Here is a 72089-nt window from a genome sequence, read left to right as displayed (position 1 = left end):
TCTAGAATCGAAAAAAAGGGCCCAATCCCCTTCTATAAATATGTTTTTCTTTGTGAACCTATCATGCCATTCCATGTGTCATTGTTGCAAAATTGTCATCTGGTGATTGGAATCCTATCAAATCTCGTCAATCTCATTCAGCTAATTTCTTCGATGATGTTGTGCTTTGGAAAGATCCATTCCCACTTGCAAAGTCATCCTCATTGTTTTGATATCTTAATGTAGTGTCCCTCTAAGTGATCTGATAAGCCCACAATGCTTCTAGAAGATTTTCGGCCCAATCCTTATAATGTTGCTGTAAAATTTTAGTCGTGATATTTTTTAGTACCTTATTTGTGGCCTCAACCTATCCATTGGTCTTTGGATGGTACAAGGTAGACATTCAGTGCTTGATCCTGAACTTTTCGGTGAGATTTTCAATAATCTTAGAGGTGAATTGAGTTCCTTAGTTCGTAATGATTTCTCGAGGAACACCAAAGCGAACAAGGATTCTCTCATACTAGAAAATCAATCATTACCTATTCAATTTCCTTTGGTAAGGCCTTTTCCTCCACCCACTTAGTTACATAATTAATACATACCAAGATGTATGTCTTTTTCCTTGATGGTGGATTAATTGGCCCCACAAAGTCAAGGGCCCACTTCTCAAAGGGTTCCAACATGATCTGAGGTTGCAGTGGCATCTCGTCAGACTATACTAGCTGGCCCATCCTTTGACACTTGTCGTAACTCTTAACATATTTCTTGGCATCCTTAAAAATGGTAAGCCAATGATAACCTTGTCGAATAATTTTGTTTGCGGTCCTTTTATCTGCAAAGTGTCCTCCATAAGGCTCATCATGAAAATCCTTTGAAATAAAATAAATTTCATCCTCTTGGACACATCACCTAATCACCTGATTAGGCCCAGTCCGAAATAAATATCCCTAAATCTTAGAGTCTTTAACACTATCTCGTAGAACTTTTTGTCGTTCTCTGGAAAACAAATATTGTGGAAGTCTTCCTACAACCAAATAGTTGGCAATATCTACAAACCAAAGGTGATTTAGTAGACAAAGAAAATAATTGTTCATCAGGAAAAACATCTTATATAGAATCAAACTTGTCTTTATTATAGAGTCCTAATAAAAAATTAGAAAAAATATTTTATTTTCTAAGTTTATCAATAATTGTAACGTCAAATTCTTGTAGAAGAAGTAACCATTTTTTCACTCTACCATGAGCGATAGGTTTCTCAAAAGATATCAGAAGGTCAAATGGTCAGTATGCACAAACATAGGGCATCTAGTAATGTAATGACAAAAACGTTTGATGTTGTGGACTGCAACAAGGAATTCCTTTATGGTAATTGTATAGTTCAACTCAGTTGGGGTTAGCTCTTACTAATATAGTAGTGGCATATAGTATTTTATACTTTTTTCATCCCAGTATAGCACCAATCTCCAGGTCTAAAGAATTAGTGTGGATATGAAAAGGTAAATACCAATTGGGAACTTAGAGAATGGGGCAGTGGACAATCTCTATTTGTGTATCAAAAGTTATTTTACATTGCTCATTCTAGGAAAATTTTGCAGCCTTTTTCAAATTATGGAAAAGGGGAGAGGCTATCCTAGTAAATTTTTATATAAATCTATGATAGTATCCTGCATGGACTAACAATATGTGAACATCCTTTTGCATAGGAGGGATAACTATATTTAGAATGACTTCTATCTTAGTAGGATCCACTCTAATTCCCTCACTTGGAACATGGTGTCCCAAAACAATCCCTTAATTAAGAAGCATTTGACACTTTTGCATCACTAAGAGAAAGATTAGTTTCTTGACAAAGGATTAGTACATTTTATAAATTCCCCAAATGTGTCTCCATAGATAGTAAATTCATCCATAAAAATTTCAACAAAATCATGGATTAGATCAAATAATATACCAAGGTTGACTCATTGGAAAGTAGATGGGGCATTACATAAACCAAACGAAAATACTCAGTAAGAATATGTTTCCCATGGGAAATTAAAGGTAGTATTTTCTTGATCTTTAGGGGCTACCTAAATCTAATTGTAGCCACCAAACCCATCAAGAAAAGAGAAGAATTTATTTCCTCCCAAGGTATCCAAGACTTGGTCGATAAAAGGTAATGGGAAATTATTTTTTAAGGTAGCCTTGTTCAACTCACAACAATCTACACATATTCACCACTTCACATTTTTCTTAGGGATAGTAACTGAAGGGGAAACCCACTTATATTCATAAAGAAGATAGATAAAGTTAGCATTAAGCAGTTTCTGTAATTCTTCTTTCACAATGTCCTTTAGGGAAAGCCTCATCCCCCTCTAAGTTTTCTTGATTGGTCGAGTATCCTCCTTCAGATAAATATGATGAGTACAAAGGTTAGAGGATATACCCTTCATATCATTGTAATCCAAAACAAAAGAACTATTTTTCCTCTAAAGCATTTCCACCAGTTGTTTTTGTTGGGAAGGTTCTATGTAGGCTTGATTTTTAGAGTTTTTCCAAGGTGGATTTCTACAAACTTACTTTGATTATGATCTCTATGCAAATAACAATTATTCCTTCTTCTTAATGTATCCTAACCTATGGAAGAAATTATTCGTATAATCGAGTGGAAATGGTGGTAATGTTAATCAATAATCACTCAACATAGTTTAATATTACAATATGAGAATGTGGGAATCAAGGTGCAAAAATAAAGTTTCAAGAAACAAAAGTACAAGAAAGTCACAAGAAAGTAAAACTTCATAAAGTAAGGCTCATGAAAGTAAAGTGTGTATCAAATAAATACTATAATATTTTTCCATAAAAGAACTATATTATACTTCCAAGAAATCAACCTTGTTCTATTTTTGTGAAAAACTAATCAAACCACACAACAAAATGACAATTATTCCTACAATTAAATCCTATAGATGTGATATTTTTCTCTTCAACCCATGGAGGCTTCACTCAATGAACCTCTAACATATCACATGCGTTCATGGCATACTAAAAAATACCCCTAATTTGACTACATATTTGAAATTACCTCTAAAAATCACATTATTTAACCCCCTACCAATACAAAACAAATACGCCTTCCCAATCTAAAAAATCCCCTACATTCACTAGATATTTTAGGTATCCATTTTACCATTAACATTCTTTATACCCCTTTATATTTTCTCATTAACTTTGAGCTCCATTTTTTATGTCGATCAATATAAAAACCCTTTACCCCTATTATATGCTCAATATATTATGCCATTTTTTTCCTCAATATATATCCCCCAATATGAACGTGTGTGGTATCATATTGCTCCACTAGTGAAGCCCCCATGCTTCATCCTCCCCTCATTCACTAGGTCATTCCTTAAATAACTAGTCAAGGTGTCCTTTAGATAAACAATATAAGACCATGAATAATTATGAAAATTAAAATCCATCATACATGTTCTATAGGAAGCTTTGTGATTCTATAGGAAAACACATAGTTCTCTTGTAGTAGCTACAACCACCCTCCAAAATTTTTCCTTAGCTTCATTTTGGAGCCTCCCTACCAACCTTCACAACAACATGTCTTGCTTCATCAAGTACACAAGCTTCAATGATTTTCTTACATAATGACAGCCTGTCCATCAGAGCTTGTTGCATTCCCCTCACAGGTTTTTTCTCTACACTTGGTCCAGTTGTAGGTTGAGCAGCTCCTTCAAGAAATTGCACAATTCTAGAGGGCAACCATCCTTCCCTCCAAAAATTGCGCAATTCAGTCTAGCAACCTGCTGGGCTTTAGAATTGCACAATTTTTCCAGTCAGGTTTCATCCAAAAAAAATTACAATTCTTCCCAGCAGGGCTACTCAGCCTAGGAATTGCGCAATCATGGGCAACAGTGAGCTACTCTGCCCAAAAACTACACAAATCTCCTGGGCAGTCAACCGAGCTCCCATTCAGAAATGTGCATTTTCTCCAAGCAGTTGAGCAGCCTCTTGCATGTGCAGTTGAGTTGACCGGTTCCCTCCTGGACCGAGAAAAACTGATTTGCATGCATGGGTTGCTTCTGTCAAGGTAGCATGCAAAGACATCCATGATTCAAGGATCTACTTCTAGTAGCTGGAGGTTGCATGCAAGGATCATTTTGGAAACCTCCCACCAAGTGTCACTCTTCCTAGATTTGTGGCATGTGCTTCACATCTTTGATTTTATCAAAACTCCTAAATCGAATGCTGCAAATCTCATTCCTCACATCAACCTTGCATCTCTAACATCCCACATTGCATCTAGGGGTCATCGGTACATTTAACTCAGCTGTTTTGGGGTAAGCCTGCCTTCCATGTCTTGTGTTGCATTTCTAGTGCTTTTTGTGTTTCGTTTTGTTTGAATGTTGTCTGCTTGATTTCAGTGAGTGATTACTGTGATTTTTATACACACTAGCTTGTACTAGCACCGTTTTAGTTTTCGTTAACCTCTCACTGTTGTCGCATGCATGAAACTGTTTTTCATGAATAGTCATCGATTCGGAAATTCTCCTCACCCACATGCATGTTGTTCCATTTTCTGAATCTGTCATTCACCAGTTGCATGCACGATCATTCACTTATGCTTACACTTAGTATTGCCATGCATTCACATTCACTTTCAGATGCCCATCGCCGGGTCTGTGTAGCATTGGCCCGGCCTCTACCTCACCAAGACAACATTGTGCAATCCTAAAAGGGAAGGCTCTGTCTTCCTCTCAGGGAATGCACATTTCTACGCAGTGACTATCCTCCAGTCTTGCATTGCGCGATTTTGAGGGACAGTGACTGTTGACCCAGAAAATTACGCAATGTAGTCACTCAGCCTACAACCATTTCTAGTTAAGATTCTGCATTGCGCGATTCCAGTAGTTAGCAGCTAGGTTGGACTGTGCATTGTGTAGTTCCAGCAGTCAGTTACCCTCCTGACAGCCCAAACTATGCCTTGTGTAGTCTTGGCAATCAATCTCCCGACCTCCCGCCGAAAATTGCGCAACCTTCGTGATCAGTCACACAGGTATGTTGTAAGTCAGTTCTCAAGTTCATTTTTATTTTCGACTGATATATTACTTGCCATGAGTGTTTCCATGTCTCCAAGTATCATAGGTGTTCATCTGCCTCTTAGTAGCATAGGTATAATGGTTTCCAGGAGAGTAGAGTCAAAGACACCCTTCAGAGCACACTTGGGGATGCATTCGATGAAGTGTCTACGAACTTGCCTACCCACAAAGACATCAATTTGTTCGTAGACAAGGACATCACGATATGATGGCAGCAGCATTACAGTAAGCAACACCATGAACAGCAACTGAAGGCAGCATACCGAATGCAACAAATGTAAGAGGAAGGTTGTTAACAACACAGAGGTAGAACAAAGTTGTAAGCTCAAGTAGATCTACTTGTGATGAAAGAAACTTTGGAGACTCAAGTTATGATGTGAAGGTGTGACATGAAGATCATGCAAAGGCACAAAATGGAACAGAGAAGGAGTTGCATGTGCTCAAGCAACAACTCAAGGAAGAACATGAGCTGCACAGACGAGAGAATGATTTGCAGCTAGAATAGGTATAGCAAGGGGTGCAACATGCACTCATGGATTAAACCACGGTCATACATGTTATAGACCCATCCCAACAACTGGCACGGAGCAGGTAAGGTGAGCAGTTTTTTCCATCGCATGCAAAGGAATAGAGCAGCATGCATGTCATTATGCACATGCATGCGATCCCACCCATTAGGCACACTCACCGAGACAAAGACAAGAAGCAAGTCTGACTGGATCTGAACATGTACTTTGACAAGTTGATGTGCATGACCACCAGCACACACTTCAAGATCAGCATGGACATTATGCATTAGTGTGTTGTTGGTTCGGCCACACCCAAGAAGACCATACACATGTTACCAGATGAGTTGGATGGAGGAACCACACCAATACACTAGGATGCAACGGAGGCAAGAGTTCTCTTTAGGAAGATGTCACCATGGAGCGCATGCAGACCATCACGGACAACCAAGCTTGCAATCAGCTCACCACCTTCACCATCACAAGGATGTTAAGGAGCTGGTCTCACCACAATAGTCCAAGTGTCAGTGATGTCTTGCATGGCTTGCTCAAGCTGTTTTGTCTCACATGGGCACATTTTCATTGTAATGTAATGTCTTGTCAAGTGGAAGTTCAAGTGTCGATAGTTGGATGTAACAGTCATAGAGTAGATGAAGAGTCATGAGGGTAGATGAACTGTCACAAAGAGGAATGTCAAGGGTCACCCCAGCCTTTGCTATAAATAGAACCCCATAACTCATTGTAAAGGATTTTGGTTAGCCAAGCTTCTGATAAGACTATCTTAGAGAGAGCTTGGACAATACTGTAACGAGCCTTGGCTTCTCCACTGCGCAAAGCTAGTACATCTCTTTGGAGGAGCAGGTAGTTGTGGTTGTAATGTTCTACTATTGGAACTAGTGGTTGGACATGGATGTATTGTATGATTGGAACTTACACTTCTTAATATAACAGAGCTAGCATGTTTCATGCATATGTTGTATTGTCTTCTATGCTATCTACTTTACTCTAAATTATATATGTATTTGTTTGCTTACGCATGCATGTATGAACTATTATGTATAAATATGTATGAATCTTTCTGAAATGTGATGTTGGATAAACCATCACTTTGGACTGCTCGCTAAATTTCTTTCCAGCTCGTGATTCATCTTCGTTCGTGTGTTCCCTTCTAAGCCAAGTACTATTACAAGTTTCCATCGTCACCTCACCCTCAATGTGTTAGAACCTCTCATGCACCTTCCATGTCTTACTGCAGTAGTCATAGCCTTGCTACCAACAGAGTTATCTTATTTGCCTCTCTGCGAAATCACAGTTAAGGCATTACCATACGACCCACTGTGGGGACTCATACACCAAATGGTCTCAGGCTTAATTGGGACTTCTTACCAAGGATATCCCCGTACATGTTGGCAGGTTCAACACTGTCAACATTTATGGCGCTAGAAGGAGGGCCAAATGACAAGTTGTGTCCTCTCATCCTATTTTGAACCTTTACATATCTATCATGGGTTCTTGCACTCTTCTCCCTCCGCGATGTTTTTCGAATCATGAAGATGTGACCATCACGAGGGAGTTCTTTGATCACTTTTCCACTTACACGTATGATGGTGAAGGCGAAGTGGCCTGGCCTGAGTTCTTACATGATTTTCTTTCCATGCTTCATGAGGAAGATGGATGTTCTGACGAACAGGCCAGCTTGCTGCTTGCATACACACTTCGCGAATCTCCACATTGATGGTTGTGCAGCCTACCAGCTGATAGCGTGCACTCACTTAAGTAGTTTTTTGATCTCATTGAAAACACTTTCTATCATTTTGATCCAGACCATCTTGGCCAAAAAATGTTACAATAACTGAAGGCTCCGCATCAATCGACTATGGATTTTTGGCAGCGCTTCCGTGATTTGCAGTTTCAAGCTCTGAAGGTCCAGATGAAATTTTTCTATCTTTGGGACCGATTCGAGTATTTCATTAAGAAATCTAATCGTCCCAAGAAGAGGTTTGAAATCAAGCCTCGCTCAGCATTCTTCAGTGATGGAGTTGTGGAATCACAAACAGAGGTGATCACTGTCACAAGTGACTGTCTGTTGTCCTCTCATCAAATAGCTCCACCACCACAGAGTGATGTTGAAGATCATGCTCACACACCTATTTAATTGTCCCATCCTCCCAACATCACTTCATTTAATTTTCGCACATATTTTGTTATGAGTCCATCGAGTTGTCACATGCATTTTCTTCCAAAACCTTTGTCTTCACACTCGTCTATTCCTCCAAATGATATTGTCTTGTGTTCTTCCATTCCAGGGTCTACATTTGTTGTCAAATAGGAACAAGCCACTAACAAGGTTGGTGTTTCACAACCAACATGCACTATCATTCATGAAGAGTATGACTGGGAGCTTGAGCATCAACACTTGGTGAAGGATGACTCCCTTCTGTAAGAGCCCCCTTTGTTCCTTCCTGACATCTTTGGTGAACCTTCCATCAATGATTTTGCATGTGTATCTTCATCCATAGATGCACCCATTGTTGATCACTCACAGGACACACCGGATGTTAGTCCATCATTCGACAATGGAGAGGATGAGTTATTCATTGAAAATCCACTTGATTTTTCATCTACCTTTTCTGGAAACATAGAAGATGAATTTGTCCGCTTTTCATCTACCCCATTGTTTGATTCATCAGATCATGAGGATGCCAATGAAATCATTGATTTTTTTGATCGTGGATGTCATGATCCATTTACTCCCATATTCGATCACGATCATGATTCTATCACAGTTGACTTTTCGAAGCCACCGGTTTATGGTGATCTATTTGTCGATGAAGTTGAAATACCCAAGACTGTTGAGGCACTTCAGGAGCTGATGGTTATGTCAAGCCCTCACTCTCTTGGGGTTAGTTTCACTTCCGATCAGGAAATTGTTCAATCACCCAAGGCTCCTCATCACTCATCTATATGCATTGAAGATCAATCTCACACATAGATCATGCTTCCTCCACTCGAACTGCATGATCCTATCACTCATGCATTGGAGGAATCTTACATTGCAAGCACATGTGCATGATGCAAGTTGTCTTTGTTTCTTTCATTTTCTTGCATGTCACAGTCAAGAGTGTGCATATGCTTCAAAGCTACATGTAGTGTCGCACAACACCATGGTAAGTCCACGGACTGCTCATCATGCACTTCCACTTACTTATGTCCCATGGGCACTTTGAAACATGAATTGTGGTTGTCTTGATTTTTATATCTTTCTTTCTTGCTGGTCTGCACAACTAGGTTGCTTGTGGACCAAGCCTTCACCAACATGGGTCAACCAATGCATTGGTGACTGCATTGGAAATATCAGTTCACGTGATCAGGCCGATGCACCGTTAGCTTAGGAGTAGGAGTAGTGTTTGCTTTCAGTTGGTTTGCTTGCATGCTTGTTTGCTTACTTTCTTTATTTATTTATTTTGTTTGCTTGCGTGTTTGCTTACTAGCTTTGCTTTCGATTTTGCTTCTACTTCTGCTTTGCTTTGCTGTTCATTTGTTTGCTTGTTTTTTTTGTAGGTAGTTTCGCATGAAGCCATGTATGACTCTTGAAACAAGCTGGGTAAAATACAAGATGCCTTGTGTAGCTATCACTACTTGGTTATCTGTCATCCTATCTTTGTTGAAGAACTTGTTACTTTTAGTCCATGATACGTCAAAGGAAAATATGTACTGTTCGAAGTGAACCTTGGTGAAATCACAACGCTTGTGCGCTAACTACTGTCACCTACTCTAGTCGGTTGTTTTTGGGTTAACCCTTGTCATCTCAGTCAAGCAGAGTAAGGTGAGGGGGAAAACCTTAACAGGCATGTCAGAGGTATAATAAACTCCTTCTCTGTTGGAACAACCTATTCTTCTCTCAATAAGTCGGGATCTCTCTTCCACCTCTGAAATGAATAAGTGTTATGCATAGTTATGAAAAATGAAAAAATGAAAAATGAATAAGGCAAAAGAAGACAAAGGCTTCATGCACAGAGAGGTGATGCAAGTAACTCCACCAGGGTACTCACTAGGCTCGCCAGAAGCAGGGCCATGCTTGTGTTCCTATGTGACTCCGTCGGGGTGCTATCCAGACATGCTAACAGCAGAGCAACACCAGAGACGAAACTAAGACTCTGACTACTATACTACTTGTGCACCAATATACCCCTCAACCCCAATCGAAACAACTGTGTTGACTTGGCTAGGAATGCGTGTCAATCGACCAAGAGCTTGGTAGATGCTACATCTTACAGTCAAGCAAGTGTGGAAACCAAGCCAAACTGAGAACTGAATAATACTTCCGGAGGTGTTATACTTTCTTTTCACGAACAAGGTCCATTTAGAGAGATGGATTTCTACCAATGTGTTGCCAAGTGTTGTAGCAGCTACAACCACCCTCCAAAAATTTTCCTTAGCTTCGTTTTGGAGCCTCCCTACCAACCTTTCATAGCAGTCTGTCTTGCTTCGTCAAGTACACAAGCTTCAGTGATTTTCTTGCAGAATGACAGCCTGTCCATCAAAGCTTGTTGCATTCCCCTCATAGACTATTTGTCCAGACTTGGTCCAGCTGCACGCTGAGAAGCTCCTTCAATAAATTGCGCAATTCTGGAGGGAAACTAGCCTTCCCTCTAGGAATTGCGTAATTCATTCTGGCAGCCTGCTGGGCTTCAGAATTGTGCAATTCTTCCAGTTAGGCTTCATCCAAAAATTTACGCAATTCTTCCCAGTAGGGTTGCTCAGCCTAGGAATTTTACAATGATGGGAAGCAGTCAGCTGCTCTGCCCAGAAACTACACAAATCTCTTGGGCAGTTAGCCCAGCTCCCATTTAGAAATGCACATTTTCTTCAAGTCGTTGAGCAGCCTCTTGCATGTACAGTTGAGTTGACCGGTTCCCTCCAAGACTGAGAAAAACTGATTTGCATGCATAGGCTGCTTCTCCCAAGGCAGCATGCAAAGGCATCCCTTGATTCTAGGATCTACTTCTAGCAGCTAGAGGTTGCATGCAAGGATCATTTTGGAAACCTCCCACTAAGTGTCGCTCTTCCTAGATTTGTGGCATGCACGTCACATCTTCGATTTTATCAAAACTCTTGAACCGGATGCTGCGGCGCTCATTCCTCACATCAAACTTGCAGCTCTAACATCCCACATTGCATCTAGGAGTCATCGGCACATTTAGCTCAGTTGTTTTGGGGTAAGCCCACCTTCCATGTCTTGTGTTACATTTCTGGCGCTTTTTGTGCTTCGCTTTGTATGAATGCTTTTTGCTTGATTGCAATGAGCGATTTTTTTCATTTTGATACACACTAGCTTATACTAGCACTGTTTTAGTTTTCTTTAACATCTCACTATTGTTGCATGCATGAAACTATTTTTCACGAACGGTCGCCAATTCCGCGACTCGCCTCACCCACATCCATGTTGTTCCATTTTCTGAATCTATCGTTCACTATTTGCATGAATGATCATTTACTTATGTTTACACTCAGTATCACCATGCATTCACATTCACATTCGCTTTCAGTTGCCCGTCGGTGGGTCTGGGCAGCCTTGGCCCGGACTCTGCCTCACCAAGATATAATTGCGTAATCCTGAAAGGGAAGGCTCTATCTTCCTCTCAGGGAATGCACATTTCTACCCAATGACTATCCTCCAGTCTTGCATTGCGAGATTCTGAGGAACAGTGACTGTTGGCCGAGAAAATTGCGCAATGCAGTCACTGAGCCTACAACCAGTGCTAGCTGAGATTGTGCATTGCACAATTCCAATAGTCAACAGCCAGGTTGGACTATTCATTGCACAATTCCAGCAGTCAGCCAGCCTCTTGGCAGCCTAGACTGTGCCTTGTGTAGTCTTGATAGTCAGTCTCCTGACCTCCCGACAGATATTGCGCAACGTTCATGATCAGTCACATAGGTATGTTGCAAGTCAGTTCTCAAGTTCATTTTGGTTTTCGACTGACAGATTTCTTTCCATGAGTGTTTCCATGTCTCCAAGTATCATAGGTGTTCATCTTCCTCTCAAAAACATAGGTACAATGGTTTCCAAGAGATGAGGTCGAAGACACCATTTAGAGCACACTTGGGGATGGAGTCGATCAAATGTCTATGAACTTGCCTACCCACAAAGACATCAAGTTGTTCATAGACAAGGACATCGAGATATGATGCCAACAGCATTACAACAAGCAACACCATGAATAGCAGTTGAAGGCAGCATACCAGATGCAACAGACGTAAGAGGAAGGTTGTTGACAACACAGAGGCAGAACAAAGTTGCAAGGTCAAGCAGATCTACTTGTGGTGAAAGCAACTTTGGAGACTTGGGTTATGAGGTGACGACACGACATGAAGATCAAGTGAAGGCAAAGAATGGAATAGAGATGGAGTTGCATGTGCTCAAGCAGCAACTCAAGGAAGAATAGGAGCTGCACAGATTAGAGAATGAGTTACTGTGGGAACAGGTACAGCAAGGGGTGCAACATGCACTCACAGATGAAACTGCACCCGTACAAGTTATAGACCCATCCCAGCAGCTGGCACGGAGTAGGAAAGGTGAGCAATGTTGTCGATCGCATGCAAGGGAATGTAGCAGCATGCATGTCATTTTGCGCACGCATGTGATCCCACCCATTCGGCACACTCACTGAGGCGAAGACAAGAAGCAAGTCCGACTAGAGCTAAACATGTACTTCAACAATTTGATGTGCATGACCACCAGCACACACTTGAAGGTCAAAACGGACACTATGCATCAGGTGCTACTAGTTCGGCCACACCCAAGAAGACCATGCACATGTTAGCATATGAGTTGGATGGAGGAGCCACACCAATGCAACGGGATGCAATGGAGGTAAGAGTTCGCTTCAACAAGATGTCACCATGGAGCACATGCAAACCATCACGGACGACGAATCTTGGTATCAGCTCACCACCTTCACCATCACAAGGATGTCAAGGAGTTGGTCTCACCACAATGGTATGAGTGTCAGTGATGTCTTGCATGGCTTGCTCAAGCCATTTTGTCTCACATGGGAACATGTGCGTTGTAATGTAATGTCTTGTCAAGTGGAAGTTCAAGTGTCAATTGTTGGATGTAACAGTCATAGAGTAGATGAAGAGTCATGAGGGTAGATGAACTATCACAAAGGGGAATGTCAATGCTCACCCCAGCCTTTTCTATAAATAGAACCTCATAACTCATTATAAATTCTTTTAGTCAGCCAAGCTTCCGATAAGACTATCTTAGAGAGAGCTTAGACAGTATTGTAACGAGCCTTGGTTTCTCCACTGCGCAGAGATAGTACATCTCTTTGGAGGAGTAGGAGGTTGTGGCTGTAACATTCCACTATTGGAACTAGTGGTTGGACATGGATGTATTGTATGACTGGAACTTACCCTTCTTAATATAACAGAGCCATCATGTTTCATGCATATGTTGTACTGTATTTTATGCTATCTGGTTTCCTCTAAATGATATATGTTTTTTTTCTTACGCATGCATGTATGGACTATTCGGTATATGTATGAATCTTTCTTAAATGTGTTGTTGGTTTAACCATCACTTTGGACTGCTCGCTAACTTGATTTCCATCTTGTGATGCATCCTCGCTCATGTGTTCCCTTTTGTTATCACTCAGGTTTTCCCAAAAAGTTGTAAGAAAGGGAATAATGCCGAGGTAACCACAGACCAATCTTTTAGATACAAAATCTAGCCAATCTGTATCCAGAGAGGGCTCTCTCTTTATGATTTAGCTTTGTTTTTTAAAGGTATTAGGCTAGTTATGAAGTTCAAAGGTTTTGTTTGAGTTTGGGTGGTGAGATTCAATAGAACAGTGAGATAAAACAGAGTAGTTTAGTCCATTGGGCATGATGGAGTCAAAGAAGAAGGCTTTCTGGATTTGGTTTTCTAACAGAGGATGGCTTCATAAATCAAGGTAGTCAAACAAGGAACAAATTAAAGAGTTGAAAACAGATAGAATGGGCTCAAATGGGTGAAGGGCAGTTAAGAATCCTTCAACATATTGAAAGAGGGAAAATGGATGATTACTGATAAGGAGCAATTAAGAATTCCTTAGCAAATAAACAACATGAAAGAATCAGGAAACAGGAGCAATTAAGAGTTCACTGCTTATTCTAATTCTGAAGAAAACACAGAGAACAATAAAGACTGAAAACAGAGTGCAATCAAGCAAATTCTGAATTAATCATTTTTTTTTATTATTCAGATTATGAAACATAGATGATATAGTAAACCAAGAAAACTGTAAAACAAAGGATATAGAAGACTTATTGATCCAAAGGTTGATTCAAGAATTTTGTGACAAGTCCTCTGCTTCAATTCTTCATCCAGTAGGCTAGACAACAGATGTTTCCAACAGCTCTTTATTCCAAAGTTCAGTATTATAGCAAATTCTAGGAAATCCACACACCACAGACCCCATCAATACTTTAATGGAGGGGGTATATATACAACAAAAATATGTACAACCTATATCTCATAACAGCTGTGAGATAATATCTAGTTTTAACCTAAAATAGTTTACAAGTGAAATAGAAGCGGCTAGAGAAAGATAACTAATGTTGTGCTGGAGGCAGGCCTTTAGGGTTCAGCTTGTAGCGGTCTTCTGTAGTAGCTTTGTGCCGACTGCCTATCTTTAATGTGCTCTTTAATTCTGATTTCCCACATTTAATTCTACTCTGACACTCTTTAATGCTCGTCTGATACTCTTTAATTGGGTTTTGACTTCTGCTCATCTCTGTTTCAATGTTGTCCATCATGTTCTGGTAAAACAAAACAGCGACCGTGTCTCTTGATTATCTTTCCTCTGGAAATTTCATGTCTCTGGAGGTTCGCTATTTAGGGTAATAAATATCCCTGTATATCTTCACTTCTTTCTTTTGCAGCCCGAAAGTCCCTCTGTTTTGGTTTAAACTGTGTTTGAAGAGGAAGAAACTGTAAAATAGCGGGTCAACAGAGTCTGCGAGCTCGTTGATGGAGCCTTTCTAGCTGGGGGCCAGTCTAAACTTATCTGCAAACTCGGTTGATTGCATGCCTGGAGCGTCGTTTGCAGCGAAAATATAGCAAAAATGATATTTTACCCTATTTTTCGACAAAATAAATTTTTGGCGGGAAATTTTTGAATTGAAGGACGGATGACATAAGAGGAAGTACAGGGTAGATGACGTGGCAGTGATGTGGCAGGTGATGTCAGCAAAGGATAGCTAACATCAGCAGATGACGTCAGCGAGGGGCGGTGGTAAGCGGTTTTTCCCGCACCACTTTTGGGGTTGGGCGGTTTTGGGTCGGAAGCAAGTGAACACAGAGGGAGTGCGACGCGTGTCCTTGGTATGGCAGCAAAACCACCAGTTCCCCATGTGTTAACGCTCGGTGATGGAGGGGGTCGCGAAATGGTTAACAACCGTTGGATGGTCAAGCCTAAATCGGACGGCGGGCGCTACATGGAGATGGCGGGAGGTTAATGCTGCGAGCCCAATATAATAAACTGTGTTTTTTAATGTATCAGGGGAAATTTCATTGGTTCGGGGTTGGCTATTAATTAACTCAGGTGGTTAATTAACCCATATGGCGCGCAGGGTTTAGGCTATTAATAGGTTTTGAATAAATCTATTAATCCCTGACAAACATGTATATGGTTATATTTCAACTGGGGACGGGAATATTAATATTTTGGGGTTTTCAACATATATTTACATAATACGGGGAAGGGTGATAAAGCGGGATTTAAATAATATAAATTAAAGTTAATATGAATTTTGAAGTGGAAAGTGCTAAGTTATATGGTTAAAAAGTTAGGCTAAAGGGAAAAAACAGGGGTTTTGAGGTGATTATGCATTTTTCCTAAGTAAAATGGGAATTCACTTAGGCAAATGTTTATGAAATGAAATGAGTGATTTTAGTGATATTAAGCAGATCTTAATACCTTTGGGGAAGTTAGTGAATGTTTTAGGGAAAAGTATGAAGGGGAGTTAGTTATGTAATCTGCCTCGCTTGAGCTGCATCAAAAAATATCTGCCATGGCACTTGTGATAAAAGTAAAAGTTAACACATTGAGAGACATGATCTATCACAAGTATCCTTCTGCAACACCAATCTACCTACCCTGCCTACTTTTCCTAACATTTTTTCTTCTCTTTCTTTGGGTGCACTTAGACTAGCAAACCCTTTTCAACCTTTCTTTTCTTTTCATGGTAAGCCTACCTAAGTCTACACTTATTACTTCCAAGGGCTCAGATTTAACTGTTGAGCTCCTTTGCTTCTCTACCTATCTACTTATCTGCCAAGATTAAACAATTTGGTCAGATTTTATTCTCTATCTCTAAAACATGAAATTTAAACATGAACTAGCCAAGATTAAGCTGTTTGGCCATTCATCAATTGTGGCATAAATCTACACACAATGCTTTAATTACAGAAAATGAAAAAGTAGTGGCATTTTGGACTTGCACACTTTCCTGGTCTTTCTTTATTTGGGGTTCATTTCTTTCACTTTTTTGACCATTTTATTCTTTTTACCCTTTGATTTTTCTTTTAGGGCATACCCTCTTTACATTTTTTACATTTTTTGATTTTTTGATAATATGGAAAACGTTTGCAACAAGGAAAGGGATGAACATATTACAGAGCTCATCAAGTCAACCATGAAATATGACACCTATTGCTATAGGAGTATAACACCTTCCAAGCCGAGTACTATTACAGGTTTCTAAGGGGTGCACTCACCTCACCCTCAGTGTGTTAGAACCTCTCATGCACATTCCTTGTCTTACTAGAGTTGTCACACCCTTGCTACCACCAGATTTATCTTAGTTGCCTCTGTGCGAAAACGCAGTCAAGGCATTACCATATGACCCACTGTTGGGACTCCTGCACCAAATGGTCTGAGGTCTAATTGGGACTTCTTACCGGGGAGATCCCCTGACATGCTCGCGGGTCTAGCACCGTCAACAAGTTATGAAGGAAACTCCCAAAAATTGTATAAGTAAAAAGATATAATAAAAGGAAGATGAAAACTATTAATGGAATTTATTCCCAACATATGTAAATGATGATAAAATCTCAACAACTAGAAAAAACTAGATTTTGAATTATCTACATGGAGTATAAAACTATAATAATAGGTAAGATATTGGTCAACAAGGTGAATTTCCCATGCTTTTTCTATCCCTCGATCCCTCCTTCACAACAACCTCTATCTCTCCCTCTCTCTCTCTTCTCCCCTCTTTTTCTATCCCTCCCTCCCTCACTCCATCCTTCACAACTGTTATAGGCCATTTTGTCACATATGGTCAATAGGCCTTCAAACAGGATCATTCACATCCTTTTAACACTTCATCATCCTCCTTACACAAAGCCCTAAGAATGACTCTTTCTAATCCTGAGTTTCTTCCTGAAACTACTTATTTCAGTCATTTTTATGACCAATGCACCCTGGGCCCTCATTTGCCAACATTGACTACCAAGTTGTTGTACTCTATAGCTGTGTTGATCACCAACAGTTTGCTTAGTGTTGGGGGTGCACTGATACTAGAAATTCAGGAAAACAAAAAAGAATCATGAGGCTTCCTCTTCTAGAAGCTTCCAGGATCTATCGTAACTATTTGCCTCAGATAAAAATCTCGAATGTTATCTTATCCTACCTTGGATTTTTCATCCCTTATCCCTTGAGCTCATCCTCCCATCAAAAGTGGATCTCAAGCCCAGATTGGCAAATGGATAAGAATTCAAGAACTACCTCCTTCACCTATATATTTACTTCCATCCATAGGCAAGAGGTTGGCTTTTGGAGAGTGATTCTACACTTATGTTGCTGATGTGAGAGATATTATTCCATGCATTAGGGTGATTAGAGGTGCACTTTGTGGCAAGGAAAGGACAAGTCAAATTGGAGGAGATCTTCTACAATATCAACACCTATTTTTGGTTGTAACGCACTCCATTTCTATTAATGAAAAGATTTCTTTTATTTCCTATATATGATGTTACGGTTTCACTTATTTCAATACCATGTTAATATATTGAATAAAGTGATAAATGATTCTACATAGACCCCATAGATCATTGGCTTGTGTTATCTGATTGTGTAGATTCTAATTATAGCAATCGAAGTTAGGATTGGATCATACAAGCCAAGGACAGAGTGAAGCATATGGTAGATTCTAGGTAGGGTTCATCCCATTGTCTATTTACTTTAAGGAAAATATTAGTCCCTTTATCTTTCTTCTGTTCTAGGTCAGTCCACCAGGCCTAGGGAAGACAATCTGTCCGTAGCCGTAGATTTCGTATAACAAATTGGCAACCATACAAGTGATCAAACACATAATCTTTGGTTACACTAGACTTGACTCATCTCACCAATGATCCTATCGCTCATTCACCTTGGTGGCTGATAATTCCTACCAAATTTCCTTTTGATATTCTAAAACTCAATGGGAATCCTAGAGAAGACACGTCGACCCATGTCATGAAGTATCATCTATGGTGTTCTTTGAACACCCTTAATGATGATTCCATAATATTACATATTTTCAAATGTACTCTTATAGGTACTGCAACTAAATGGTACATTGAATTGCTTGGAGCTTTGTTTCAGGATTTCAATTCCTTAGCTAGCACCTTCCTCACACATTTCTAGTTAGCCATCTGGTATGAAACTGGAATAGAAATTTTGACCAACTTTAAACAAAGTAGGGCTACTCACATCTCAAACCATATTCATGAGTGGCAGTGTTGTCACCATTTGGTTAAGACGTATGTTCTGGATCAATTTTTAACAAAAAGGTTCATTAAATCCCTGTTTCCATCTATCACAAAGGATGTAGCTAAAGGCGGGGTCGTGACTGAAAAGAAAGTGATTTCTTGTGACCAGTATTTGGGCCTCATCTATACGCAATATCGCGTTCTCTATCATAGGATACCAAATGCTCTGAGACCTTCGAATGATGTTCCTCCAACTCCTGGTAACGAATCTCATGCTAATGATGGAATAATTAGTTCTACCAGTTTGTAGACACTAAGTAATCATATGGTGTTGCTATCACTACATCTGCCCAAAACCCTTCATCCACTCCTTTTGCAGCTTCTTCTTCTGAGATAAATGTCGTTTCATCTGATAAAGGTAAATATCAACAACAACCAAGAAGTAACAAGAAAGGAAAAGTAAAAAATAATAAGGATTCTTCACCACAAGATAAACAAACAAATCATTCCTCTAATGAGAAACAAAAGCCTAGCTACCCATGCTTGATTTGCAATGAGGAGCACTTTACTCATGACTATCCTCACCACATGGAAGTGAACCAATTTCTGAAATCCTCCACTTCTCCCACTATGTTGACCGACCCGTTTCCCAATCAAGAGACCCACATGGTTGCTTAGGACCCTTCTTCCTCTAACACGGTTTTAATGCTTTCCTCCACGAAGCCTAAATCTGATGTTATGGTGGCTACTTGGAATAAGGACTATGGTAATGTGAATCCTTTGAATAGTTAGGCTACTAATCAACCTACCAATTCGACATCACCTTCATCCAATCCTACTCCACCCACGATTCCTACAGAATTAACTATTAAGCCTCTGAAGGGTGTTATTCATAAATTTTCTTTCAACCCTCATGCCAGGGTTGCTCAAAATTATAACGTAGTTGAAGACTTGGCTTAGTCTCCATCAACTATGTCAACCCTTGAGGTGTTTCAAAATTGTCCTGCCCAAAAAAAAGGCTTTTCTTTCGGCTATCGAATGTGTGGATCCTTCGGATTCCAACCTAGTTGTTTTGAGTCATGAAATTTATACCCCTCGTCTTCCAGTCCAATTGGCTTTTATCATCCAGGTCGTCGTCTCTGGTAAGAAAATTCATCATTCTATTGTGGATGAGCGAGCACATTATGTTTATGTCTTAATGGAAAGCGATTGGTTCTCATCAACTGAATCAGTCACCCACCATATTGAAAGCTTTTGATGAGAGAATGTATAAACCTTGTGGTATTTTGAACTCCTTACAAGTAGAATTAGGGGGAAGAAACGTATCCACGGAAGTTGAAGTTATTGACAGACCTCTTGATTATAATATTATATTGGGTAGAACATGGGTTTATGCCATAGATACTTCCATTTCGACTCATTTATGTATGATCTCATTTCCTCATAAGGGTGGGATTGTGGCCATTGACCAACTCACCTTCTTTTCCTTTGATTCTCATGTTGGAAGTGTCCCACTTGTAGGGGAAACTCTACACCCTTATCAGCTTGTTGGGGTTCAACTACTAAAGGATTCCTATTAATTTTAGATAACAATGGTATGTTCTATTCTTAAGACAATTTACTTCAATGTTCCTTTAGCAGCCCAATGAAAAATTCCAATTATATCCAGTAGAAATCACATTAGCTTATAAACATTAACAGTAAATGCAGATAGAACATAAAATCATATGCAAAAAACAAACCAAGACAAGAGGACATAAGATGTGGCGAATGCTAGGGACAAACCCCAATGTGGGGAAACCCTTTGATCAAATCTTTTTATTATTCATCACTAGTTCAGCACACAGAGAGAGTACAAATATCATAAATACAAGGCCAAAATAGATCTATCAAATCGGCCCTAACCAAAAAGTCAACAGTGGTCAAATATGCCCCAAAACATCCTCCATAAAGTAGTTCAATTCAGCCTTCCAAGAGAGTCAAATTTAGCCCAAATTCTTCAATTAAACCCAGTTAAAGGAGAGAAAAAATATTGCTACAATTTTCTGCAGTTAAACCTAAAATCAATGCTGGTCAAATCGTCCCAAAATTCTTGATTTCTATGCCAATAAATATGGCCTCCAAAATCAAATTTCTAGCCCAAAAACCAAGGTCAATGCTGGTCAAATCACCCCTGGTCAACATTGGTCAATGATTCTGAAATTTGTCCTTTTTGACCCAAAAGAACTTGGCCTTCTGCCACACGTGCGAAGGAGAGAGAGAGAGAGATCAGCCACACATGCAAAGAAAGAGAGAGATGCCTCCAACCTGTACGAACCAAGAGAGAGAAGATGATGTGATGTGATGATGTCCAAATGAGGAAAATGTAACATCTATTTATACAATTCTTTAAGGGTGAGGAGACCCATCTATTAGGCTTCATGAGCCTACATTTCACTAAGGTCGACCTTGACAATTTGTCCATAAGAGAAATAAATTCATAATTCCATTTCTACTTGTCATAATGAGATGATCTTTACATCAAAATTGTACCTCTCGAAAAGAGGAATCCAATGCAATAATTATATCCATCATATGTGTTTCCCTAAGGTGGAATTTCACCCTAGTTTCTAATTTTAACACTCCCTCTCAACTAGGGAGAATTCCACCTGCCAATTCATCATCATGCCAACCTATCATCCTGAATCATCCATGCCATCACTGCCCGGCATTGCTCTTCTTTGCTCTACTGAACCATGAAGTAATAATTAAGAAGAAGTGATCAAGAGTGTATCATACCACTCTCCACTGACTAAATTCAGTCCTTGATCCCATATCAAGTTGTTGAACACCATACGTCCTAGTCATAGGGAGTACAACACTAAACAATGTGTCCATTGGTAGCGCTATGGTCCCTAACCAACTATTCCCAACTCATTGGCCACATGAGAGGTACTTCCCATGAGTCGCGGACTCTATGGGTAGGATGTGTATCAGGGCATGAATAGGAGAAGGTGAACCACTCATCCTACTCATATGGCATAGGAGAAGGTGAACCACTCATCCTATGTATATGTCAATCGTAGGGGAGGGTGAACCACTCACCCTACATGCATGTGTCCGGGTAGCGGAAAGTGAACCACTCATCCTACACACACGTCAACCATAAAGGGGTATGATAGGGGAAGGTGAACCACTCATCCTGTATCCAAGGTACCACTAGGGGAAGGTGAGCCACTCACCCTATGGTCACTCATAGCTAGCTCTAAGAAGTACCCCATACCCCCAAGAGCTCCCAGAGCTCTATGTGCAACTCATATAAGACCCTCATAAGAGGGTCATTCCACAACTCCAAGTCTCTCTTAGAAGGTTAAGAATTTGACCTTCCTGAGAGGCTTCGTGAGAATGTCTACAACCTACTCATTTTTCCTGATGTGTTGGAGCCTAACTACTCCCCATTGTACCATATCTCAGATAAAGTGGTACCTAATATCAATGTGCTTGGAGCAGTCATGGAACACGAGATTCTCGGATAGACGAATCCCACTCTGGCTATCGCAGAAGATCACGGTGGTATCTAGCACGTGGTGACGTATCATGGTCCATAGTGGATTATGCCCCAGAGATATCTCAAAATATTCTTGGAATCAATCCAATGAATATTATGAAGTGCGACCATGTATTGACTCAATGTGTTCACAACGAAGCATATGTAAGGACGAGAGTTGACCAAGAACATCAGTGCCCCCACAAGTTGGAGATACTCAGTAGGATTCGCCAATCCGGGTCCAACAACATTTCCACATAGCTTCTTAAAGTTGAGTTCCATCGGAGTAGTCACATACTTGCAATCCATCATCCTACATCTCTCAAGTAGCTTCACAATATATGTTCCTCGAGAAAGGAAAATCTCACTTGGATTTTCCCAAACCTCCAACCCTAGGAAATAATTCATCAATCCTAGGTCCTTCATCTCGAACTCGGAAGCCAACTCCCTCTTTCATTGATGAATGAAAGGGTCATCACCTGTCAGAAAGAGATCATCCACATAAAGTACCTAAATGAGAGGTTTGTCCTTTTCAACCTTGAAGTATAGGTTCGGGTCAGCGTCACTCCTTATAAATCCCAACTTCATAAGATAGTTATCGATCCTCTCATACCAAGTTGTAGGGGCTTGCTTCAACCCATAAAAGGCTTTCTTCAACCTGCATACATGTGTCTCATGATCTTGAACGTCGAACCCCTAGGGTTGTTCCACATACATTTCCTCCTTAAGTGAACCATGCAAGAAGGTAGTTTTGAGATCCATTTGATGAAGGTTCCATCCTTGCAAGGCAGCAAGGGCTATGATCGAACGGATGGTGGTATATTGGGAAACTGGTGGAAATATCTCATCACAGTCTACTCCTTCCTTTTGAGAGAAGCCTCGAGCTACAAATATGGCCTTGAATTTCTTAGTACTCCCATCAGCTCCATGTTTGATAATCTAGAGCCATTTCGAAGTGACCACACACTTATCCTAGGGTCTAGGAACCGCATCCCAGACATCATTCTTCATGATCGATTCATACTCTTCGTTCATCGCATCCTTCCAAAATTGTTGCTTCATGGCTTCTTTGAATGTACAAGGCTTAGATTTTACAATGGTACTCATGGTAGTTAAGCGCCCTTGGTACCTATTCGGCTTCCTGCTTTCATGAAATGTCCCCCTCAGTGCAATGTGCTTCTCGAAATCTTATAGAGCATATTTAAGCCACAAAGGCATCTCTCTTGTAGTAGAGGGATCACTAGGAGGTGGATCAATGCGATCCATTGGACCTCCAACATCGGGCATCGATTCATCAACCAAAGATTCATCCTTCTTTTCTGCATAAGCATCATCATTGGCTTTCCTAGGAATAGGAATATCTTGAATCTTTCTAAGTGAAAATTCTTCATCAAAAGGGACATCATGACTTAATTCCACTTCCTTTTGACTAGGCACATAGATTCTATATGCCTTCAAAGTTTCACTATAGCCTACGAATGTTCCTTTGTTCCCATATTCATCTACTTTTTTTCTTTTCTCTTTCAGCACATGAAAGTATACGAGACAACCAAAAATTCTAAAATAAGAAACATCGGGTTTCTTACTGGTGAATACTTCTTCGGGTGTCTTGAAGTCCAAAGCTTGATGTGGGCATCTATTTTGGACATACATAGTGGTTTTTCCAACATCTCCCAATAAGAAATTCGAAAGACCTTTATCATGAAGCATAGGCTGGGTAGCTTCAATGATAGTAAAATTCTTCCTTTCGGTAACACCATTTTGTTCAAGAGTATATGTGGTTGTTGTCTCCCTCTTAATGCAAACTTCTCTACAATAGTCTTTGAATTCATTAGACTCATATTCGGTCATGTTATCTGTCCTCATAATTTTAATCTTCTTCCCTGTTTGATTCTCGCCCAAGGCTTTGAAGGAGAGGAACCATTTGAATACTTTGTTCTTCTTCTTTAAGAAATAGATCCATGTCTTGTGAGATAAGTCATCCACAAAAATAGATACTGTAAATATCCACCCAAATATGTGATGGGAAACATATCTGATAGATTAGAATGGACCAATTGAAAAATATTAGTGGTTTGAGTTTCACTTTAGAGGAATGGTCCTCTCTTATGTTTTCCAGCTTCACATCCCTAACAAACACCTTCATGATTTAAGTTGAATTCGGGCATCCCTGTGACCATCTTCCTCACATCAGGTAGGGCTTTGAAATGAATGTGAGAAAATATTTGGTGGCATAATTCAGATTTAAGAGAGGTGACACAAATCATTGCTCCAAAAAGACTTCCTCCAACTTGGTAGAGACCTTCAACCCTGAATCGTAGAGTGAATGTATCTCTTGGATTCCTTTGCCAAAGATGAACCTTCCCATCAATGAATGGCACCTTAAAACCTTTGTATTCCATCGCAAAAATAGAAACCAAGTTCTTTTTCAAGTCAAGTACACATAATGCTTCTTATAGGTCAAGGGTTTGACCATGATTTAATTGAAGAGTAACATTCCCAATTCCTTTCCCGGGATAAGTGGCATTATCCCTGAGAATAATCTCCATATTTGTCTTCTTTTCAACCAAGTTTGAGAGAGCTTATTTGTACCTAGTGAAGTGCCTTAAGGCACCACTATCAATCAACCAATTGTCTAATGTATCCAGAGAAGAGGAGGTGGAGAGGGAAAAAATAATATAAAATTACTTTTTCTTTACAACATTAACTTCAGTATATCTAGATTTTCTCGACTTCTTGGGAGGAAAACCACCTCCATTTCGAGGAGTGGGAACATTCCTCTTTCCTTTGTTATTGAACCTATTTTTCCTTGAATTTCCACTACCCTTGAAGTTGTTGTGTTATTGTTGTCATCATCTCTTGGAGTATCCTTCTTATGAGGAAACTCTCTAGTGAAGTGTCCAAACTTGTTACAATTAAAGCACCTTCCTTTTCTTCCTTCTTTTAATTTTGACTTGAACCCTCGTCCTTGATTCCTTAGACCAAAATTGTTCCTTATTTTAGAATGAGTGGAGAAGGAAGTAGGAATGTTTCCATTTAAGGGTTTGTCTCTTTCCATCATCCTTATTTCTTCTTGAGTGCATCTGGCCAATAGTTCCTCAAATCTTGGAATCCTGTCATTGTTTAGGATGGTAGTGTTGAACACATCCCATTCTCTTGTAAGTCCTCCAAGTGCAATACGAGTGAGCTCCCTGTCACCAATGACTTCTCCAATAGATAGGAGATCATTATTGATCACAATTATCCTCGTGAAGTAGGATTGAATGGATTATCCTTTATCCATCTTGATGTCTTTCAACTTGTTCTTGAGAAAGAGAATTTGATTTGCATTGTTCACTTTGAACATCCCAACCAGCCTTTCAAACATCTCCTTAGATGTTTCCATATCAGAAATATATGCAACCAAAGGCTTATGAATGGAATCAACAATAATATTCTTAGCTTTTACCTCACCTTTCTTGTACTTGGCTTGAGCAGCAGTGGATGCATTTGAAGGAGGCTCTGTTATTCTTCCTTTGACATAGTCCATGGCATCACTCTCTTCCAAATTCAACTCCAAAGTCATCTTCTATGCATGATAGTCAGACTTGTCCTTAATCTTGTTCTCGGATTTGAAGAAAGATGTAGTCATCCTTGTCCAACAAATTCCTTTAGTGATTTCTTTTCTTGACACTTTCTTAGGCTTTGTCTTCACCTCATCTCTGATACCATGTTAATTTAGATAACATTGGTATGTTCTATGCTTAAGACAATTTACTTCAATGTTCCTTTAGCATCTCAATAACAAATTCCAATTATATCTAGTAGTAATCACATTAACTTATCAACATTGACAATAAATGCAGATAAAACATAAAATCATATGCAGAAAACAAGCCAAGAAAAGAGGACACAAGATGTGGTGGATGCTAGGGACAAACCCCAATGTGGGGAAACCATTTGATCAAATATTCTTATTATTCTTCAATAGTTTAGTAGAGAGACAGAGTAAAAATATCATAAATACAAGCCCAAAATAGATCTCTCAAATCAGCAGTCAAATCATCCCTAACCACAAAGTCAATAGTGGTCAAAGCTGACCCAAAAAATCCTCCAAACAATAGTCCAATTCACCCTTCCAAGAGAGTCAAAGTCAGGCTGAATTCTTTGGCCAAACCCAGTCAAAGGAGAGAGAAAATACTATTGCAATTTTATTCGGTCAAACTGTCCCAAAATTCTCGATTTCTATGCCAATAAATGTTGTATCCAAAAATCAAATTTCTGGCCCAAAACCCAAGTTCAACGTTGGTCAAATAACCCCTGGTCAAAGCTTCTGAAATTCAACCTGTTTGACCGAGAAGAACTCGGCCTTCTGCCATACATGCGAAGGGGAGAGAGAGAGAGAGATCAACCACACATGCAAAGAAAGAGAGAGATGCCTCCAAGTTGTACAAACCAAGAGAGAGAAGATGATGTGATGTGATGATGTCAAAATGAGGAATAGGTCACCTCTATTTATACAATTCATTAAGGGTGAGGAGACCCATCTATTGGGCTTCATGAGTCTACATTTGAGTGAGTTCGACCTTGACAATTTGTTCATAAGATAAATAAATTCACAATTACATTTATTCTTGTCAGAATGAGATGATATTTATATCAAAATTGTACCTCTCCAAAAGAGGAATACAACCCAATAATCATCTCCATCATATGAGTTGTCCTAAGGTCCAAGTTGGCCCTAGTTTCAAAATTTAAAAATTCCTCACACATGGGAACCTTTTTTCTCCCTCCTCCTTCACTTTCCAACAACTCATCATCGGTTTCTTATATCAATATGATATCATCTTCTACTATCTCGACTGATCCATGGATTGTACCAAATGAAAATAACATCCATAGTTTTGGTGAAAGAATGTTGCTTAGCCCCATTGAGCTTGATTATGAAGCCATCTATTTGGCTTGTGCGAATTATACCATCTCTTTGATCAATTGGTTCGATCAATCATTGGATTATGGCATGTCTTCTAATTCGTTCTCTTGTACATTATCTACCGATGAGAGCATCATGGAAATCATGATGCCAAATGACGCACTGTGCGACAATCATCACCATCGTTCCTCCTTCCTAGACTCCATTGAGGATAATATCAGTGATGTGTATCTACCAAATATCGTTGAGTATTTTACGAATTCTATTTCTATTCACGAAGTCAATTCCAAAAAGAATCTCTCGAATATCAAAGAGACGATACCTCTTGATATCTTTGTAAAATCGGGTATCATCGAAAATCTACACATTGGTGCGTCTTTCTCTCCATCCAAGATTAAGACCTATAAAGCCCTATTTCAAGAGTTTCGAGATGTCTTTGCCTGGACCTATGATGAAATTCCAAGTATTGGCCCAAATATAATGGTACATGAGATTAAAACGTATCCTGATGCTAGACCAGTCTAGCAGTGTCTTCATCCGTTCCATCCAAAGAAGGTTGCCACAATAAAGAGTGAAGTTGCAAAACTCCTTTGTGTTGGTTTCATCTACCCCATTCCTTTGACCGACCGGGCATCAAATATTGTCCCTGTCATGAAGAAATAGGGGACAATCCGTGTATGCTTTGGTTATCGGGATGTCAATTGCGCTTATCTAAAGGAAAATTACCTGACCCCATTTATTGACCAGATTGTTAAAGACTGCACCAATTGCAAAATTCATTCATTCATGGATGGTTTCTCTGGATATAATCAAATCAACATCCTCCCAGTGGACCAAACTAAAAATGCATTTATCTTTCCTTGGGGTACATTTTCCTATTAGAAACTCCCATTTGGTTTGAATAATTTTGGGGCCACATTTCAACGGGAAATGGATTACACTTTCCATGACATTTAACACATCGTGCAACCTTATTTGGATGATCTACCTACTCATTCTAAACATCAGGGCATCTGAGGGCCATTTTCTTATGGTGTAAACTTTATAATATTCGACTAAATCTGCACAAATGTGTGTTCTGCATTATTTCAAGCCGACTTCTTGGTTTTGTTATTTCAAAAAATGGAATTCATATCGATCCTCTCAAAGTACATGCAATCATTGATATTCCTACACCTGGTCTAGGAAAATGATGTAGGGACTGAGTATCCCATATGTTATCTGAGTCATAATCTCAATGATATTGAACTTAGGTATACCCACTTAGAAAAGTTTGCTTTGGTGGTCGTTCAAGCCATTCAAACGTTCCTCCATTACATCTTGCTCCGGAAAACTACGGTTTTTTCATATTGCAACCCTATGACATATATTTTGGCACATCAATTACTGGAGGGAAATACTCTAAATGGATCATCATCCTACAAGAGTTTGACCTGGAATTCATCAAATCCAATTTAAAGGAATCCCTAATTTTCGTTGAGCTTATGTATGATCTTCCTTCCCATGATTTGGAATCAACATCTGACAATTCTCTCCCTGACACCTCATTGTTTCTGATTTCATCACCTAAACCATGGTATGGAGACATTTTGATATTTCTCCAAACCTAGACCTTTTGGTCTGATACCTCTCACTCTGAGCAGTGACGTAATCGATACCAAGCCAAAAATTACATCATCATTGGCGACACCCTTTATCGACGCAATATTGATACGATTTTACGAAGGTGTCTCACACATGAGGAGGCCAAGAAAGTCCTTAATGAATGCCACTCGAGGGCATGTGGTGGTCATTTGTCTGGTTATGTTACCACGTAGAAGATCCTACATGTTGGTTACTTTTTACCTACCATTTTTCAAGACTGTATTCTCGTTGTCTAAAAGTTTCATGCGTGCCAAATTATGATTGTAAGACCCATGCTTCGTCCAATCCATTGCATCCTGTTATTGTCATCAAACCTTTTTTGAAATGGGTGTCGACTTCATGACATGTAACCCTCACTCGGGCGAGGGGCATGGTTATATCATTGTCAGAATAGATTATTTTACTAAATGGGTTAAGGTCATGCCTACATTTAACAATACAGGTGAAACGATTGCATATTTATTTTTCAATCATGTTATCAAACTATTTGGTGTTTTGCAAACCATAGTTACGGTTTATGAAAGTCATTTTCGGAGTCATATGATGTCTGAACTAACTGCTAAGCTAGGACTTTCCCATGAAAGTTCCACTCCCTACTATCCTCAAGCTAATGGACAAGTTGAGGCTATCAATAAAGTTCTCAAAACTATGCTTCAACGTATGGTAGGGGTCCATAAATCAGACTGCCATTTTCTTCTTTATGCTTCCTTGTGGGTGTATCGAACCTCAATAAGGACTGCTACCGAATTTACACCCTTTTAGTTGGTTTATGGTTTGGAAGAAATCCTTCCAATCAAATGTGAGATTCTGTCACTAAAACTAGTTGTAGAACTTCTTCCTGCCACTTCCGTAGAAGAGGAACGCCTTTTACATCTGACCCGTTTAGATGAGACATGACGTGATGCCTCTTTAGCTAATGAAGCTCATAAAATATGTATCAAGGCATAATATGACAAAAGTTTCAATCCCCGTGTCTTCTCGGAATGAGACCTTGTTCTTTTATATGATCAAGAATCATATAAGTTAGGATGAGGAAAGTTCCAACCTATGTGTTCAAGTCCATATATTTTCAAGTGTGCTCTTGCTAAAGGGGCCTTTGAGTTAGTGAATTTTGACAGAGTTTCACTGGCACATCCTAGAAATGGGTTGTACCTAAAGAAATAATATGCTTGACCTTATGCATAGTAACACTTTGTATATAATGTATAGAGGTGTGTCAAGTGTGTTTGTAGTGTGTCTCTTCAGAATTTCCTACGGTTTCTATTGATCCCTTTTACGTTTGGTTTGCATATGTCTACATCCCTTGAACCGTGTTTTGGTTATGCTAATGGTGCTACTCGTAGTACTTGGAACTTATCCTCTATAGTGTGGGCTATCTTTGCTCCAAATGGTGAGTTAGTGAGTCTACAAGGAATTTGTATCGGTCGCCCTACCAACAACATCATTGAGTATAGAATAATGGTCAAGCTACTATCTGATGTTATTTCACAGGGTATCTATTGTTTAGTCATCAGACTTGACTCACAACTCATGGTACTACAACTCGCTAATGATTATTCGATTAGAAGTCCTACCATCCTTAGCATGTCCTTAAGGGTTCACCTTCTATAAAGACATTTTGATTTCATATAATATGAACATATTTCTAGAAATCTAAACACATTAACAAATGCACTTGCTAACCATGTTTTAGATAGAAATTTGCAATGAATGTAAATAAGTTTCAATACACATGACATTTATTGAAAGCATAACAGGCACATGGTAACACTGAAGATATATATAAAGTTTGGTTTTACAAAATTTGTACCTGAGACACATATGGCCACATGGGCCATGTAAAAAACTACAAGCAAATATCTAAGTAGACTAATCAAAGTGCTCATGATAACATGCCACTGTACAAGCTATCTTGTGTAGTGGCCGAACAAAATAGCTAGGAACTCCTATAGTGTGTTGCTGAAGTCGCATCAGAATTTGGTTGATCATGGTCTCATCTATTCCATGTGTCAACCCCTTCATGTGGTGCTCCACCTTTGTTAGGATATCAGTTACATTAAGATCTCGTAGTGCGTCTCATCCTACTACAACAACCTGTATTGGTTCTACTACTTCCTATGGTTGTTCTCCTGCATGACGAAGATATGAAGCACCTATCAGTTGAATAGGACCAATATCCGCATGAAAAATCAATAGTTTAGTCTCGGAACCATAAAAAACACAAAAAAAAATTGTAAAACTTTCAAAAATTCAAATGGTTTAAATATCTTACCTGTAACACCACACTGCTCACCCTCAAGAAGCACGAGCTCAGGGTCATCATGAAAATCCAACCCTGTGTACGGATAATCATTTATCATAATGAACTATCTACGTAGCCATCAAAATAAGACTAGTGAAAAATGGATTGCCAATGGACCTGCATGTTGGGAAATATTATCTATCCACCTCCTCATCCATGGGACCCTTATATCAATGAGCTCGAGTTTAATTTGTTGTGGTTGTATTAATGGAACCTGCGCTAAATCGAAAGAGGCCAAGATAAAACTATAGCCCATTTTTTTTTAACTTTTCCTCTCTTTCTTTAGAAAATTGTTCTTTCATATTGGCCAACACTCCCTCGCTCTAGTTGAACTTTTTTGGCTCCAAAAACTCCACACCATACTATATGTATGACCTGCTAGCTACATGAAGTGTTGAGCTACCTGCCAATCTAGAAATAATGAATAAGATCATTCTTAAAGTAAAATTTGTTACATATTTTATGTTAATCTTTCCATCCCTAGTTTCCTTGGCTCGATATCTACAATAAGTGGCAATATAATATTTCACCATTTCTCCACCCCTTCTCCCACCTAGTAGAGAGATTGGGGAACCCCTCATGGATAAACCTGTCAGAAAATATATGTCCTCTACCATTATCTCAAGCATATGTTCCCCAAATCTAAATTCTTGTGTCTGCACATCCCATGAATGAACAACATACACTAGTAATTCCATCTACTACCTCATATTAGGAAGCCAAAAGAATTTCAACAATCCATAGTTTTTTCAATGCCTAAATGGTAGCAGGATCATTAGATGCATTCAAATATTGTTCTTTGTGTTCTCTTTCTCTCCAGATAAAGGTCATTTTGTACTAATGAAGACCTGAAACATCAAGGAGAGAATCATTAGGATCCATCCATACAAGAAAACTAATTTTTTTTTTAATGGAAATTGGTAAACACATTTTTAATTTGCACCAAATTCACCCCTATAAGGAGAGCTAGTGTGTTGCACCCCTCCTTGCAGTGTATGTTCAATTCAGTCCAACGCACCTTTCGACCATCTGGGCCTACAGTGATCCTAGGGTGAGTTCTTTGATCCCCAAGACCCTTAAAAACACCGAAAACTTGAATGAAAACACAAAATGGGACCATAAATGGAAAGATAAATATCTTTATCTAGAATTGACGGTGCTTGAAACAATCCACCAAATTGAGTGCAATCAGTTGCAAAAGGTCGAGGGAAGAAACTACTCAGAACTCTCACTGTTAAAGGTAAATGTGAAATGGTAAAGATGAATAGTCATTTTTAATATTTATGATTGTTTCTTCCATTATTTTTGTTTATATTTAATGTTTTGACCTAGTTACAACCCATGTTTACCATGAAATAGGTATTTTTAATCCTTTTTGTGATGTTCCGAGCAGGACGATAGTTGTTTGATGGATTATGTTATGTTTTGAATAGAATATTTTGACCGAAGAGAACACCTTTATCACTTTTTCGAACTTCTTAAACTTACGAAAAATAAAACTCTGGAGTCCTCTTTCATCTCTTTTCAGACTCCCAAAATATGAAAATATTGTCAATCACTTGCTTTTTTTATTAGGATCCATTCCATGCAAGAAAACTGAAATTTTTTGAATTGAAATTGGTAAACACATTTTTAATTTGCACCAAATGCACCCCTATAAGGACAGCCAGTGTGTTGCATCCCTCCCTTGCAGTGTATGTTCAATTAGGTTCAATGCAACTTTCAACCATCTAGGCCTATGTTGATCCTAGGGCGAGTTCTTTGATCCCCATGTCCCTCAAAAACACCAAAAACTTGAATGAAAACACGAAATGGGACCATAAATTGAAAGAGAAATATCTTATCTCTTATCTGGAAGTGATGGTGCTTGAAACAATCCACTGGATTCAGTGCAATCAGTTGCAAAAGGTCGAGGGAAAAAACTACTCAGAACTCTCACCCTTAAAGGTCAATGTGAAATGGTAAAGATGAATAGTCATTTTTAATATTTATGATTGTTTCTTCCATTATTTTTGTTTATATTTAATGTTTTGACCTAGTTACAACCCATGTTTAGCATCAAATAGGTATTTTTAATCCTTTTTGTGATGTTCTGAGAAGGTCGACAATTGTTTGACGGATTATGTTATGTTTTGAATGGAATATTTTGACCGAGGAACACACCTTTATCACTTTTTCGGACTTCATAAACTTACGAAAAAGGAAACTATGGAGTCCTCTTTCATCTCTTTTTAAACTCCCAAAATATGAAAAGATTGTAGAGCACTTGTATTTTTGAACTCGTTAAAGTAAATGAAAAGATGTCCACTTAGTATAAGTTTAACCCTTTTCTAGACTAAGATAGACTACTTACGAAAAATGAATACCTTAGTCGAACATGGCTAAGGGGTTTTCTTGGGTATTATTTTTTTCCTTTTCAGACCTAAGAGACTATTTATGAAAAGGAACATCTTGAGTTTTCTTTTTCTCCTCCTTTTCAAACTCTCTAAACATGAAAAAGATGTCGATTTATACCTTCCCTAGACTCGTTAAAACATAAAATAGTGATGGAATCGTCGTTCATGAAGGGACCAAACCACTCCTTCTCTAGGTTCATTAAATATTCTCAGAGGGATTCATTTGAAGGATGAACTTGCAGATCAATCATATGTTATCCTCCTCAAGCTTGTTAAAAAATAAAGAGGTACTTATCACTATGGTTTGGGAAATTTGGAAAACAAGGTACTCCATTTGTTAAGGGCAATGAGTCACTCTTGAACATGACACTCTTCTGCTTCATCTTCATGGTTGTTAGGTTGGAAAATCTACTTTTCTTTTGGTTTATCATACAATTTTAAAGCCTCCGTTTTTTGTTTTGGATCAATGCTACCAACTCCATTCAGTTTTGTGGTTGTGTTCAAGAGAAGTCATTCACTTAATATCTATTATAATACTCTTAAGAATTCATTCCATGTATGCCTTTCCTGATCCATTTCCTTATCAGCATCATTCTGATCATTCTGTCTCAAATCATGATACACATTTCATGTCGTTGATGATGGATACATCAAGGCCCTCTTGCGTCAAGTCACTTCCTGTTGACATCAGTTCATTATCCAGGAATTCAACTTAGAAACACCCCTTTGGTACCTTGGTGCTTGCATACATAAATGGCAAGTTTGTTCACTCTCGGCAACAGGTTTACATCATTGGCCTTCGATCGAAAGATTATGTGTGGTGTTTGACATCAACTCATTTATTAACACCATTCAGATTGTACTAGAGTACCTTGAGAGCCATCAACATCATCAGTGGTTTCTCTCACATTTTTTTAATGACTTACATCATTGGTCGGTAATCAGATGGTGTCTACCATGTTCTACCGTAGCTCATTGATTCACATGGTTAGACTTGTACATTGGTTGGTCATGTGAATGAGACATAAGACCCCCGATCTAGTTTCATCCATCTGGGTTGCAATTTCAGGAGTAATACAAAATCATAATGTACGATGGCTATGATCATATAGACAGCCATCCAGCCATGGGTCCACCATCAGTCATCTATGGACATGTCTTTTGATAATTTTACATGTAATGTTAGCTTATGTGTTGAGTATGGGTATGCCTCCCTCGACAAATATCTCATGATATAAATGTATTGTAACAAATGATGATATCGCTAGTTGTTCTTGATCCCAACTTGTCACAAGGTAAAGCACTTTAGTCATCAGCTATCATTTCTAACTTTTTTCTATAGGGGGTAATCTGTTATAGGCCATTTTGTCACATCTATTCAATAGACCTTCAAACAAGATCATTCACATCCTTTGAACACTTAGTCATCCTCCCTACACAAAGCCTTAAGCATGACTCTTTATAATCCCTGTGTTTCTTCCTGAAACTTCTTTATTTCAGTCATTTTTAGGGCCAATGCACCTGGACTCTCATTATCCAGTGTTAACTACCATGTTTCCCTATTCTGCCCCTACGCTGATCACCAGCATGTTGCTCAGTGTTGGGGGTGTGCTCATTCTAGAAATTGGGAAAACAGAAAATAATCTCGAAGCTTCCTCTTCTAGAAGCTTCCAGGATCTCTTGTAACTATTTACCTCTGATAAAAATCTTAAATCCTATCCTATCCTACCTTGGATTTTTCACTCCATATCCCTTGAGCTCATCTTCCCATCAAGAGTGGATCTCAAGCCTAGATTGGTAAATGGACAAGAATTCATGAACTACCTCCTTCACCTATATATTTACTGCCATCCATAGATAAGGGGTTGGATTTTGGAGAGTGATTCTACCCTTATGTTGCTAATGTGAGAGATATTATTCCATGCATTAGTTTGATTAGAGGTGCAATTTTTGGCAAGGAAAGGACAAGTCAAATTGGAGGAGCTCTTCTACAAGATCAACACCTATTTTTGGTTGTAACTCACTCCATTTCTATTAATGCAAAGAGTTCTTTGTTTTCCTATATATGGTGTTATGGTTTCATGTATTTCAATACCATGTTGATCTATTGAATAAAGTGATTAGATGATGTTACATACATCCCATAAATCATTATCTTGTGTTGTCTGATTATGTAGGTTCTAATTATAGCGATCGGAGCTAGGATTGGAGCATACAAGCCAAGGAAGGAGCGAAGCATATGATAGATTCTAGGTAGGCTTGATCCTGCTATCTATTTACTTTAAGGAAAACATTAGTCCCTTTGTCTTTCAATTTTTCTAGGTCAGTCCACCAGGCCTGGGGAAGATACCTCTATCCATATTCATAGATTTTGTATAACAACAACAACCCCCCCTCTCTCTCTTCCCCTTCACTCTCACTTTCACTTACTCTCTCTCTCCTCCCACCCTCCATCTCTCTCTCTCCCCTATCCTCTCTCTCTCTTTCTGTAACTCTATCTCTGTCCCACTCTCATTTTATTTTTCTCTCCCTATCACATATATCACTTTGTGTCTCTCTCTCCTCACCTATGTATCTCTCTCCCTTCGTCTCTCTCCTTCCCTCCCTCCCTTTTTCTATCGATATCCATCATGAACCCCTTCATTCTCTCTCTTTAGCATGCTCTCCCCCTCACCTACTCTCTCTCTTTCCATCTCTCTCTCTCTCTCTCTCACTCTCTCTCTTGCCCACCTCTCTATGAACCTTCCTCCCTCTCCCTTATTCTCTTTCTCTCTTTTTCCCTCCCTCCCTAATCTCATCCCTCACAAAAAACCCTCGATATTTGTCACTCCATCCTCACTTCCTAACTATCCCTTGCCTCTCAATCCTTTTGTCTCTCTCCCTCCCTCCCTCACTAACACCCCCTCATCTCACTCTCCCTCCTTCTTCTCCCCCATTCTCACTTATGCACACACTCCCTCCCCCCCTCTCACTGTCCTCTCTCCCTATCACTTTCCCTCTTTCTCTCTCATATTTCCTCTCTCTCCATCTCTCCCCTTTCTAGCTTTTTCTCTCTCTCCCTACCTCTTTCATTCTCTCTATCTTCCTTGCTCCCTCTCTCTCCCACTCTATATTTGTATCTCTCTTCCTACCTCTTTCATCCTCTTTTTCTTCCTCACTCCCTCTATCTCCCTCTCTCCTCTCCTTCCTTTCCTTCTCTCCCTCTACATATTTATCTATCTCCATTGATTTCCCTCCTCTCTTTCCATATCTCTCTCTATTACTCCTCGCCTTTCTTTTCCTCATACTCTCTCTTCTTCCCTTTCTCTCCCCTCTCTAGCTCTATTGATATTTTCCTCTCTCTCTCTCCCCCCTCACTCTCTCACTTTCTCTTTCTCTCTCCCCCCATCCCTCTCTTCCCCCTCACTCTCTCACTCACTCTGTCTTCCCCCATCCCTCTCTACCCCCTCAACTCTCTCTATTTTCGCCCCTCCCCCCTTGAACTCTCTCCTTTCCACCCAACTCTATCTCTATTTACCTTCTTAGCACCCTAGAATTTCCTTTGTTTATAGGAAGGAAACCTTGAGGCAACCAAAAATCACTTGCGGAAGTGGAAACTAACCCTTCCAACCCCAAAGAAGACTGTCCCTTTCAACTCATTCACTAAAGACTAGTTTCAATGAAGAACAATGGCTAGATCTTTGGAAAATAGAAAATTGTATAGGTGTGATGGCAAGGTAGAGAGAAGTCCATTGGGCATGGAGTCACCAAGGGTAGAGATTAATGAATCAAGAAAACACTTGGTTGATTGAGTTAACTTTTAGAGGCAAGGTAGAAAGTATTCCTTATGCTGATAAAAAGGTCATTGTAGGTAATGAATTGAAGAAAGGACATAAATGCTTCAAACATTGGGCATCTAATTAGGATGAATACTAAGTAAATATTAAGCAAATGATAGAAGAATTAATCTAGTACATAAACAGGGCATCAAATTCCTGATGAGTTCTGATACATATATATTAATTATGTTGCATTTAAAGGAATGAAATATTGATATGGAACTGATATGAAAAATGAAACATACACTGGGAAAAGAAACATACATAAACAACATAGTCACATGAATCTCTGAAAATCAAGATCAAATACTTCTGGTTTGTATAAGCTTTATTAATCTCAAAGAATATCTACAATTTACAGATAATGAACTCTCTCTCACACACTCACCAACCAACATTTTTCACATCAAAATTCATGGAATATATACAATTATCTCATCCCTGGACTTAGGGGTTCAAGCTCAACCATTTCCCCAAAGATATAGTCAATTACATTAGATTTAGAAATTGCATGCTAGGAAATAGGGATTGAATTTCTCGAAAAATAGGGGTCAAATATTAAATCGTATCTCTTGAATAATGACATATGTTAAAAAATTAAAGGATGTTTTTGTATATGAGTTTGTGCTTGAGATAAAATTCTCTCAGTTTTCGAAAATTCTTCTCCATCTCCTCAGAATCCGCGCCCAAGGATCATGACTAAAACAGGAAATGACAAAATCTACAAAATAGGTTGTAAAGATTCATTCGAATATTGCAATCTATGACACGTATGAAGAATCCGAAGGAGGCTTTTTTATTTGGCTTGCTCTTGACAAAAACCTCTTTTACGTTTTCAAAATTCATTTCCATTTGGTCAGAATCATATTTTGAAGTTAACTTCTAAAACAGTAAAAAACACAACAGATCCCATGCAATAAAAGCGCAATGACTGAGTGCAACGAACTCATCTTTTGCATACTTTTGATCATCCCCTATACTTCTTGATGTGACAATAAAGTAGAAGAAAACTCCCAAATCATCAAACACCCATTGGAAAACACCTGTCTAAACTATAAACTTCCATTCATAAAGATCATCACCTACAACAAAAGCGCAACGAATTTCATTTGCATATGTTTGATTAGATGTTGGGGCCTCTAACCAAGTAAAATAGTTGGTAGATGATGTTTTCAGCCTTAAAAATTTCCTTTGAACCCTCACATGTGAAAAGAAGAGCAATAACACTACTATTCCTTCCATTTAATATCCTTTGACAGTAGTGCAACAAGTTAAAGGTTATGAGGGTTGCAAGCTTTATTGGGTGCTCTCCTCAATTGCTAAATATGAATCTATCAGTAGATGACATGAATTATACTAGAAAAGAGAAATTTGGAACTTGAGGATGGTCATGGTAGCAAGAAAACCTTTGATTTCCAGAAGCACAACGTAAAGGGAAAGCGCAACAACAACTTGTAATGATGATGATTTGATGATTTGACCTTGCAAATGACTTGAAAAGACACCACTTGTTTCGACTTAATGATGAAATACCCAAATCTGTTATTATCTTCACCCAAAAGACTAATGACTTGATCTCCAAGAGATCATAACAATGTAGGTTTTAACCCCATATAGAAATTACCTACATACGAATTCTAAGAACATAAAATAAACAATGCGAAATCATAACACATAAAACACATATACACAAAGATTTTCCCCTGGATCCCAAAACCGAGACTACCAACTTGATTTTTCATTATATTCCTTTCAATGTTACAATACATATTTATACATGCTGAAGCATCCAATACCATGGACCAAAAAACCATCGCGTCCAAAACCATGGACCAAAAACCATCGCGTCCAAAACCATAGGTAGGTCCGCCCAACCTAATATAGGGTCTCGACATACTTCCTCTGGTTTAACCAAAGCTTCCTCTTTGCCCGATCTCTTTTAATTTCCATGCCCAAAATATAGTTTGCAGCACCAAGATCTTTCATGTCGAATTTGGAGGACAATTGGGTCTTCAAATCCTGGATAATTTCTTTGTCATTTCCAACCAGCAACATATCATCCACATACAAGACCAGATAAATAACATGGTCACCAATTAATTTAAATTACACACATTGATCTGCTTTTCTTCTGGTGAAGCCAAGTCCCTGTATAAATGTATCAAATTTCTGATACCACATCCTTGGTGACTATTTTAACCCATACAAAGACTTCTTTAACTTGCATACTAGTTCTTTCTTACTCTTCACCACAAAGCCTTCAGGTTGCTTCATGTAGATCTCCTCTTCTAGATCCCCGTGAAGAAATGTTGTCTTCACATCCATTTGTTCTACCTCAAAATCAAAAGCAGCAGCAACAAATAAAAGTAATCTAATAGAAGCTACCTTGGGAACAGGAGAAAAAATATCACCAACATCAATTCCCGGCACCTGGGAATAACCTTTTTCTACCAACCAAGCTTTGTATTTCTCCAACTTTCCTTCTGCATTTGTCTTCTTCTTGAACACCCATTTGCTGCCAATGGATTTCCTTCCAACCGGCAGCTCCACCAGATCCCATGCCTTATTTTTGTGCAAAGATACCATTTCATCAACCATGGCCTCTTTCTAGAGTTTTCCATCCTCTGAATCTACTACTTCCTTCACAGTTCTGGGATCATCATCAATAATAGATAAAGAAAAATTTGAACAGAAAGCAGATGGACTATACCTTTCTAGCTGCCTTCTTTCTCGAATTGAACTTTTCACACCTGGAGTTTGTGGCTCTTCATCTTTTGATTCCTCTTCTACTGTAGAGTCTGATTCTTCCTCCTTAAGCTCAAGCTCTGTCTTCTCAGGTTCCTTTGGTTGGACTTCATGTTTAATAACATCTTTCACCTCTCTGAACACCACATCTCGGTTGTACACAACCTTCCTTGTTACTCGGTTCCAAAGCTTATAACCCTTTAAACCATCCTTATACCCAATAAAGATGCACTTTTCATATTTACTATCCAACTTGGTTCTTTTCTCCTTTGGAACATGTACATATGCATCACATCCAAATATGCTTAGATGTGAAAGAGAGGGTTTCTTACCAGTCCATACCTCTTGTGGAGTCTTATCTTCCAACGTTGATGAAGGTGATCTATTGACTAGGTAACATGTTGTCTTCACCACCTCTGCCCAGAATTCCTATCCTAACCCGGCACCACTGAGCATGCTTCTTGCTCTTTCCATCAACGTCTTGTTCATTCTTTCTGCAACTCCATTTTGGTCAAGTTTGTATGGAGTAGTCTTTTGTCATGCTATACCACACTTCTTATAGAATTCTTCAAATTCCTTACTACAAAACTCTCCACTGTTATCTGTCCTCAACACCTTTATCTTCTTCTCTGTCTGGTTTTCCACCAGAGCCTTAAATTCTTTAAACTTGTTAAAGAATTCAGATTTATTCTTAAGGAAATATATCCATGTATTCCTTGAGAATTCATCTATAAATGATACATAGTACACAGACTTACCCAGTGATGGAACCTTCACAGGTCCAAACACATCACTATGCATAAGCTCTAATATCTATTTCGCCCTCTTACCACCAGAGGGGAAACTCACCTGATTCTGCTTCCCATATACACAATTTTCAAGGAAATCAAAATCTAGAGAGCTATTACTCATACCTTCTACCATACCTTTACCGTGAAGTATTTGAAGGCCCTTGTCTCCAATATGTCCAAGCCTTTGATGCCACAACATGGTCTTCTCTCTAGAGGCCACTAGATTTTCTGCTCCACTTTCAAGAACCACAGAACTGTTGCACCCATCAACAATAGTGCTACCCTGTAGCTTGTATAGAGTTCCAATCCGAACTCCCGGCATCAATACCAGTGATCACCGAACCATCTTGTAGGTCTCCTTCTAAAACATTGTTTTTACACATGCATCTTTTAGCTTGCTTACAGAAATTAGATTTTTGGCCAATGCAGGAATATGCAGAACACTCGGAAGTGTTCTAACCCTTCCACCTTGCAACTTCAACTTTAATTTTCCATGGCCAATGATTGTAGCCTTCCTGTCATCCCCCAAGAAGACTTCACCACCATCATATTTCTCATACTCGGAGAACCACTCTCTATGGGGAGTGAAGTGAAAGGATGCACCTGAGTCAATCAACCATGCCTCATGATCTACATGTGTACTTGAAGAAGCCAAGTACACATCCCCACCTTCATCTAAGGTGGTTTTCACCTCTGCAGAATGAGCATCATTTGATCCCTTTCCTTTGTCAAGAGCTTTAGATTTACAGTCCCTTTTGTAGTGCCCTTCCTTTTCGCATTTCTAGCACACCACCTTTATAGGTTTTCCTAGAGATTTAGATCTCCCACTCGATGACTTATTTTTGTTTCTGTTCTGGGACCGTCCTCGTACAGACAAGGCATCACCATTCTGGCTCTCCATATTTTTCCGTCTCATCTCCTCCGTCAGCAAGGATGAAACTATTTCATCAAACTGTAATGCAGTTGAATTGCTAGCTATTGCAATACCTAGAATATCCCACAAATCTAGTAGAGAACACAAAAAACTAATGCACTTATCTTCAAATAAAATTTTAATATCAACAGATAATAACTGACTTACCACAGTACTAAATGTATTCAGATGATCTGTCACCGAGTCTCCATCGTTCATTCTCAGGTTATACAACTTTTTCTGTAGGAACAGTTTATTCACCAAAGACTTAGATTGGTACAAAGTCCCTAACTTGTCCCACAAAACCTTAGCTGTAGCTTCCCTTGATACATTCAGTAATATTGAATCTAAGACACACAATCGTATTGTGCTCTTTACCTTCCAATCCAACTTCTTCCATTCTTCATTGGACACTCCCATTGGTTTAGTACCTGGATCTACCATGATCCACTGATCTTTATCCACCAATAGATCCTCCATCTTGAGTTTCCACAACTCAAAACTCTGACCATTAAATTTGTCGATCTCTATCTTTCCACTGCTCACCATCTTCTTTCACCACCAGAATCGATCCCACAAATCTCCCACTAAACAAGGTCTACCATAGGTCCGAGCGAAACCCCTCAGGAACAAAGGTGTCCCCTTGAAGCCAAAATAGCTCTGATACCAAATGTAGGTTTTAACCCCATACAGAAATTACCTGCATACAAATTCTAAGAACAGAAAATAAACAATGCGAGATCATAACACATAAAACATATATACACAAAGATTTTCACCTTGATCCCAAAACTGGGACTACCAGCTTGATTTTTCATTATATTCCTTTCAATGCTACAATACATATTTATACATGCCGAAGCATCCAATACCATGGACTGAAAAACCATTGCATCCAAAACCATGGACTGAAAACCATCGCGTCCAAAACCATAGGTAGGTCCGCCCAACCTAATATAGGGTCCAAACAAATTTCCCTGAGGCGCTGCCCCGGACCCCGTAGAGGGGGGCTACCCGCCCCCCTAAAACCTCGATGCGCAATCGGCGTAACGAAGGGGGGACTCTGGCCCCCTCCTACCCCCTCGGTTAACTACGTAGGCTAGTCGTGCAAAGAATATAACACAACCCAACAAGCAAGACTTTACAAAATGACCAAAATAATAAAAAGACTAACCTTCACTTTTATTACTATAAAATAGGACACTAACATACCTCTCTCTCTCTCTCTCTCTCTCTCTCTCTCTCTCTCTCTCTCCCATTGCTCACTTTCCCTATTTCCCACCTCCTTTCTCTCTCACTCACTCACTCTATCCCATCTCATACTCTCTCCCTCTACACTCATGTCTCTTTCACTCCATCTCTTTCTCTCTTACCCATCATTGGCCCCCTCTCTCTCCTCCATTTTCCCTCTCCCTTCCTCTCTTTCTCTATCCCTTGCTCCCTTCCCAAGTCCCTCATTTAGATAAACAACTCTCCATATATGTCTCTCCCTCCTCCCTTCATCCCTCTCCCACTCCTTCACTCTCTCTCTCCCCCTCCTCCTTCCCTCCCTACAACCACATTACTCTCTCCCCCCCTCATCTTTCTCTCCTCCTCTCACTTTCACACTCCCTCCCTCTATTATCTCTCTCTATTTGTTTATTCCACCTTCCTTCATCTCATTTTCTCCCTCTCACTTAATCTTTATCACCCTTTCTCCTCTCTCTCGCTCCATCATCTCTCTCTCTCTCTCTCTCTCCCCCCCCCCCCCCCCCCCCCCCCCCCCCCAATACATCCCATCCCTCATTCTCACTCTATACACCTCCGTCTCACTCACCCTCTCTTTTTCCCTCCATCCCTCCTGCCCTAAGCCTTTGTCTCACTCTACCCATTATCTCCCCTCATTCCCTCTCTCTCTTCCTCCCTCTCTCTCAGTCACTATACGTAACACCTTCTTCTCTCTCTCCCCGCCCACCCAAGCTCAATCCTTTCCCCTTTGCAAATAAGTCCTCTAAAAGTGCGCATATTGTCTATGAAGAAGCACATATCCTTGGCTCTAGAAGTGCACACAATTTTTTGAATTTGATATTTTTTGCATAGGAAGCTTACATGGATGATAAGTTTGTTTCTTTGAATATAGTTTTGAGATGACAAAGTTGGTGACTTGAGATGTAAGCTGCAAATAAATGAAAACCTCAAGTTTTCCCTATATCTCTAATTTTGATATTACTTTTCTGTAGTCTAGACAAACCAATTGTACATGAAAATATACACACATATACATTAAAGATTCCAAATATATAATTATTTTTAAATAACAATGCTTACTATTTTTAATATGTTTTTGTCTGAGCATATATCAAATATAATATTAAAATACATCGATCTTTTATTTATGTTATAACTTATTTTTTGTTAACCATTTGAAAAATAAATAAAACTATATGGCACACAAGTATACACTGAAACTATAATGTATAAAAAAACTAAGAATAGAATGTTTGATAATGTTGAGACCATTTTAAGTAGGAGTAATGAAGGCCTTCTAATTTCTAGGATATAATGACTTTCATTGTTTAAAAAATTATATAAAATTAACATTATAAATTTTGAAAAAATAGTTGTTCACAAGATAAATGTGTTCTTTACAATTTTACACCTTTTTAGAGTGAAATTCAATTGCTTAAATACTCAAAGTGAACACTGCAAGAAACATATACATTGTTTTCTTACATGAAAAATAATATGACATTGTTAGCCAAAAAACAAAATTCAAACAATTATACACAATTTATATAAATAAAATTATGTATTTAAAAAACTAATTCATTTTCCTACATTTCACTTTTTATACTATATTCAAACTCATTTTATCATATATTCAAACTCATTGTAAAAATATTTATAATCATTCCTCCAATTGTTTTTTCATATTTACATTAACACATTGTAATACGCCATAATTAACTTATAACTACCACAAATATAATTATTAATTATAATACAACTACAATTATTCATATGCTAATGCAATACGATTGACTAGATTCTTCACATTTGACAATCTTCGACACTTTCTTTAATCACCATCTTAAATGTTAAAACTATTACAAAGGAGGGACGATCCATTATCCGCTTTGAAATTTGTGGCTCAATAAACAAAATGTGAATGCATGTATGAACATTTTATCTAAAGTTGTATCATTCTATAAGAGAGCGTCCATACCAGTGTAGCAAGGTGCAGTGTTCAAACATCTCTATAACATTAGTGCCAATGGTTAAGGAAATGACTTTAAGTGATGATAGCTTCAAGGGGCAAAGTTCTATGCAGGTAGTGTACGCATGGGATAAAATAAGTGTTTTGAGGATAAGTAGGATGTTTATTCTAGTCAATCTTTCATTATTCTAATTGTTGCATCACACTGCCCCTAACATGAATATTTAATAGGGTATCTAATCAAGAAATTCTTACCAGTTTATATAAGACTTTACATAATATTATTTGCTGGTTTGAAATTATTAGTTCTTCATCGTAGCATATATAATTCAATTTTATTATGACAATTTATTATATAAATAGGTGTCTCTATTTAGAAATAAGATTTTTAGAATTTTAATCTAATCTTTAATAATTGTTTCATGTTTGAGAGGTTTTCTAGGGATATTTTTTCTAGTGAAATTTGTTAAAATTCAGTAAGAATATGTTGAAATCACTATTTGATCTAAGCTTTGCACAATATGAGTGTCGTAAGAATTTTTCAGGGCAGTAAATCTATTTATACATTCAAAAATGGATTTTAAACAACAAAAAAACAAAATTTTACTATAAATTGTTTTGACCAAAAACTCCAAAATATATAATGGTTAGACAAAACAATTATTGGGTGGATGTTAGTGATTTAACCTCCACATAATATTTTTAGTCATAGTCAAACTAGAGGGTTGAGATTTATCTTAAATATAATTATGCCACTTTTACTTTTCAGTTTACTTAATAAAATGTCATGTCCATAAATGCCCAAATACTATGTTTTACTTGTTACATGCTTTTGTTTTTTAAATGTATATATTTTTAACTTATATATTAATTCATTTTATAATTAACAATAAATAAAATTTAAATAAAATTACATATATATATATATATATATATCTCGTGTTAATGTGAGATGTAGCAGAAAGTAAGTGTTTTGATGGCTATCATGGATTTATGCCCATCGATGTTTCATTTAATTAATTAATTTTTTATTTTTTTTATAAATGTCTTATGTAATCATAGTGTGTTTAGAAGTTCCCTAGATGGGGTGACAAACGTAGCAGCAGGGGGTGGGGTGAGAGATGCCATCGCCCCACCTGGAAAATGTTTTGGAGGATGTGGCACCCGCCTCCAATGGAGTTTAATATACAAAACAAATGAGAACAATAAACATTGTGTGAGATTTAATATCCTCGATGGGAAGGTGAAGAGGGCAGGTTGAGGCTAGTGAGAAACGATGGTGCATTCATGTGAGGGAAGGAAAGGCAATAATGTCACACATGTTTTTAAATTTGCAGTAGTGGAAGGTTGGAGGCCTTGCTTCAGTTAGAGGGAATCCATTAATGAAGGATACATCCACCCTACTGGTGATCAAGGCGATTATACTGGGAATAAGTCAGGAGGATGTCTACAAGGTAGTGACACCATCTGCTCAGTTGGTCTACTCTCTGCATGCTACTAGTGTACTCTTTTAGTCAGTGTAGCCTCATCAATACTTTCCCAATTGGTTCTCGAACATAGAGGGATAAAGTTTTCTTCCAATACTCTAAAAGAACACCAGACCATGGATAAATTTAATTTGATTCTTGACTCTGGTTTTGATATCCTATTCTTTCCTAATTGCAGGTTTGTTAGTGTATGTAACACACAAGGAAATAAAAAAATGTTTTTTCTATTTCGAGGCTTGAGTATGTTTCGGTTTTGGGTTTATTTCTTTGTTATAAATGGTGTAGTCTATTTGAATTTCCTATCTATTAATGGCATAACTTTGGTATAGTTTCATGTGTGTTTGAATTTGGTATTTTCGACCTTCTCTTGGATAGTGATTTAGATATACTCTATGAAATTTTATAGTAATTCACTTTCACAGTGTCTTTGGAAGAGTAGGAGGGAACAATATCGGGATTTTTTAGTCCCTTTCTCTATTGGGTGGTTTATTTGATTTCCTTTTAGCGCTATCCCACACTTGGAATCAACCATCTATGTAATTTTACTAGTAGAGGGAGGGGATTTGTGTTGGGGTTTATCTGGTTACGTGAAGTAGGGGAATTTAGGAGTCCTGCCATATATCCTAGTTTTCATAGTGGCTTTTCAATACCTAAAATTTAGCTATATAATTGTGTCCCTAACCCCCTATTGTCACCTACCTATTTAAACATCCAATCCACTGGTTCTGCAAAGTAATTTCAATTTTCTTTAGGAATTAATGGTAAGACTAGTTTATGGTGGAGGTTAATATTCTGGAGGAAGTGGTACGAGGAGACAATTGTATGACCATCTACAATATGGGCCTAGCTGATAGCTTTTTCAAGTCACCCCTTGCCCGATAAAGGTCACGAGTTTGAGAGATACTTGGTGTTGCAATTTCTCTTTGGTTTAGAGCTCACCATTTATCTTCAATACTTACTCCAAGATACCAAAAAGCTATCTCTATTCCCAACTCCATATCAAAGGGGATGCATTGGGAGGGGGAAAACTTATTATCAGGAATAAGCCAAAAGGGGCACTTTTGAATGCATTATCAATTAGAGGACTTCTCTAGTAGATATTAGGACCTGATGTTAGGACCTATCCTAGAATAAATTTCTCAGGCTGAGGGAGAAGCATCCATGCATAGGTGCCCTCTCTTATGTACAGTGGTATTAGTAGAATGAGTTGATTGAATCCCTAATACTAGGCATAGTAGGGGTTGATTTGACTAGTACATGTGAACGATCAACCTGTATCCGTAGATAAAATTCTTATTAGGGCAGATGCTAATGGAAAAGCAAGAGAATTAGGAGGATGTCCTTCATTCATTGGAGCACCTTCCCCACCATCCAAAAAAAATGGATTGCAGGTTAAGAAAAATAGAGTAGCGCCTTGGCATAACCCCTATGATGGAAACAACTCATAAAGGCTCAAAGGAGCCTGTACATATTGCAGTGTCAGATTCAGATCCCTCAAAGTAATTATATTATGTCTATGTTTTGTGCATCTTATGTTACTATTATTTCAAGTCAGTGTATCCGAGGAAAAAACTCCAATTATCTTTTGATTTATGTAATTTTTTTTGTTTCGAGTTATCTCTGCCCTTTCTACAAGAAGTTTTTTTTAGTTATAGTTAGATCTCCCCAGTGAAAAAATGACAAGACATATCTTTCTCTGGATGTAATCTCCAATTTTGTAATCAATAAAATTCACTTTACAAAAAATTAAAAATATTTTTAAAAATTTAGCTTAACATAATTTTGATATCGTTTTTTAGGATTCAACAGTGTTAAGTAAGTCACTCATCTATGACCATTTCCATGAGAAGTAGTCGTAATTGACTAATTTCTCATGATTTGTAAATAATTCACTTAACGTAATTTAATTTAATTATCGAAAATTTAAAATTTATATATATTAAAATGAATTAAATCATAATTAAAATAAATATAAAATAATTAAATAACTTTAAACTATATTCTTCATATATTTTTTTTATAAAATTATAATATAACACTACTTTTAACGTTCTAATGAAATATAATAATGTCTATTTAAATAATAGTAATAAATTATTAAAAATATTAATTAATTTACTTTGAAGTTGGAGTTATCCGCATGCCTTATAATTATATTAATTTTTTAAATAATTATTAATGAAAAGTAAGACAATTAAATTATGAAACATTTTTTCATAATCCATTGCAAAAAAGGGTTTCATAATCTATTCACAGATTTACATATATATATATATGATTTTGCATGGGAAATTTTATACTGTCATGTTTTATTTTTGCACAAAACCATTATTAATTATCATTCAAGAATTAAGTATAGATGATACTAGAAAACCAATTAACGTAATGTATTGACATGTAAAGCTTCACAAAATCATTATTAGTTATCATTCCAGAATTAAGTATACATGATACTAAAAAACCAATCAACGTAATGTATTGACATGTAAAACTTAATAAACATTTTTTTATGATTATGAGATTAAGTTTATTTAATATTGTTTCTAATAACTAACATAAAAATTGTCGATGGGTCGTTAATTAAGGTGAATGGTGAATTTAGGGACTGCCCCTCTCACCTCATGGAAATGATTATGATAAATGTCAGGGTGGTATGGCTATTCCCGTGTATGTATAAGCATGAAAACCTATGCTATTATATTGACCATGACATACAAATATAGAAGATAGAAAGAAAGGAGTCGAAACCATTGGAGTCAAGGCTCTCTTAGGAAAAAATCAAGGTTTTGAGAAAGGTGGCTTAGTTTGCTGCATGTAAAAACTCTGAGATGGCTGGAAATGGTTGGTTTCATACAAAATGGGGTTTTAATTAGAGGTCTATCTAGGGGAATGCCTGTGTATTACCATGCTATCATTCTGACACCAAGTGTGATCCATGAGGGATAGATTTGGTTGTGTTCACGGTGATGTTTGGGGATAAGAATGCCTACTAGGAGAACTGGAAACTCTCTAGATATTGACCTCCATGGTTTGGAAATCGTTGGGGCAGCTAATTCATTTGTCACCTCTTCAGCTATGCGCTCTCAACGCAGTGAGATTCCCACTTGTTGGGTAACTATGAATTCCATTCATACATATCATATTGATGTTGGTATTTTGCTTGGCTTTCGGTGTTTGCCTTTGAGTTTGATTTCTAGTAGTGACTTTCGGATAAGGTGTCTAATGTTGGCACTAAACTTATATATTTAGGTTAATTGTAAACTTGGGGTTCCATATCGACTATGGGGTGGTATTTCATTGTCAGTGTCTTCTATTTGCAATTACTAGTCTTGCTCTGATTTTTATTATTGGGTATTCCTGTACTGGAATTGGGTCCTACCCCTTGTGGTTTTTTTCATAGTGATTCTATTGGAGCTCTTTTTTGTGCTACTTGGTGATCAACTTCTCGCATCGTATCTAGTTTTATTTTATTATTAGGAGGTTAATCTCGTTTCCTATCATGCAACATCAATGTATGAGAAATCATTGTAAGGGGGGGGGGGGGGGGGGGGTGTGGGGTGGGTGGGTGGGATGTTTGCGGTCCTCAGGGACATAACTGAGCCCAATAGAAAGCCCAAGAGGTTACTACTACCTTTCATTTGGTTCCCCCCCATATACTTGCAATGAAATTTGTTAAATGGAAACCCTATCAGCTAGAGAAAGGTAGGTCTTCTTTGACTCAAAGATTTTGGATGAAGTTGGACAATGGGTTCTTGACCCTATTCATACCAGGGAAACGAAAAAAGAATATTTTAATGTCACCTACTTATATTATCAAATTAAAACCTTGTTGGATAAGTTGTTAGCTAAAAATAGAGCAGAAAGATAGAATATATTTGTCAACCTTGATGATGTAAAATAGGTGCATTGAAACCATCATGTTTATCTTGAATGAATGGATGCCAGGTTGGACCATATTGAGTTCCAAAATATATGTATTTCTACTATTCCTACTCCACCATGATCTAGTGCCAAAGATCCGACATCAGTCACCTCATCAGACTCTTAACTTTTATTACTTTTTCTTACAACCATTTGTTTTGGGATTTGATAGTTGATATTCTTATCATTCTTAAGTTATTAATGCTATTAGAATTTTGGAAAAATTAACCTATAAGTAGGTGGTCAAAAATATCTTGCTTTCCTATGGGGAGGTTGAGGCCACCTACTAGAAAACATGTTTATGATGGTTAGAAGATTGATGTACCTAGTTGAAATGATTCTGTGAGGCAATACAATACCAAAATTACAAAAAGAAACTAACTTAAATTTATAAATATATTGATATATATTTAGTCATTGTATTTAGCTTGAGTTGTCGAGATAAATGTTTTGAACCTCTCCACTTAGTTTAAATTACCACATCTAACATTTGAACTCAAAATGATAATTTCTTATAATGACTTCGAGCCTTGTCATGCAATGCTCCGCAAGTAGTGAAGCATGTATATTTCTCATATAAATATGTTTCGCATGAATGGATTTAGAGGAATCAAATTTCTTAAAATGCAATCATTTCCTAGCGTTTTTCATTATAAAAGACGTTTTCACTTGAAAGGATTTGATCTCTCTAAATGTACGATAAGTCTAGAGTTACAATATCTCCCTCAAACATAAGGGGTGGGGGAAGTTAATATGCAAAACATATTATTTTTCATATTAACTCTCCCCACGCCCACCATACATAAGGGTTGGGTTGGACATGGAGTGAGTTAATATAAAAAACCTAATAGGTTCTCTTCATTGATTGATTGTCTAAGAGTCAATAGAAATTGTAATTTACCAATAGTTTAAGTATTCTACATTGTTCAAATTAACTGATATGTCTCCTTGTACGATGCAAGGTTTGAGGGAAAGTAAGAATGACACCAATCAAGTGTTAATAACAGGACATTCTATCAATTGGGGAAGAGGGTGAGGGTTGGTAAAAGAGGTTTTATGTTTTCTCTATTATTTCCCGCACTCCCCACCCTCCTTTTATGTTTCTATATTATTTCCCCCACTCTCTGCCCTTAATGTGATGATTATGTATTCCATATTAACTCCCCCTATCCCTTCCCTGCGAGTATTGGGGTAGGGGTGGGGGTAGTTAATATGAAAAACATAATAGTGATATTATGTTTTGCATAGTAACTTCCCTGGGGGTGGGGATGGGGGGAGATAATATGCAAAACATAACATCATATATGGGGGTGGGGGAGTTAAATAAAAAACATAATAATGTTATGCATATTAACTTTCCTCACCCCCAACCCCATGTTTTTCATATTTTCTCCCTTCACATGGGGTGGGGTTGGTGAAGTTAATATGCAAAATATAATAATGATATTATGTTTTGTATATTAAACCCCTCTACCCCCACCCATGATATGATACATTAACTCCTCCTACCCCCACCCATGATATTATGTTTCGCATATTATATCCCCCCACACCCAACCCTAGGGTTGGGGGTGGGGGGAGTTAATATGTTATATCCCCCCACACCCAACCCTGGGGTTGGGGGTGGGGGGAGTTAATATGCAAAACATAATATCATTATTATGTTTTACCTGATATAAAAAACATAATATCATGGGTGGGAGTAGGGAGAATTAATATGCAAAACATAATATCATTAATATGTTTTGCATATTAACACTTAATACTCCCACCCATGATCTTATGTTTTTCATATTAGGTCCCCTCCACCCCCACCTTCACCCCCACATATAATGGGAGTTGGGGGAGTTAATATAAAAAACATAATATCATTATTATGTTTTGCATATCAATTGCCTCTACCTTTATATAAATTGTTGACCATAATGATGCATTAAAAGATAAAAAAGATACTTCTACATTTAAAAAACACTAATAACAAAAAAATCTTTTAATATGAATAATAAATATTAATAAATATATATATATATGACTTTCTCAACAAGAAAATCTTTTAATATGAATAATAAATATTAATAAATATATATATATATATATGACTTTCTCAAATAAAAGTGATTCATAGTATTTAAAATAAAATGATATTAATATGACACCCACTATGAAGATGTGTTACTGGAAACTAAGAAGACGTGTATTTCTTTCCTTATCAATCACACATATCATAACGACTTACTACATAATTATTTCACTTTTTCAAATGGAGGTGATTCATAGTATTTAAAATAAAATGATATTAATATGATACCCACTATAAAGATGGGTCAGAAGACCTGTATTTCTTTCCTTATCAATCACACATATCTTGGATCAAGGATTAAACTTCTAAGTACGCAAATCTTAAGTTTTGCATTCTTTTACAACTCAAAAAATTTAATCTCTAAAAAAAATGATAAATTTAGTGTTAAAATAAATAGGTTATAATTCTCATATAAAAATATCAAAATATTATACATAAAATTAATTAATCATATCAAAATTGTTTTCTTTTAATAAATAAAATTTTATTTTTACATACAAAATTTCATATAACATGTTTTAACGTAAGATATTAAATAATATTTTTTTTTCTATATTTAAAAAAATATATTAAAATATATTATTTTGAATAAATTTCCATTGGATTAAAAATCAAATAAATAAAATTGATAAACTTTGCAATTTACTTTTAAAATTTCAATTTAATAGTTTTAAAATATTTAAAAACTTGCCAATCACGTTAACCTTTACAAGTCACATAGTGATAATAATACAATTACTTTGTCAAAAAACTTTTAACATCAGTCTAACTAGTATAATGGAAATGGAAATCTGGGTATGATTTTGAGGAATATAGGGTAGAAATTTTAGGAAAACTAGATTACAATAATGAATATTCAGAATTCTGGGTGTGCAAAAATTTATTATTATGATCTTGAAGTTATTTTCACTGATTTAAACATTCCTAATATTTCAAAAAAATATAAAAATTTCACTGGACTGGTTCAAACATTCCCAATATTCCAAAAAAAAATATAAAAATTTCACTTCCACCTCAAATTTTGGACAACGTCAATACTTAATGATACAACTAGCTCTACCGATGTACCTGTGACGTAAGTAAGTACTGTCATTTGACAAATTTTAAATCCCCTATTTCCTGCTGGTAAGGAATTCATGAAAGCACCCGTTACTTACAGCTCTGAATTGCTATTTATCATGTTCTCCTCAGACGTCTTAAAAGGACTGGTATCTCCTTTTCGATAACCCTGACATTTTATTTTTCTTACCAATTTCCCATTAAATGTGCAGAGCTGGTTATTTCATTTTCTTACCAAATACCTATTAAATGCGCAGAGCGCTGGTTGTCTTGTAACTATCGGTCCGATCTCTATATATTATAACCGTAGATTATACAGATTATACAGGAGTCGAATTTAACCAAAAAAAATGGATTCATGGCTGGTAATAGTGATCTGTATACCTATCAGTATCATCTGTTTCGTGATCTTTGGGAAGAAAGCAGGCCGGAGGATGCCGACTTTAAGAGGCAAACACGTTGTGATAACCGGAGGATCAAGGGGCATCGGCTTTGCTATTGCAATGGAGGTTCTTGAAGAGGGAGGATACGTGACCCTCATCTCTAACAGTTCTTCTGAAATAGATGACGCCATTTCAGACATTGCTCAACAGGGGAAATATTCTCTGGATAAAGTTTGCACAAAGGTAGGGTTCTTTACATAAATTTCTGTATAGCTTTTTCGTTTAAAAGCCACTTGATCACATTCTTCCTGGGTAAAGTTTGCACACAGGTAGTGTTCTTTACCTAAATTTCTGTACATCTTTTTCGTTGAAAAACCTCTTATCACATTCTTTCTGGATAAAGATTGGACAAATGTAGGGTTCTTTGCATAAATTTCTCTGCAGCTTTTAACGACCTCTTGATCACATTATTTCTATCTAGATCTTCTGTCCCAGGGGGTTTAATCCTGAAAGTCTGTGGAATGATCTGAGCTTTGTGGTGAAGGTTGCAGATGTGGGGGACTATGAATCCATTTCAACAGCTATAAAGGAGTGTTACGAGTGGCGACCTTTTGACGTTGTTATCTGCAACGCAGGAATAGCTAGAATAGGCTACATGGATGAAATCAACATTACAGATGTGGATTCCGTCATCCGCACTAATCTCAGCGGGGTAGTCTACACCGTTCATTCTTCGTTGCCATTGATGAAACAACGCAGCAGCAAGTCAAATCCGGCATCCATTGTTCTCATGGGATCGCTGGCTTCTATGGTAAGTAATCTTTAATTTATCGAAATTTCTTTTACTTTAATTAAGAAACGGATATGAATCCAAATTTCATAATAGTTAGATTGCTCCTTCAGGGATTTACAGTTTAAAGTCTTTTAAAATTTGATTAAATAATCATGGAACAGATCTGAATCCAAATTTCATACTAGTTTGATTGCTTCTCAAGAGATTTACCGTTTAAAGTCTTTTAAAGATTGATCAAATAATAAAGAAACGCATCAGAATCTAAATTTCATAATAGTTAGATTGCTCCTTCAGGGATTTACAGTTTAAAATCTTTTAAAGTTTCATCAAATAATCAAGAAACGGATCTGAATCCAAATTTCATAATAGTTAGATGAATTCTTCAGGGATTTACAGTGTAAAGTCTTTAAAGTTTGATCATTTTTTTTTTCCAAAGGAAATTTTCCCCAAATTTAATCTGAATGGATGATAAAATAGCATGATGCCGAAATCAGCTGAGGTAACTTGCAAAGCTAACAAGTTCAGTTATACATTTGGCATAATATAAAAATGCAGCATCCATGCTATGGTTATGGCATATACACAGCCACTAAGCATGCCCTTAAAGGACTGGCCGAGTGCTTAAGGTTTGAGCTGTTGCCATTCAACATTCGAGTGACTATTTGCTGTCCAGGCTTTGCAAAGACGCCTCTCCTACCAGAAGGTCGAGCGAATCTCCTTGCAAAGACGCCTCTCCAACAAGAAGGTTGGAGATTCTCTGTGCAGTTCATGCTATTTTATTTTCTTGCTTCTTTATGTGCCTAGATAAGGCGGATTTATGTTTTTTATTGCGAAATATTATTTACACTGGATCTATTTTCCACAGCTCAGAAGAGAAACTCGCAAAATCTTGAAAGCATCCACGCGATCATGAGAGTAATAGACTTTTACAATATGGACAAACTGGAAGAGCCGCAGGACATTGCAAGAGCCACAGTCCAAGGGATAAAGAAGGGCTCGTTTCTGGTAGTAACAAGTCCCATAGCACTTTTCCTCACCACTTTTTCTCGTGGCGTGTTTCCAGCTGAATCAATATGGACGACAATAATAGAGATCTGTATCTTCGCTGCAGTGAAATTGACAATGGGCACATATTTATTCAAGGCTTTTGTCTTTAAAACTATTCGTCAACAACGATGCCGGACCACCCCATAATGGGGTTTGAGCGAGCCTATGGAATGCAAAAGAGCCATTCAGCTATGGCGATGTACATATTCCAATGTTTTCACAGAACTTCTGACCTTTCTAATCTATGTATTTGTTTCCATAAGGAGATTAAGAACCACCCTGCAGCACAGCCTTAAGCATTAAATGTCATGTGATGTGTACACTTTCTTGTTTCTGAGTGGTATTTAATGCTCTTCTACAGGCGGGTTGGTCATTGCTGCTCTTCTACAGGGTGGTTGCTCATCGCCATTAATTTCTATTTTTTGCAAAATCGTAAAGTGTATGTGAAGTAAATGGATGGAGTAGGTTATGCTATTTAGATTTAATAAAATAAAGAAAAGGTGAATTTAATTATTTTATATTTAATTATGTTTCAATTTAAATTTTATAATATTATTTTTAATGAGATTATATTTTTTATTATTTAAATAATAATTTTAAATATATAAATAAATTTAATAATTTTTTTAAAAATTAAATTATATAAATTATGTAATATAAATTTACAATTTTAATAAATAAATTGAAAATCAAAATATAAAATAATGAAACTTTACTAAAAATAAATACAAAATCACTAAAATAAATAATATTTTAAATCTACGATTATAAGCTTGACAAGTGTAAAATGTGTAAAGTTGTGACGGTGAAGTTGCCAATATAAAAATAATTTTTGAATGTGAAGTGATATTAGTAAAGAGGATTACAGAAGCTTGAATTCAAATATCATTACTTTGTACAGGAGGGCCATTACTATCAAAGTCCATATATTTGAACGAGTAAGCTTGCAGGTTGCTAAGATGAAAATAGATCTTGCTTAGTAGATCTGTGTCTTCATCAAGATGAACCAACCACACTCGTTGGTTCGAAATGTATCGACCAAAAAATTTTCAATGCGATTTTTTCCAAAATTTTCTTATATATTATTAAATTTAATAAATAATTAATATTCCAAAAATAACAAAAGAGATTTTAAATTTATTTATATGTTTTGAAAAAAAAAAAATATATATATATATATATATATATATATAATTTTTTTTTTTTCAATTTTTCATGATCACATCTAAATTCTAAATTCCCTTTGAAAGTCCTGGCTTGGAAGTGGGTGGCATAGAAACAAGTTCGTGAATGTGAAGTGATGTTAGTAAATAGGAAGTAAACTTTAAAATTAAAAGCTTTAGTTGATTTGATTTTTATTATAAATTTTTTTTGTTAATATAAATGTTTTGATGGTTTGAAAGGGAAAGAAGTCATAAAATTGGAGATTTTGTTTATTTGATATTTTGAAAATAAATAATTATTTTATATTTTTATATTTTGAATATGTTTTTATTATATTTATTATTAAAATAAAATATTTAAAAATTAATAAGCAATGTATAAGTGATAGTTTTTTTATATTTATATTTAGAATATGTTTTTATTATATTTATTATTAAAATAAATATTTAAAAATTAATAAGAAATGTATGAGTAATAGTTTTTTTAATTTTTGGTTATCTTTTAAATCCAAGTTAGCTTTATAGTCCCTGTTGAGTATAGTATAGAGAAAATATTCTGCCGATCAAAATTTTGTCTTTTATTAGAAAAATATCAAAATTATTAAAATTTAAAAGCCTATTTTTTCATTGGTTATGAATTTTGATTAGAATTTGATGTGGCATTTATTTTGAAAATGAATTAAGACAATAAAAAAAATAACACAACATGATAACATTTGCGTATTAGCCGTATTCCAATCAAATCATTTTTGTCTATTACAAGCCAGATGGTTCTATACCTGTAGGCCCTCAGATACATCATGGACAAACTATTTACCCAAAATTGAGCTGTGAATGAGGTTGAGCTAGAGCAACATTTCTAGAAAATGAAACAAATTCCTAGATGAGTTCATTTCTAGAACATGAAACAAATTCCTAGATGAGTTTGTGCTTTTTTATGACAACGTATTTTCTAAGGGTTTTTAGTGTAATGATAATTTGGTAATTATGATCACTGACAATGGCCAGGGGACGATTCATCTTTGTTTTTTATTTTATTTGGAAAGACATATATTTATTTAACTTTTTAATGATGAAAGTATATATTAAATAAATCTTTCATAAAAAAATTCCATAATGAAATAGTGTCTTTCTAAATTTTAAAAATATTACAAATTTAAAGAGTAGCTACATTAAAGAACTACAGAATCTCAATATAACTAGATAATAAACAAAAAAAATTCTCAAATTCCACTAAAAAAAGTAAACAAAAAAGTTCTCAAATTCCACTAAAAAAAGTAAACTTATGTTTTTTCTATTCATTCGATGACCTTCAAAAGTATTTAGGCTTACATAATTGAAAATATAAATCTATTTTCCCAATGGAAATGGCTTTTTAGTTTTCATTTATTTCTATACATCATAAATAGCGTTCCAATCTACCTCACTTAGATAGGTGCACTTAGAGATAGAAACATTAACATATTTATTGTCTCCAATGAAACTCTGTGTCTATCATCATTTTTTATCTTGTTTAATTTTCACAAGCCCCTCTCACACAATGATGTAGTTGTTGGGATAACAAGAATAGCTTTGCCACAATTGCATCAAATATGAAAAGCTTTCAAACCATTCAGGTTCATCTCCACATAGGTCTAATGCCATACATATGCTTTTTAGGGTATAATTTACAAATAGTACAAATAAATTCATCAATTTCACCCAAAAATCTAGTAGTATCCACAATAGATAATTTGGCAACCCTAAATTTTTCACATAAACATTTCAACTATCCTTTTGTAGGACAATCAATATCATTCACTTCTTCATAATAATGTTGAGATCTAGTCGCCCCAATCTTTTCATCTCTTAAAACCTTTTGAACCTTAATGGATGTAAATGTACCATACTTATGCTATTTGTAAATTCAAGTGTTCCTCTTTATGCTTTAACTAAAAAAGAAGACATGTGCACTACATCTACACCAAAAATGCTTCCCGAAAATCATTTATGAAGCATGCTAATAGAAACATCTAAAGTAGTGCCAATAGATGTAATATCAACATGATCCTCTTCAAAATTTTGATTCAATTTATTTAATTCAACGAGCATATTTGCAAGTATATTGATGTGAAATTGCACTTGAAATATTGTTGACAACTCATACATTTTTTTCTCCCCTAACAAAGAATGCATGAGTTTAACAAGTCTTTCCACGACCTTTCCTCTAGAAAGCCGCCTAATTTGATGAATTTGTAAGACCACTAACTTAAGTGATTTGAAATGTATACATTAGCTCTCTTAATTTTCCATGTCTTCTAGTTGATTTCCCAAGCCATGAATAAAATTTGTTTCCAAATTTGTTAATATATTGTAACTTTGGAAAATGAGATGAAACCTCATTGGTTGTTAATGTTTCCCTATGAGATATGCAATGGATAACTATTAACTGAGGAGCATATGAAGCTTAGAAGATAAACCATCATGAATACCCCTCATGGAAGATGCACCATCTGAATCAAAACCAACAAACTTCATCAAATATAAATCCATTTATGCTAAAAGAAATCTCACTAGATCATACATACACTGAGCTATTCCATCCTTTATTTGAAGCAAATATATAAACTTTGTTAAACATTGAACTCTTCCTCCATTCGCCAAATATGTAATATAAAGAATCAATTGGCGTTCCATAATTTGATTAGTGCTTTCATAAACTAAAATTGAGTAAAATGGGCTATGTAAAATCTCCTCTTTTAGTTTGTTCCAATACACTTCTTTGGAAACTTGAAGAAACTCTTTTCTTGGTGTGGTATTTGTGTATGCTGAATATCAATCTGTTAGAAACACGTGTGGAGTGAATTAATACCTATTTAAGTCACATATTGACTTATACATTTCCAAAGATAAATCATGTATAGAAACAAAATAAATGTTTTCAGTCACTGATATAACTCTCTCTTTCTCAACATCTACTCTTATTTCTACATGTTTAGAGATTGGAATATTGCTTCGTTTTCTTTTTCCCTCCAAAAGTTGTAAAAATCAATTATGAGTTTTTGATTTTGCATAGCCACTTAGACCACTAGCTTGAAGAGTGGTAGTTCCCTCTTTTGCAAATGGAGTCTCACTTTTAACTTTAACACATCAAGAACATTTTATACTTTCATTACCATTACAATATTTTACAACATAAGCCCATGGAAATCTTGTATTTCATTAAATTTGAATATTATTTTGTGTTCCTTTGATAGGATTTCTCTTTCAACAAGCTCTACACTATTTGATTCATCGTATTCATGTAGATGAGTATCAACTTCATTTTGAATATTACATGGTTGATTATAATGTTGTGTAAGGACAAATGATTTAACAATTCACAATTTCCTTTTATCCTTCTTAGGACAACCGATAGGAGACATTTTTCAAGATTTACACCTATTAAATAAATAAAAACAATAGAATAAGTAAATACATAAACTAAAAATCCCTTAGTAAGATTGAGATAGACAAAATTCAACTTTAGCAAGATGCCATAGGATTTGACTATTGATTTCTTGATAGGTTATTGATTTCTTTGTTGAATTATGTTTGGTGTTAACATTCAAGGAAACATGTAGCTTTATGACAGAGAACAAACACTTCATGAAAAATGGTACTTAGAAAAGAAATCCATATGGATTTAAGCAAAAAAGTAAAACAAGCAAGAGTTTGAATGAGAGAAGTATAGTTTTCGAGTCCAATACCCTCAGTATAAGATAGATATGCTTTTCATAGTTGGTAGATTCATATAGTTATGACAATAATGTTTTCCACCATTAACAATGTAGAAAACAACTCCAACATTGTAACACCCTCCTCCCACATCTACCTAAGCAATTGCCCAGTCGGGGTAACCATGTAACGAGAGGCCACTATGATATGATTTGACCTCCTAAGTCACATTTAGGAAGTGGAACAGATGGAAACACAACATACAAACATCCAACATCATCAATAGAACCCTCTGAATACAAGTCATCCACTCAGACAACCTGTCCCTAGGTCCCACTATTATTTTAAGTCTCTTGGGCCATAGCTGCTCTCATGTTATGGGCAAGGGAGTGACCAGAAACCTAAAGTCACTCTCACAAGCATGCCTGCCAACAACTGTGGACCAAAATTATCAGTGTTGTGCCAGCGACCCCAGGATTTAAGCCACTTTTTCAAGCTCAGAGCCCAAGACACTTCCCAGAACTGATCCATCTCTTCAAATCAGTAAAGTAACATGGAAATGAAAGTACAAAAGAAAATACTTGTTCAAGACCTTGAATGGATCCCTACTAGCCATGACAGGCATTTCCTCAAACATATCATTGACATGTATTATACAAGCATAAATAACAGAGTTAAGTGTAGGGATATCATACTTATCTGAGAATCATTATGAACCCTTGTTCCCTTATGCCATTTGCTGCATTATCATCTATTAGGTCATAGACACATTATCCATTCACATACAAGTAAAAACATGTTGAGATCCATACATAACTACTGTCATAAAATGTGCATATAACCAACATAATAGGAACAGAAATACAATAAATATATCATCCATCAAATCCATAAATAAATCAGTACCTTTACACAGGAAAATAAATGGAATGGGTTTCGCATTAATGAATGCAACAAACCAACTGAAGATGGAACTACCACGTTCCACTCGACCGTAAAATGGTTGAGCCAAATCTCTCTTTAGTCATTCACCCCCATGCCATATTCCAAGCATGAATGTTGGATCTCATAGAACACATCAATCAAAACTCATCCAGGGCTTCTAGAGTCCATCCACCTTAACCCATCAAACAGTGATTCCACCTCACGTTAGACATCACAACACCATCATCAGATTGGTCTCCATCCAAGCCTTTCAGGGCTTCCAGAGTGCTTGTTCAACCAAGGCTTCTAGGAATAGTAACTCAACCCACTAAGGGCTTCCAGAGCATTTCTCCAACCAGGGCTTCCAGAACTAGTAACTCAACCCAAGTTGTTACAAGGCTTCCAGAGCATTTGTTCAACCAGGGTTCAAGGTGTAATAACTTAACCCAAGCTAAGGAAACATGAGAACCAACCAAAAAAAGTAATGAAAGTAAACCCACAACTACCATGGTTATCCAGGAAATGGAAAGGCTAGGCAATCCACTGCCAATCCACTCAATCTCCCATGCCAATGACAGATCACAACGAAGAATCGACATGCATATGCCATGCATGTCCAAACTAGTGAAGAAATCATACATGCAACTCGGTACCTGCAAGAAAATCTGATCAAGTTGTTGATGTTGATGCCTTCTTATGCTTTCCTACTCTTCCTTTGCCTTCTTGCTCCGAGAATCCAAGTGTGCCACACCCTCCAAGAGTGCTCCAAGAAAACTCTAAGTGTCCAAGAGTATGAGAGAGAGAGAACAATGAGAGAGAGTTCCAAAGTTGAACTGACAAAAGGTTACCAATTGATCCTCAAAAGCCTTTTTATGAATGTAGCCTCTATTTTATTCAGTTTCCATTGTTTTCCTTCATTTTCCTCCTCACATGCAACCTGTGACTTTTCCCCTCCTTTTTCTCCTAATTTTTATTATTTTCATAAATAAATGTGCCAAAATGTGTCTTAATGCCTTATCCATTACCTTTGTGAATTTCCTTATCCATAAACAACCAAATGAACACCCCCTAGGATGTCCTGCCCAACATTCAGCTTGGAATAAGTCTCCCAATCATCCATGGTTATTGTTTTTAACATTTATTACATGGAATTTTCACCAGGGTTGCTACAAACACTCATGTCTGGGATGGAAGTATGGAAATGAGTTGCATTCAGGGTATCTAGCCATAATGTTGATTTCCTATGGTGTGGATTCAATGGTGCCGAGGATACATTGTGTGACCACGAAGGCTTCCATTACTTCAAGGAATGTTACATTAAAGAATCTATAGAATGAAAAAACAAATTCTAATGAAGACATGAGGAGGATAATGAAGAATACCTTATAGTCTAGTGTCGAATGTTAAATTTCCTTCTATGGATGATGGGTTGCAATTCAAATGAAAATGGAAAAAAAATGGATGTAGGGAAAGGGTGCTTAAGGATATTAGAGAAGGAGCGAGAACAGGCACAGAATTGTTGAATGGGTATTTAATGTGCTTCGTTGCCCTGTGCTAGGTGTAATAGAACCATGATTGTTGCATGTCTTATTGTTGTAGGTTACATCATGTTGGTATAAGTTGGGGGTCTTAGGAAAATGTCTCCATATCATGACATAATTCTTAAATTGTATGAGGTTATTTAGACTTTGATTGGTCTGTTCTATGAAACTGTCACTAGTCAAAGTGATTTATGCATTGGTGCCGACTCAAAATTCTCATAAACTTAAAAAGTATTGATAGGTTATTAAAAATATTTCCCTTCATTTGAAATATAGAAATTTAATGTAACCTTTTTAATTGATGAGTGATTTTGAGATTTTTATTTGTTTTCGAAGTGTAATTTTTCTATCCCTTTTAGGAAGGGCCAGGAGCCCAAGGAAGGATTGGGAAGGGTTCAATTTTGAATGTTGCAAGGGACTATAAGTGATGAACAAGCTGAAGGAAAAACGAGTAAACATTGACGTCGTGGACGGTGACTAGATAACAAGAAAGTTGCGACCTCATTAACAGTAACAAAAAATAGCATGAGCAATGGAGGTATTAATGCAAATGTAATCTAGGCCATGGACAGTGATGAGATAATAAGAAAACCATGACCTCGTTAACAATAAGAAGCAATACCGTGGGTGATAGATGTATTAGTGGAAACGTGATACTCCTAGTTTCGGCCATTCGAGCCAGTCCACTTATCGAGATTGTCCTGATTGAAGGAGGATAGTTATTGAAATAAATTTAATGATATCCTTAAATCATATTAAAATTATTATAGAATTAAATTAAGCCATTTCTTTAAATCACATTAAAATATAGATTAAACTTTTAAAAGTTGCGTACAAAGAATTGTTAGTTTAAAGTTATTACAGGTGGTAAATATATACCTGTAACTCCATGAATTAGTTGACTTTTCACATTAAGATAAAACATGGATATATACAAGGATAGAGGCTATTTCGATTCATATTCAAATGTCTCTTTATCTTCCAATTTCATTTCTTTTTCTATTTACAATATTTACATGGATTTTCCTAATTTGAAACATGGTGTCAGCATTCAGCTCCTTAATCTGAAGATATGTTGGTGATTCCAAGCATAAATTTTAATCTTTCAAACTTTTCTCTTCCAAGCGCTTTAGTGAAGATGTCTGAAATCTGCTCGTTTGTGGAACAATATCGTAGGTGGATTTTCTTGGCCTCAACATAATGTCAAATTAGATGATGCTTTATATTGATGTGCTTGGTTTGATCATGGAACTTTGGGTTCTTGGCCAACTTTATTGCATAAGTTCTATCAATCAAAAGAGGAGTTGAATGCACTTGTTTCTCTTGTAAATCCTCAAGAATTTTCCCGAGCCACACAATTTCTTTCGTTGCTTTAGTTGTTGTCACATATTCTGCCTCAGTGGTGGAATCTGTTGGTATTGATTGTTTGCATGACCTACAGGAGACAAATCTTGATCCAAGACTCATAACATAACCTAAAGTAGATATTCTAGTTTCTTTATCTCCATCAAAATATGAATTAGAGAATCCAATCAATTTGAATTCATCCACCTGTTTCTACTTTAATCTAGAGTCTTGAGTTCCCTTCAAGTACTTTAGAACTCATTTTGAAGAAGACCAATGACCCTCGCAAGGCTTTTGCATAAACCTAGAGAGGATTCCTACAAAAAATGAAATGTTTGGTCTGGTAGTAGTCAAGTAGTTGAGACTTCCTACGAGTTGTGCATACTTCATTGTATCCTCAAATTATTTTCTTTTAGTGGGTGTGAGATTTAAATTCTGTTCTATATGAATAGTCAAAGGATTGCACTCAACCATTCCAATTCTATTGAACAAATCTCTAATGTACTTCTTCTGAGAGAGGAGTATAAACTTCATATGTTGGGTTACTTCAATACCAAGATAGTAGTGAACATAAAATAGATTTTTCATTTCAAAACCTTTCCTTAGTTCTTTCATTATGGATGCGTTTTAATTCTCATTGTTCCCTTTCATAAGAAGATCATCTACATAAACCACAAGATATAAAATTATTATTCCAACTTTGTTGGCAAACAAAGTTGCATCATCAAGATCGTAGTGTTGGAAATTTAATTTTAGAAGACGCTCAACCAATTTCTCATACCAGGATCATGGTGCCTTTTTGAGGCCATACAAGGATTTGAAAAGATTGCATACTTTATGTTCTTGACCCTTGATAATAAATCCTTCTAGTTGGGACATAAAAACATTCTCTTTCAGATCTCCATTCAAGAAAGTGACTTTTACATCCATTTGATGGAATTTCCAATCGTTCTGAGATGCCAAGGACAAGATTGTTTGGATGGTAGCCCATTTTGCTATGGGGGAAAAGGTCTCCTCATAATTGACCCCTTCCTTCTATGCAAAACCATTTTCCCTAAACCTAGCTTTATGCTTGTTAAGTGATCCATAAGCCTTATACTTGTTCTTGAAGACCCACTTGTAGCCAATTGGTTTGGTTCCGAATGGAGGATCAACCAACTCCCAAGTGTCATTCTTTATCAAAGCGTCATATTTTTTCTACATCGCTTCTTTCCATTTGTCATGAGAAGTGAATTGTTTGAAGGAAGTTGGTTCAAAATATGTAGACAAATTTAATTCACAATCATAATAAACATCCATATCAATAGGTGAATCAAGATTATCTACATCACCTCTATTATGTATGGTTGAGCTTCGTATTCTTGTCTTTCCAACCTCATCAGGATGAACACTTTCAAGTGTCTTTGTGAGCCATTTTTTAGGACTTTTCTGAGATGGCACAGGCTACTCAGTTGAGTGAGAAGGAGTTTAATAAATATTTATCCTCCCAATTCTCTCAATCACATCACTCAAAATTTTGATCAATGGCTAGAGCTTCATATGGAGGAGAGAGTGGTTCAAAAGGAGATTCCACAGATTTATCTAGTATATGGATCCCCCCTTCAAGATGTGGAATATCAATATCAAACTCTTGAAAATACTTTGCATGTATGAATCTATCCAAGTGATTAAGTTGTCGCTTAACAATGATATCATTCTTGGAAGATTCAACAAAGATCACATCTCAAGATATTAAAAACTTCTTATTTACTTCGTCATAGAGATAATATGATTTAGAGGTATCTGGGTACCCCAAGAAGATGCATTTGAGACTCCTTGCACCAATTTTGTTTCTTTATTACTTATGTATCAACACATAATAGGTGGAACCAAAAACCTTGAGATGCCTCACCAAAGGAATGTGGCCATACAACATTTCATAGGAGAGTACTTTATTTTCAGAGCATGAGATGGATACCTATTCTTTATATACAAAACACATAGAATTACATCTGCCCAAAAAATCAACTTAACATTCTTGAAAAGCATTATTGAACGTACCATATTTAATATTTTCTTATTTATTCTTTCAATTACTCGCTTATGTTGGGGATTATAAAACAATTTTTTGATGTTTGATCCCATGCTAGCGAAGATAGTTTTCAAATTCATTTGAAGTATGTTCTTTTCCATTATCACTACAAATAGAGCCAATATGAGGTTGTCCACCATTTCCAATCCATGCATGAAATTTCTTGAATGTTTCAAAAGCTTCAAATTTGTTCTTCAATAAATAAACCCAACACATTCTGGTGTAGTCATCAATAAATGTCATCATGTATTTATTACCATATTCAGAAGGAACAAGCATTGGGCCACACAAATTAGAATGAATAAATTCAAGTTTTCTATGTGATCTAGAATTAGAATCATAAAATGATTGTTTGATGTGCTTTCCTACGATACAAGTATCACATTACTTAAGTTTCCCAGGAATTGTACGAAAACTAGTAACAACATTTTTCTTCAACAAATGAAGGTTGTCATAGTTCACATGTCCAAATCCAGCATGCCATGAAAGACTCGATGTAATTGTACCTTCATTATAATGAAGATTGTATGAAAAGTTACGTGCCCAAGCAGAGGTTCCTTGCAGCTTCAAAATTATTTCTTCTTTTATCCTAGTCATGACAAGTGAGTAATCTGATGATTTTTTTACCTCAAACTTTCCATTAAGGAGTTCCCTTATTGGAGGATGTGGACCAATGACAACAAGTTTCTACTTAACTCCGAGAGGTAGAGAACATCATGTAGAATAATGTTTAGAAGACCATGCATTTTGATCTTGATGGTGCCAAGCCCTGATGACTTGAGTTTTGACTTGTCTACAAAGTAGACTACTCCATCAACATTATTAGTGAATTCTTTAAAGAAATCTATTTTGAAAGTCACGTGGCAAGTTGTTCTCGAATCAAGCAACCAAGCATATTTCTGTGAAGTAAGTGAAGCATTAAATATTTCCAATTAGTCCAATGTTGCAATGTGCCACAATATAATGAGCGAACTCTGGTGCTTTTCCTTTCCCTTTATCTGATGATTTTCCTTTCACTTCATCCCTTTTTTGTCTAATCTTGTCCCATGAGAGCTTACATGTGGAAGCGTCATGACCATTTTTGTTACACCATATGCAATGAAGATCATACCTTTCTCATTGGAAATTTCTACCCCCTTGCCTCTAAAATTCGTCCTTCCTCATCCTCTTCAGTCACCTGTCTTGGTGTGTAACTAGATAATTATTATTTAAAGTAACTTATTGTGGGAGATAAGCATGACAAAAAAATATCAACTTTGTTTAGGGATTATAGTTTTTTTTAAGCTTGTTAATATTTCACAGTTTTGGAGTGTTTTTGGGGTTGATCCGTTGAATAAATAAATAAATAAAAATGAGAATTAATGCTATTAATTTTTCAAAAGTTAATATGTGTAAATTCGCATTTTTCTATTATATAATGAATTAAAATGAACTTAAGTATTGTTGAACTATGATGGTTTAATGAATTTAATGATCTTTAAAATTGATATGCAATATAATTCAAAGTTGATTGGAATTAGACAAAAAAAATAATACCAAAAATAACATCGAGTTTTGTTAAGGAAATACAAGAGAATATATCATTACAAGGTTGAAAATGGTAAAATTGATTGTAAAACAATTAAAACCATTTGAAACCAAGAATACTAGAAAATTAAATCAATATGCTATAATTCCTAATATTAAGACAAAAATACGTAATAATGAGTGAAAATTCAAGTTTGCCTATCATAATCTTATAGCTCATTTTTTTACTCGTTGAGCTCTATTTCTTAAGGGAGGGACTCACTACTCTGCAACAATTATTCTTGTTATAATTATCATTCTAAATCCATTTTAAGAGGGATGATTTCAAAGTGTAAATCTCTTTTGGCTTGCACAACAATAGATTTCATCGCTTTTGGTGATTGATAGATATAGGGTTAAGTTGGATTTAGTTTAAGATTAATCTATTGATTTGAATTTTAGTCGCTTTCCTCAATTGATTTGAAGTATAAAGAATATTATGAGAAGGCTTATTGTTAATATATCTTCTCCATATTGTTTTTATAATAACATAATTAGTAAATGATCGTCTTTTTGTGTATGCCTATGATTAATTTGATCATCTCAAATTTACTCAGTATTATTAGTTGGTTGAAAGTATAAAGAGAATTATAGGAAAAGATCAACATAACTCTATATTCTTCAATTTTTAAAATAGTAACACAATTTATAGATGATAAAAAATGTGTGTCTATATATTTCTGAGAGGAATATGATCCTCTTAAACTTATTTAGTTTTACAAATTTATTGAGAAGAACAAAACATATCATTCAAAAGCGTACTTCAAGAGTTGCATGAGAAATAATTTGAATAGAAATAAAGCAACAATGTTGGATGACAAAATACATGAATAATAAGAAAGAAATCAATTACGAATAATTTACATTGTGATCAATATCAATCTATTTTCTTTTGCTTTTTTAATTGTCATACATGCTAGTTTTTCCATATTTTCATATCAATCATATAAAATGGAAAGTTGAAATCACACATTATTCAAATATCTAACTTGAGGCATTGTAATAAATGGCATACCTTATCTCTCTTGTTTATTAATAGAAATAATAGTTTTCTCCAATGTCAATCCTTATGACTTATGGACTTTTCAGCCCCAAACAAGTTTCAAAGAAACTATTTTTTATACCTCTCTAAGTAAGTGTAATAAAAACAATTTGAGGGAATGATTAATCCCATGGAACTCCCACCTGATTATGGGGGTAAAATTTTAGGGGCATACACAATTTGTTCAACTCCAAAAGCATCTTTGACAAGTACTACATTAGTCGATATGTTTGATATACATTTAACCCTAGCTCCAATTGCAACAAGTAACTCAAGTTCCAAGTCTTCCTCTTATTTTTTCATAGAGTAGAATTTTTCTTATCTCCTCTTTTGTTTTATTTATTTTCATTGTTTAGTTTCCATATGTTGCAAATTTCTTTCTTGATATCCTCTTGCCATTCATTATTTTGTTTTATTTTTCTTGATACCATTTAGTTGTCATTTGTTGTCCATTTATTAGTTTATATGATTTTTGTCATTCACATTTTTATTTTCTTTGTACTTATTGTTGTATAATTGTCATTTGTTGTAATTTTCTTTGTAGATATGCTCTTTGTTGCTCAAAATTTTGTTTTTCATGTTCTCATAGCTATCCCATTAGAATTAGCATCAATTATATTAAATTCCTTTTGTTTATCACTCATTTGTTCTAACTTATCTATTTTTTGCATATGATTTTCATATATTTGTCCTCCTAAATGCTCAACATGCAAATCATCCATTTTGTAATTATGTGTGAACATGATGACTAAACTAAATTACTCTAACAAGAATGAAATTGTACCCTTGTATGCGACAAAAAAAATATTGAAATCAATGCAGGAAGAAAAAAAATTCATGTAATTCATATAATTATGAAAGTGTACAATTAAAGTCAATCTAAAATTAGGGTACACTTAAATCAATCCATCTAGCTAATATAATTACTTTGAAATAAATGCATCTAATTCAAACTATATTAACCTACATGACATTTCATCCTACCTTAGTTAATTAAATCTCTACATGAGGATTATAAATAGCTATAGTATATCTACTCTAAATGTTTTAGGGTTTTCTGGCATATTTTTCAGTTTAATTTGCCTAGAATCCAACAAAGATTTCTTGGAATCACAAGTTTTAGTTGTAAACTCTCCATGATTTGAGTGCCTCAGGGTTTTCTAAGGTTTTGAATCCATATATGCAGTCAAAAAACCATTTTAAACATCACAAATTATATTTTGGCTAAAAACCATTTGTCAAATTCCAACCAAAAACTTCAAAACATAGCATGTTTAGTCAAAATTTTAGAAATCAAAATGTACAATGAAACAAATGTTATTTAATATAAATGCATGAAAGTAATGTCATTAAATACCACAATATATAATTAAATTTAATATAAAATTGGCATGATTTGAAATTAATGCATATTCTTAATCTTATTACACTAAAATTAATGCATTTACTTCAACTTCAATTAACCTAAATGATATGTCACCCTATTTAAGTTTATTAGATATGCACACAAGGATTAGAATTTGACATTTACATTGAAAGCAATATACCTAGTTAATATAATTATATGAAACAACTTCTTAAATACCACAATATATTTTTAAAGTCAATTGAGAATTGGCATACAATAAAATCAATGCATCTTATTGAAATTAATGTGTTGAATCAATCTATATTAATTTATATGGTATGTCATTCTACTCTACATAATCAATCAAATCAAATCTCTAGATAATAATTAAAAAACAATCAAATCAATTAAATTAACATGTGCCCTAAAACAATATCTCATTAAATCTCTACAAAATATCTCATTAAGTCAATTAAATCTCTAGATAATAATTAAAAATTGACATGTACCCTAAAACAATATCTCATTAACATAATTACATAAAAACAACTTATTAAAATATTTTGTAACTTGTTATTGATATTATAACGAATTAATCTTTAATTGCTAAAACTCCTTTTATTTTCAGAAATTAAATTTAAATGGAAAGTTGTTGTAACAACCTCAGGTAAAAGTTTCATTTAATAAAGGATAATAAAGGAAAAATAAGACCAAGGTCACAGGACACATATTCCAAGCTCAATATTGGACAAACACTTTAGTATGCATCACATGAGATGTATTAATGACTATGGAAATTGACAAAGGAATTAGAAAGGACAAAGAGACAATAATTGACATTTAATTATCGGAAATAAGGAAAATAGGATAAAAGGGAGATGAAGAAAGACAAATTTGCAAGCAAGGGGAAGTAGAGGAAAAAAATAAGAAGAGATCAATGATAAAAAGACATCAAAGAAACAATTCACGGCTTTTGTCAGCTAAATTTTAGCTCTTTGCTTTCATTCTCTCTCACATACACTCTTTCACACTTAAAGTATCCTTGGAGCACTCTAGAATTCACATGGAATTGGATAATGAAGGTAAAGTACAAGCAAAGGGAAACAAAGGAGCGCAAGGGGAAGGTTGGATCAACAAATTTAGTAGAAAGATTTTGCAGGTAACAGGTTGCATGTGTGATTTTCTTCTTGGGGTGTGAATACATGGTACATGAATTAGTTTATTTGGTTCATTTGATGTCATTGGCATGGGTTTTTCCTAGTTTGACAGTGGTTTCAACCTTTCCATTTCCGGGATATCCATGGTGTGATGGGATTCGTTTTTGGTTGAGCTTTGGATTACTAGAAGGTTTTGGAACAGGGTGAGGTGGTCTCAGGAATATCGCAAGGGTTGGGGGTGAAGATGGTTTTCTTCTAGAAGCCCTCGACAGGTGGGTGGAGGTAGGAAAATTCCTCATGGTACGGTGAAGAAATTTTGGGGCATCTAAGCATGGTTTGGTTTTTATGATCTCGAGGCTAGTTTAGGTGAGATCACGGTAGCTTGAGGGTGGAAGTGGTTTAACCTCTAGAGTCCTTGGTTGAATATGTCGTGGTTTATCCCATGAGATCCCAGATTCATGCTTCGAATATGGCACGGGGGTGATTGGATGAAAGAATGATTTAGTTTAGCACAATCTATGGTCGGGTGGTATATGGAAGTCCCCTACTTGGTTGGATTTTGAATAAGTTAATATGAACTATTTTTCTAATGTAATTAATGAGAACATGTAATTTTTATTATGTGGATTTTATGGCTGATTTTTCATGGTTTTTATTATGGTTATATGTTGGTTATAAGCATGGTTCTATGATGTTCTCTAGCTATGGCTCTTGTTCATGATTTGATAGTTTATTGAATGGTTGATGAATGCATGGGTTAACAAGTGTGGTTTCAACTAGCTTGAGAGGGTATTGGGCCTTCTTAATGATTCTTAGACGAAGTTCAGAAGTTTATGATGAGATATGCATTCATGACTTGTAGCTTTCATGTTTACCATATGTTGGAAGAAATGTCTATCATGTA

At 36.3% G+C, this 72089-nt stretch overlaps 1 protein-coding gene across 2 annotated transcripts; it reads left to right on the top strand.

Moving 5' to 3' along the window:
- The first annotated feature begins 53267 nt into the window (after positions 1 to 53267).
- On the top strand, positions 53268 to 55751 carry LOC149165933 (3-dehydrosphinganine reductase TSC10A-like). 2 transcript variants are annotated; one of them, XM_089431223.1, is made up of 4 exons: positions 53268 to 53736; positions 53975 to 54304; positions 54842 to 55031; positions 55152 to 55751. In XM_089431223.1, the coding sequence occupies exons 1-4, from the start codon at positions 53461 to 53463 to the stop codon at positions 55478 to 55480; spliced, it is 1125 nt and encodes a 374-aa protein (XP_089287349.1). In that variant the 5' UTR covers positions 53268 to 53460; the 3' UTR covers positions 55481 to 55751. The 2 variants fall into 2 exon arrangements, with proteins under 2 accessions (XP_089287349.1, XP_089287350.1); XM_089431224.1 differs by having other exon boundaries at positions 53280 to 53736; positions 54038 to 54304.
- The last annotated feature ends 16338 nt before the right edge of the window (positions 55752 to 72089 follow it).

Source organism: Pinus tabuliformis, chromosome 5_1 (assembly GCF_031772625.1).
Source record: "Pinus tabuliformis cultivar Carrire ecotype Pingquan chromosome 5_1, CPIR1, whole genome shotgun sequence".
In the NCBI taxonomy this organism is placed as follows: Eukaryota; Viridiplantae; Streptophyta; class Pinopsida; order Pinales; family Pinaceae; genus Pinus; species Pinus tabuliformis.
The sequence above is the reverse complement of the archived record's forward strand: the minus strand, read 5'-3'. Positions and strand labels throughout refer to the sequence as shown.

Bases quoted from the DNA above. Each gene is read 5' to 3' on its own strand.
- LOC149165933 (XM_089431223.1), top strand. From the start codon at position 53,461: ATGGATTCATGGCTGGTAATAGTGATCTGTATACCTATCAGTATCATC. The intron at 54,305-54,841 runs GTAAGTAATCTT...ATAAAAATGCAG, and splicing joins TGGGATCGCTGGCTTCTATG to CATCCATGCTATGGTTATGG. The intron at 55,032-55,151 runs GTTGGAGATTCT...TATTTTCCACAG, and splicing joins GACGCCTCTCCAACAAGAAG to CTCAGAAGAGAAACTCGCAA.